This window comes from the organism of the source record quoted next, unplaced genomic scaffold (genome assembly GCF_019419815.1).
Source record: "Pyrus x bretschneideri cultivar Hongxiangsu unplaced genomic scaffold, Pyrus_bretschneideri_v1 Contig2, whole genome shotgun sequence".
Lineage (NCBI taxonomy): Eukaryota > Viridiplantae > Streptophyta > Magnoliopsida > Rosales > Rosaceae > Pyrus > Pyrus x bretschneideri.
In genome coordinates, this window is record NW_025999501.1 from 5,808,906 (window position 1) to 5,880,994 (window position 72,089).

Genomic DNA, 72,089 nt, shown 5'->3' on the forward strand with positions numbered 1-72,089 from the left:
AGTTCCGTGGTAAGAATTATTAAATCGAGTCTAATGTGACACTGCAGAAATAGAAGTTTGTCATTTGTCTTCTATAAGGAACTAGTGCAAAGACCGTTCTTTCCCTCGAACCCGGTAAGAGAACAAAATATGAATGGGATCATCTATCATTTGATAAAATAAAAATAAAATTCAAAATTCAAAAAAATAGATGATACAATTTCCTGATTTTAAGGTATTAAATTATGTATTTTAAAGTAAAACTTACACTTTTTTTTTTTTCGATTTCATTATTCCATATATGTTGGTAAACACAAGGAAAGTTAAGAATAAGAAAATTTTGAACACTCATGTTTTACTAAAATCTAAATGATTCAAACTTTAATCCTTCATAGAGGCCCAAAGGTGGCTAATTGAGAAACCCTAGAAGCGTAGGTGATGGATTAACATACACAACTTCCTGGAAACTTGAAGCGGCTGACAACCTATACCGCCAATTCCACATCACAAAATAACACTTGTTCATCCATACATCGTGTCATATACAGACCTTCAAAAGCCCCATGTAATAAACAAAGCTAAACCACAAACATACAGTGTCAAAGTATACATTATCAAAATACCCCAATAAAATAGAAATCTATCACCAATTAACCTACAAACTGAAAGGAGTAGCTAAACCTCATAACTATATCAACCGCCGGGGACTTGCGAGAACATAGTTCTAATGCCAGCAAAGTAGGACATGAATTCAGAACCATAGACTTAAGTAGGCAAAGCTCCTCTCTGAAACCAAGGTCTTGGTTTCGCACACCTTCACTTGAATGAGCGACGACTCGCGCTCTTGGGGTGGCCAGTGGATACAGGAACTCGATCGGAGTTCTCAATCAAAAGTGGGCAAATTGATGGCAAAAGAGAGTTTTTAAGGCTGGATTGGTAGTAAATCTTAGGGATTTGAGGGGTTTTTTTTTTTTTTTTTTTTTTCAAATTTGGTACACAATAGCAAGAAATAGGGAGAAATTGAAGGATAACCAAAAGACTATCATTAGACAATAATACTAAGTAGCGGTTTAGGTTGACTCTTAAGCATGCTGACTTTCTAAAATTGGTCAATTTCGATTTTACAAAGGCGGTTGCCCAGGCTCCATTATACAGGTTCTCGGTATATATGCACGCAAAAAAGAGATACCAAATAGAAAGAAGATTGCTTTACGTATACAAATACTAAAAACTTATCAATGATTCATTGTTATGTTAGGATCCACTTTTCTTTTTACTTTTTCATTACTCATGAAGATGATATAGATGTTGTCTCGAACTTAACCACCAATTTCAATACATGGTTGATCTAGGTTATGAAAACTTGAATGTGTGGGGCTTATCCACAAGGACCTCGGTGTAATCCTAAAAGAGTTACCGCATAATATACAATTTTATAGATAATAACTTATCTCATTTGGACAATTTTATTTGATCTACTTTCCAGTGTTGATCGAAAGTGTTTGATGTGCTTTTTTTTCAAATTAGAGTAGGTTTGGAAGTTCTTTTAAAATGACTGAAAGCGTTTTTTATTAAAGTTGTTTTAGAACCAATCATTTGTAAAAATGTATGTGAATTCTAAAAATGCACTTGAAGTGCTTCTTTCAAGTGGTTTAAGTGAGTTTGATTCTTACGTATAGGAATAGACACCTTGAGTTAGATGTTTGATTCCTATAACATTGTTGCTATGGTGGTCCGTTCTATCTATTAATTCAATGAGCTGTCTTTTTTTTTTTTTTTTTTTTTTAACACTTTGTTTTTTGTTGTTCTCATTTCTCTTTCAAATATTAGTCATTTACAATATAAGAATCACAGCTTAACATATGCTTGCATAAAATGATAATTATGTATTTTTTATGACTAATGTATGAAAGAATATATGTTAAAACACAATTTGCAAGAATTAGATACGACTTCTTCCTTAGACGTAACTAAGAGATGAGCATTGTCCTTTATTATATGGAAATTAAACTCATACAACAATAAAGTCTTATCATACTAAGTGGAGTTAGCTACATGAATCATAAAACATCACTTTGCTAGGTTTTGCACCAAACCTTCTGTTAACTCCAAATATTTCATGTATTTTCTTAAAGTCTCTTTCCAAGTCTTTTTAGGTTTACCTCTACCGCATTTTGGCCTCTATCTCAAATTTAAATTTTCTAGCCAAAGCATCTGTAAGTCTTCGTTTCACATGTCCAAACCACCTTTGCTAATTTTCTCTCATGTGGCAACTCGTACTTTACCTCGTATATTCTCTTTCTTAACCATGTCCTTTATCGTGTGCCCATATATCCAACAAAGCATTCTTCCGCTACACTTATTTTTTGCATGCATTGATGCTTGACGCCCAAAATTATGTGTCGTAAAGCATTGTTGCCGTTACTGCTATCTTATAAAAATTTCCCTTGAGCTTAGTAGCATACAAAGGTCACACAACACACCCGATGCACTCTTCCACTTCATCCATCCATCTTGTATTCTATGGTTGAGATCTCCATCTAATTCTCCATTCTTCTGCAAGATAGATCTAAGATAACAAAAGTGTTCACTTCCTGGCCTCTAATCTTCACCCTATCTCATTTGGGACCCCATTCCCATTGAACTTGCATTCCATACTTAGCCGAAGATATTCCAACACTTTCCGCCAAAGGTTGAGCTTCGTATTTACCGTCCCGTGTTTCATCTATCAGAACTATATCATATGCAAAAAGTATATACCAAGGGATATCATCTTTAATATGTCCTATTAACTCGGCCATTACCAATGCAAAAAGGTAAACACTTAAAGTTGCACCTTGGTGTAACTTTATGGTTATCGAAATACTTTTAGTTTGTCTTTTGTGAGTTCTTACTGCAATCCTTTCTCCATCATACATATCCTTGATTGCTTGGATATATGATACTTGTACTTATTTCTTCTCTAGAATAATCCAAAAGATTTATCTTGATCATACAATTTTTCCAAATCTATAAAGACTATTAGCAAATCCTTTTGCATATTTCTATATCGTTCCATCGATCTCCATAGAAGATAGATTGCCTCAATAGTCGAGCGCCCTCCCTGAACCTGAATTGATTGTTTGAGACCTATGCTTCTTGCCTAATTCTATGCTCAATTACTCTCTCCCAAAGCTTCATTGTATGAATCATTAACTTAATATCCCTATAGATAATGCAATTTTGTTTGTCACCCTTATTCTTCTAGATAGGCACCAAAATGCTGCTTCACCACTCATTTGACATCTTCTTCATTTCCAAAATCTTGTTAAAACGTTTGTGAGCCATGCTATACCCACCTACTTTTCTATGCTTCATCATTTTCAAAGGTACAACCACTTCCTCTTTCTTGATTCGGCAATAGGAGTAATTTCTACACTCTTCCGAGTTACTCAACACACTCTAAGAAGTACTCTTTTCGTGTTCTTCATTGAAAAGATTATGAAAATAAACTCAGCTCTCTTCGCCTCCTTCAATATTTTGTACCTCTCCCAATTTCCATCTGTTCTATCCTTGTATAATGCTTTACAACATTCCTTCTTCGCCTTAACCTTTTCCTATACCTCCTCCTTCCATCACCAAGATTCATAGTATAATTTATTGAACTCAAGAATGACGATCACTTCTATAAGACTCAAGTTGTTTGATACACTGTAAGACTCTTTCCTAAACAATTGAAATCATACCTAACAATGGTGTGTGAGGCCTAACTTAACACGTGAGGCTTTCATCACAGTAGTTTACGTACATATACAATGCAGGTCTACATTATCGGGACGCATCCATTCCCAATATATGCATTTATTTTCGTTTAAGCGCTTTGACAAGGAATTAAAAATTAGGGCTTTATCTTATACCACCTGTTACATGTTAGACACTTCAACCTCACCTTAGTGCCTCATTTGGTCTTTAGGATTGGTTTATAATGCACAATTCTTTCCGCATATTCACTGCATGCAAAATGCCTCAGTTAAAATGGACAATTCTTGCAGTCAAATGGATATACTTTTTTATTTGGTTGTTTCTTTGTAAGGGAAATTCTCGAAAATAAAATTAAAACTGAAGTTCCTTGTCTTTCTGTCTGTATGCATGCGTGTGTGTTTGAGCCTGTGTGTACGCATGGATGACTGGCACTAGCATTTGGCAACATGCTACATATGTATTAGGTTCATTCATGCCAAAATATGTGCTGCCTATCTGAAATAATATTACATGTCATTGGCACATAAGAAGCAAAACACTTTAACCTGATCAAACTTCAGTACCATTTTGTAGAACCCGCAGCACGTAGAAAAGCGACGTAGTTGAAAACTGATGAGCTTCTATGGAATCAAATTAGAAACTGCAGAAACATTTATACCCGCAGGTGCAAAAACAAAATATGGACCTCCATCAACACTGTTAGTATATACGACATTTACCAATTACCACTATTATCGTATCCTAGCCCTGTCCAGAAAAAGTTAAAATCAAGTCCTAGGTACTTCCGTAGATATACTGGTTCAATCGTACTAAAGGTTCACCTCACAAGCAACCACCCCTGCACCATAACAGTTCAAAGTGTGAACCTATTCCCGTTCCCATTCTACTCAAGAGCGACTGCAGATTATCGGTTTTAACTTTGGAGGAACCATATAAGCTCATTGTAGAACATAGTTCAGATATTAAGGAAGACTATTGTACATCTGTGTGAAGACCTCACATCATTATAAAGTATGCAGCTCCATTTAATCCTGTCCATATATATCAGTTATTTCTAATATGGAAATGACTGTAACTTGCAAGATGAAATTATAAAGTAGCAAGCTTACAAGAAAATTAGTTCTCGTGGTCTTCAGTTGCCGTGAAATGACTAATGCCGTCGAACAATCCCAGCTATAGAACTAAGAGTTTAGATTAGACTTCTCAAAGTGAATTGTCTAACAAGTAGTTAGCAAAGGAATCGGAAACTTCTCTCTAGTTCCCTGCTACAAGCAAGCAGATATGAAAACCATATGTTTATCAGTAACAACAGCTTACGAAACATATTGCTTGCAGGGAAGTGGATTAAAAAGTTAGTCTAAAATGTTACCATGATATATCAATTTTCTTTTGTTGTCCATATACAGATTTTTGAAAACATATTCCAAATGTTTCTTGTGCTAAGCTGGCAAAAAGCAAAAAAGTATCTGACGTAAATGTATCCTCTTACCAGCATAAAATCAGTAATCGAACGATACAACAAAGCAAAAGAGGAGCACTACCAATTTGGGAATCCAGCTTCTGAGGTTAAGGTATTCTTCAGTTCCCTGTCCTGCAGCAGTTTCATTGATAACTTATCTTCAAAACATTGTTAACATGTGAATTTCTTTTAACAGACGGCTCAGAAATAACAAATAGATCATTTTCTAGTAAACCATATTCATCAAAACATACAGCAAGATATGTATGTAGACATATCTTTCTTCTATAAATCTAATGACTAACTAGATTTTTTAAAATATGTGAGAATAAAGTGGAAATTAAACTCTATATTTTTCTTGTATAAATCTTCTCGTGCTATGCTGATTAAAACGCATCAGAAAGCTATTGCTAAGTAATTTAATGAAGTACAGCAGCCACCTCAAAGATTTGTAGGACAGCCAAAGGGTACTGGAAATGATGGTTGCTCTAGCTTATTCTCGAACATAAAGCATAGCATCTCAATGACGCTGCTTTCCAGGAAAAACACATTTCAGAATGACTCACAACCGTAACTTATGCTAGTCGACTTTTCTACAATCGAACAAAACACAAAAATGAAAGCAAACGAAGAAACAACTATTCTTCATACACAACCTGAACTCGTGGTTGTATCATGGAAGATAGAAGTTGGAACAAATCATCTGAAATAAAGTCTCCATATAAATAGTTCAAGTGATCCCATTGGTGGTATTGATATTGAATTTCATATCAGCCCTCCAACCTGGGTATACAAACTTCTGCTGGTAAATTGTATATGCGCTCGAATGAGATTGTTATTAATAAACAATCTAAAAACATATGGTCGCCAGATAATTAATGTTTATTTGATGAAAAACAAATATTTCTGTAGCAAAGACAAAGAAACTAGACAATAGGGGACAAGGTATTTACTGAATAGCATCCGTCTCAAGAACGACAAAACAGAAAAGAAAAGAAAAAAGTAATTTATAACAGCTTTCTAATCAGAATAGATAGCATGAGAGGACCAATCCTTACCATATGAGGTGAAGCCTACCAAGATGTCCAGAGTCCGACTTGTTAAAATGAAAAATATTCCCCTTGAGTTTCGGTAACACCATTCCTCATATTTGTTAGTAGAATACTACAAAAGGCTTCCTTGCGTATTCTTCCTTGAAATACAAGCATCCAAAATCTCAATCATCCAGAAGTACATTTCCAATCACAAATGCCGAAATCTAATCACAATACAAGTGCTTCATTGCATTGAACATTAAATTAATAATATGGTATAAAAGATGAGAAAACGGAGATGTAAAGTGATTGGGAGTCCAGATGAGTATAAACGTACCAAAATCTATTAAAAAAAAATACAAGGTACCAGTAAAAAAAGAAAAAATATAAATTATTCTGCTCAATAGATATGTTGAGGTTCTTTCAAGGATATGAAGAAGTATTCATCCAAGAAGCCATTTTATACAGAAAACAAACACTGTTTCTGGATCCTTAGAAACAAACATCCAGTGGTTACGGGTTGGTCACAGAAAGAAAACTGTGATAGAAGAGGACTTCCTTGCATAACTAATTGCCAATTCAATGTGCATGTCTGTTTCGTGAGCCATAAATCAAGCTCATGGATTTGAAGAACTCCAATGACTTTGTCTTCGTTTATAGGCAGAGATCAATCAAGAACAGGATTATTTTTCTTCACTTCTTGTCAAAGACACATTGGAGATGGCAGGAAGACTATGAACGAAGTAGATTGCCAAAGTTAATTCAGAACTTAATGTTGTTTCATCAGCCAAAGCCGTGATGCTCTTCATTTGCAATTGCAGAGGAAAATAACCTGGCCAAGAAACCAACAGATGCATCACAAGGACGGTAGTTCCAATAGATGCACACCTTTCAAAATTATTCCATTAAAAGATAGTTCGTTATTCTTGACAAATCATAGCAAGAAAGTTGCAATATCTTGGAAGCTCAGGCATTAATAATTCCAAACACAATATTGGAACCAAGGAGCAAAGGCTGAATTGCTAACCTCCCAAGTTCAGTAACAATGGGACAAGAGGTTATTATGACAAAGCATCACATATGCCGGCTCCCATATGAGTGAAGTTGCTTCAGTAATAAGAAATTTGTTCCCGATCTACAGGGCATCTCTTCTTACTATGGGGTGTTTCAATTCAATCATGAAGCTCTGAGAATGCAATAATTGGTAAGGCTAATCCCAGACGCAGTAAAAACCTCGCTCTGAGGATTTATCCAGTTCCACTTTTCTTTTCCCTACAAAAATTTCTTTTTAAATGAGTGCATATAGGTATGTGAAATCAATGAAAGAAATTAGGGCAAGAAAACATTAAGGTATTGCTGGCTCCCTTTTTCCCTTGATCAGATAAATCGAGTTCAATGTCCATACAAAGGCATTATATGTGCATGAATGTGTCAAAATGCTAATCAATCAATGCCTCATATTCCCAGATTAATCTTGTCGATAGAGACATTCATGTAGTGAAAGCTTTCATTTCTGAATCAGCCAAATTTATGTGAAAGGAATTTGTAAGGACTACACTTTGGCTCAAGCCTATGAAACCCCTTAAGATTTTTCTTCCCTTCTACCAAACAATATTACCACAAAGTATTTCTTCAACTTCTTGGTCATTGTTGCAACCCTAAAGAAACCAGTCTTACCTTCAGAGGGAAAGACCATTACCAAAAGCCAGCTTGGTTCTATCGTCTCTCCACTAGCCGACTCAAAGCATACCCACTAAATACCTAAGACCTCTAAAATACTCCTCCAACACCCAAGGGCTAAAATATTAAGGTTTGGGACTCTCCGTCCCTGTCCTCGGTTTAGGGTTCAGAGGGAAAGACCCTCACCAAAAGAGCCACCTTGGCTCTTGTCTTTCCACTAACCGACTCAAAGCACACCAACTACATACCTAAGACCTCGCAAATACTCCTCCAGCACCCAAGGGCCAAAATATTTAAGGTTTGAGACCTTGCGTTCCTGTTCTCGGTTTACAGTCCAGAGGAAAAGACCCTCACCAAATGAGCCACCTTGGCTCTCTCATCTCTCAACTAACCGACTCAAAGCATACTCACTAAATACCTAAGACATCACAAATGCTCCTCCAACACCCAAGGGCCAATACAATTACAGGTTTGAGACTTTTCATCCCTACTCTCGGTTTAGGGTTAAGAGGGAAAGACCCTCACCACGAGCCACCTTGGCTCTCACGTCTCCACACTAACCAACTCAAAGCATACCTACTAAATACCTAAGACCTCACAAATATTACTCCTCCAACACCCAAGGGCCAAAATATATAAGGTTTGAGACTTTTCGTCCCTGTTCTCGATTTAGGTTCAGAGGGAAAGACCCTCACCAAATGAGCCACCTTGGCTCTCCCGTCTCTCCACTAACCAACTCAAAGCATACCCACTAAATACCTAAGACCACAGATATATTGCTCCTCCAACACCCATGGGCAAAAAAATTAAGGTTTGAGACTTTTTGTCCATGTTCTCAACATTTTCTAAAGTGAAAAAAGCAATGTGATGTAGGATTGCATTCTTGAGCTTCCAACTATCTTTTTTTTAAAAAATAAATCAAATAAATAAGGATTCATATATGTTCAGTACCAAATAAAACCAATATTTGCTAGCTGTAGTGCAGGAAATTACACATGTTTAATGTCAAAGTTCATATCTCCCCCAGCCTAGTGTTAATCGACACATATTTATCAAACGTGTTGATGTTATCATGCATCTGACTTGGCATGAGGGACAGAGCTACAGAAAGTAAAAAACAATACATTGTCACATGTCCAGCCGTCATTCCAAGAGGGATAAGGGAAATTTCACACCTAGAACCTTACTACACCTACAGTAAATATGAAGTGCAAACCTCAATATATAGGTACAAACACCCTATTGAAACAAAATTTTATTTTGTCGAGGTATTCGACTCATTAGGACTAAAGATGCATGCAAGAAGAGTGCAAATGAGTGGAGACTAGTTGATATGGTCTCAGACAAGCGTGTAAGTGACCCTCACTTCATGCTGGATCTCAGCTCATCCGGAATGACAAAGCTCAAGCTCTCTTTTTACTTCATGAGTTTTTAAACAATCCAGTTTAAGCTTGAGCTTGAATATAAGATTGAAATAGGGGAAAATAAAAAAACAAAGAACTCAAATTTGGAAAGGTAATTTGACACACACACACACATTTATGTATACATAACGAATAATGAGAATCAAAGATTTATTACGCTACAATCTAAAACCCCAAACAAGCTCCAGACGTGATTATTCTTTTTTACTACTGATGATTTAATCATCCATTGCATTATATAAGAATTATGTTTAATTCTAAAATTTTGACTGGAATATCCGAATACTTTTCTAATGCATGTCAAAGTGACAATACGAACGAACATCATTTCATACTAGCAAAATAGGTTTTCACTTAGTTAGCCAACAGAGTAGAAAGTAACTTGTCCTTAATTTACCAGATTTGAGAAAGACTGCCTTCACCATGAAATGCATGCGAAAGTCTACATGTAGTCATTTCTCAATACATTGTCCTTTTTCTTTGTTCGGCGCCACTTAATACATGTAACCATTACAATGGGACTTTTTCTCTATATTATGCAAAGAGTGAAGAAAGGGAAACATAAAGAAGATAAAACTGACTCAGAAGATGAAAGACCGATAAAAAAAACTATACGTCAATAGATGGACACAATTATTCATTCAATAGTCTCATACAAGAAAAATGGTAGTGCAAATCTGAAATGGTTACTTCACCGAACTACATAATATAACGTCCAAATAGGCGTTACATATAAGAAGCTTTAGCTGTTGGTTGCAATCAAAAGATGTTATGAGTAAGAATATTCTCATAGGTTAATATAAGCTCATAATTTTTCTTGCACATTATCATTAGTACATGAACAAAAGTTTGTGATCGTTACAACCCATAATATTATACAAATGAGATTATTGCTTTAATTGTACTGAAATTTCCAGTTTCGAATTCAAATTTGTTCATTCCAATAGTTATGACTAAAGATGGTCCTTTTTTACTTCCTAGATATGGCAAAGGGAAGCAGCAATGTTGAGGCAACAACTTCAAAACTTGCAAGAAAGCCATAGGTATTATGATTTTCATTTCTATCATAAAAACGTTGTAGCATATTATAATGGAGACACACTATCATTAGCAAAAGACAATGCACGAGAAATAAAAAGTTAAAATTTCACAATGCAATTAGGATATTTTGTGTCATTTACACTATAACTACAAGGCCTTTCCCTTAGATATGAGAAGTTAACGTGCAAGTGTCTAAACACCATTGTCTGACTCCCTTATGGAACTTTTTCTTTAATCGATGCGACAATAGACTAAACTTAGCAACTAGAGAATAACTAGAAATCCACAAGATTTATACTAGTTCGGCATAACCTTTGCTTACGTCCAGTTGTGATTTCTGTAGGTAGAGAAACCATGGCTTCTTTGATTAATAATAGAGTATACAATACTTTTGCAAACACTAGAACTAATCCCTCTCTTCTGTAAGCTGTCTCTCTGTTTACTGCTTGCTTTTCAACCCTTGCTACACCTTATTTATAAGTATAGGGTGCGATTTACACTCCTATAATCTGATTAGGTCACCAAATCTACTTGGGATAGGAAAGCACCCTTCATTCCTATTCCGCTTCTTCTTTTAGGATTCCTAATTTAATTGTACAAGAAAACTTATTCTTTCATAATCCTTAATCTTGTAAGACAAGAATCTGTGCACCTTAGCTTTCCTAATACAATCCTAATCAAAATAGGAGTATAACAAAAGACAAACCAAATGCTAACAATCTCCACCTTGGAGAGCCGAACCAAGTCTTGACTATTGCAACCCAGAGTATCTTCGAAGCTTCTTTAAGCAATTTTAGAATCTTCAAGAACCTTCACCTTGGAAAACTTCTTCTCGCCTCATTGCACCTTAAGTGAGAAGGTGCTCCACCCCAAGCAATCAACAAGATTGATCAAGTTCAAGCAATGTTTGAATTTCTTGGCCAGCACTATCTTTGTAGTGGAATCTGTGGCATTGTCGTTCGTGTTAAGTTTTTTAACCCAAATCTCCATGGACTCCCCCCAATTCCAGATTCTGTGATACCTCACTTCATTGTGCTTTGATCTTCTATGAAAAACCTGATTTTTAACTAAGTGAATGGTGCTTTGACTGTCACATTTCAGCTTCAAGTAATATTATGGCTTCCCAAGCCACTAAGCCAAATTGCCTCCTTTCTTAACTCTACTTCAGTGGTTGACAAAACTGTAAGAGGTTGTAGTAGTGCCCTCCAACTGATTGGTCCTCCTGCGCATGTAAAGAGATAACTAGAAGTTGACCTTCTCTTATCTAAGTCCTCAGCATAGTCTGCATCAACATATCCCAACACCAGATTCTGTGATACCTCACTTCATTGTGCTTTGATCTTCTATGAAAAATTTGATTTTTTGACAAGTGAATGGTGCTTTGACTGTCACATTTCAGCTTCACATAATATTGAGTGATTCTCAGTTGGCTTGCCAAGCCACTAAACCAAATTTCTTCCTTTCTTAACTCTACTTTAGCGGTCGACAAAATTGTAAGAGGTTGCAGTAGTGCCCTCTAACTGATTGGTCCTCCTGCGCATGTAAAGAGATAACCAGAAGTTCACCTTCTCCTGTCTAAGTCCTCAGCATAGTCAGCATCATCATATCCCAACACCCTAAAGCCTAATGTTACCGAAAGAACCTCCCCCGTAACTCTCTTCTTCAATGATAGTACTAGCTAAACTTGAGCTACCTTCCATTTTAGCTTTCTCGCCCTTCCAAATCTTGCAGTTCCTCTTCCAATGATTGGTAGAACCACATTCGAAAAAACTCCCTTCTTTTCCTTTTTCTTCTTGGATTTCGACCTACTCATGTTGTTGTTCTTCTCTGCCTTCGTCTTTTCCCGACCTTTCTCCTTGCCTTTGGCATAAAGATCTTGAGAGCTTTCACTTTCAGTTATATCCTCCAGTTTAACATATGACTGAAGTGCTTGAATTACGTCCTCAAGCTACAGGAACTATTTCCAAACATTAAAGTTGTTCGAAAGTACTTGCATGACGAGGGTAGAGACCTTAGCAAGATGATAGCCATATCATCATCTTTGTTGGTTTCTTCGACCTTCTGAAGATTGGCTATGCAATTCTGGAACCTGCATACATGATGTTTAATATTACGTCTTCTTCAAGTCGAAGCCCGAATAGTTCATCCTTGAGAAACAGTTTATTGTACACTGTTTTGCTCATATAAACCTTCTCCAACATGTCCCATGCTTTAGCAGTCATCATTTCTATGACGTGGGACCAGACTGATTTCCTGAGGTGAATCCCGATAGAACTGTTGGCCTTCTTGAGAATCTTGGTCCATGTTGCTTGTCATGGTCTTAGGCTTCTTACTAAGGAGTGTATCATCCAACTCCTGCTATGTCAGTACACTCTTCTAATCCTTTCACAGTTTGTGAAGTTATCCTTGCCATCAAAATGTTTTAACGCATGCCTTAAGCTTCCTAGGAGCATGAACTTCTTCGTCTTGCCATCGCAGAACACCTTGAACCAAGCTCTTGATACCAATTGTTGTTATTCTAAATAGGGAACTTGTTCTTGGATGTATAACGCAATAGAGTAAACTTAGCAAAAGAGAATAACTAGAAACATACAATATTTATATTGGTTCTGCAAAACTTTTACCTACATCTAGTTGTGATTTCTCTAGGTAGAGAAACCGCAGTTTCTTTGATTAAAAATAGAGTATACCGTACCGTTGCAAACACTAAAACTAATCCATCTCTTCTCTCGGCTCTCTGTGTTTTCTGCTTGCTCTCAAACACTTCCACACTCTATTTATAAGTATAAGGTGCGCTTTACACTCCTCTAATCTGATTAGGTCTCCTAACCTATTTGGGATAGGAAAGCACACTTGCATTCCTATTCCGTTTCTGCTTTTAGGATTCTAATCTAATTGTACAAGAAAACTTATTCTCTCCTAATCCTTGTAGGACAGAATGGGTGCACCTTAGATTTTCTATAATCCTGAACAAAATAGGACTATAACAAAGGACGAACCAAATCCTAACAAAAATTACATACTAAGTAAGGTGACAGTGACTGACCAACTAGAGTGGGTTAAGTTTTAAGTGATGAGAACCTGAGAGTTTGGTTGGTTGGAAACTTAGAGGGCGAACCTAGATTGAGGCCCTTGCAAAATCCAAAATGAATTTTTGGCAACCGAAATTATTGCTTTTGTTTTGAAGTTTAAATAGAAACCCCACGAGAAAATTAAAATAAAGGAATTGGAGCACAGCGGCTAGGGCTTTTGCTCTTCCTAATTGTTGTTTTGAATCTCTTTTTCTATATAGTCTGTATTTAACAGAACATGCGAAAAGTAAAAGCGCAAGAGCTCGGGCTCGGACCTACTCCCTACAGGAAAACAAACAAGCTAGTCACAAACAGCTAGAGCTAGGGGCATAGTTTGTTATTCTACTGCAAGCTATGATATATATTATGCAAGTACATGAGAGACAAAATTGGGGGCCCTCCAAAACTGAAGCCTACGCAATGGCACCATAACCATGCGTATGATTTTATTCTAGGACAAACAAGTACAGAATCTATCTTGTTACTTAAGGGACTCGTGAAATAGCTCAAAAGGGAAAAAAGAATGATCTTATGTCAGTCATTGAACTCCGGCAGAGTCATTTCTTAACAGTGAATGGACTGCGTTGAACCAATTGGCATTTTCCATGATTTTATACCAGATGCTAGATTATGAGGGCTTGACAAATCTTCATAACAAGCTATAGAATTTTCCCTAGGAAGTGACATTGTTTATACTCATACAAGATAGTCTACACTGCAACCTACGGGAAGAGGACAATCCAATGCTTAAATAATGGATTAGGTATAGGTGAAAATTAAGCGATTATCTAGGATAAGGATGTTTGGCATCAAACGGAATTGCTATGCATCTCATAAATCCACCTCACTATTGGATTTAAGATGTCCAAAGTCCATGTTTAGGGCCTAAATAATGCTTTTGTCTCAATGACTACAGGCAAATGATGGGAGAAGAACTTTCTGGTCTAAATGTGAAAGACTTACAAAATCTGGAGAACCAATTGGAAATGAGTCTTCGGAGTGTCCGAATAAAAAAGGTACGAGCAGTCACTCAATTTCTGAAAATCATCTATTTACATAATGTCTTCCATGGTGCTAAATCACTTTTGACTTCTGTAGGACCAACTTTTAATGGATGAAATAGAAGAACTAAACCGAAAGGTTAAAATCTTCCAAACTTTGGTACTACTTTTCAGTCTTTTCCTCTTTATGACTTAAGGAGCTAAATGTTAAAGTCTGTGTGCAGAGGAACCTCATTCACCATGAAAATGTCGAACTGTATAAGAAGGTAAACCTAATTCATCAAGAAAACGTGGAGTTATCTAAGAAGGTACTGGTTTTGAAACTAAATAAACTTCAACTATCCAAGAAAGAGTAATAAAAATCTATAATCCAACCTACAAAAAATTGCAACATTTTTTCCGCAACACCTTAACAGAAGTTTCACATCCCAGGTTTATGGAACAAGGAATGTAAATGACACAAGTCGAAACACTCTTCTGACAAATGGTCAAGGTATTGAAGAGGACTCAAATGTACCTGTCCGTCTCCAGCTTAGCCAGCCACAGCAGCAAAGCTACGAGCCACCAGCAAGGGCAACAAATCTGGGGTATACCTTCTTCCTAAAACTACACTGTCCATTATGATTACCACTTTCAATTTTCTATTTATTGATCACACTGTTTTATGATGACTACAGCAGACTACAATTACACTAGCAAAGAAGATGCATCATATTAGGATAATGTTATTTTATTTCTCAAGAACAAGGCTGATGGATTCAAATTCATGTTCTATCACACTAGTGGTAAAAGAGCTGCAGAACAATCCACAAAAGGACCTTGATTTGAAAACAATGATTTGATGTGTGTATGACAATCAATGAAACCAGCTACATATGTAAAGATGAGATCAATATATAATAAAGAATAATTGACTTGCAATTCACGTGCAGCGCAACTTTTAGAAATCTCTTAGTCTATCAGCATCTATGAAACAAACTTTCTCTGAAACATATTGCAATGTTTATATGCATGTCATCAATTTTTGTACACAAAACATGTGAACACCAGCACTTGGTTTGAAAAAAGATGAAAATATAAATGGAAAGAAGCAAAACCGTTCGACTTACTGCATTAAAGTTCAGTCCATTTAAGTATTGAATTTCACAAAATGGTGTATGCGGTATTTACCTTCTTGTCCACGCAGTCTGATATTACATAGAAGGCATCTACAATGATTTGCCGTCCTGACTGCAATATAATGTTCAGCATGGAAGTAACCGGTAGTTAAGCACACTAAGCAAAATCAAGCCATGTACTAATTCATTGAAACAATCATTAAATGTACACAGAATTCTCTAATACAATAATAAAAAAAAACCTCTAGGACATCTAATTAAATAAATTCAAACCAGTTGGAAAGAAAATCATGCATAGTCGAATCGACGTAAAATTATAAAAATGCTGGTTATGATCACATGTAGATTCTGGACCATTTCTGGTAAAAAGAACATAAAACATGTGAGTACAATGCAGTGCAATCCACAAATATTAGGCCTCCGGGACTATGAAGAAGTATCTTGTATCAAATTAGGACTAGTAGACTATACATGCCCAGCTTCGAGACTTCGGAATATCCCATGCCACTCTATGGTATTTGTTTTCATAGACAGTTCTAATTAAGTTAACCATAGCCAGATCCATGTTTCCAAGTTTACAGATTCATGCACCAAACAATAAACAACAGAAATGGATAAAGTTACAAGAGATTGCAAGGAAAGGATCAGAAACATGTTCAAATAAAAATTCTTGGTCTTCAAATGATTCTGAGCCATTTCATTTTTTTGTAAAATAATATGCAATTCAACTCCTGTCAGACCAATGGATTATAAAGAGAAAGGAAAAGTATGATAACAGTTTGAGCATTTTCAAGCATAACTCCAGAACTCAATCTTAATGGCTATTTCTTAAAACAACAAAAATAAATAAATTAGATATAAAAAAAGGAACCACGAACATCTGACAATATGTTTTATTTGCCACTATATCTCAATGGATTTTTTTTTTTTTGCGTCAAATATCTCAATGGCTATTTCAAGAGAAGCAAAATGCACGTTTAATAATACAACAGTCAATGGTATAATTTCATGTTGCTTCCTGAAACAATAATAGTACTTTGAAGGACAAAACAATATTCCAAGATAAGACAGTATTTTAGCAGGAAAAAAATAATGCATTCAACAAAATTGAAGCATATGCTGTTGTATTTGGCAAGAGTCAATAGGACTTTGAAAGCTAAAATCTTCCACAAAAGAAATAGCTGTTCAATGCCCTGCAGATAGAACAAGAACGAAATTACCAGAGGTGGGTAACATTGTAGTGTCAGCCAAGGACTCTTCAATGCTCACAATCACTGAAATTGGTTCAGAAAGCAAGAAAAGAGTGTGCAAAGCAAAAACTGTTAACTCAAATTGACTTTTGAACTTCAAAAATGTGGTCCAAAAGAGTTGTCTATGATGTGATCCACTTCTTCGCGAATATATGAAGGCTTAAAGGAGAGGAGATTATGATGATCTGTAATCATATATTGGCAATGTGTTGAGAAGACTTGGGATATGTAAATAAGGCAACGAAATTCAAATGTCAACTTGAACAACTACAACTATTCGTGGAGGAAAGCTTGTATTGTGATACTCTGAATCCAACATCAGCCATGCATGCTTTGAGGAGGTCTAAGTTACTCAAGAAAAGCCTATGAAATCCAATATTAACTTAAGCTTCAGAAGGCCTTAAATGGTACCTTTTACCAAAGGTGACAGAGATCCGTAAGCAGGTAAGAAGTGGCATCACACATCGGATAGGCTCGTCCACTTATAAATGTTATGTGTATGCTTCCTATCTTAGTGAGGACACAGGCCTAACTTTTGGGGAGGGGTAATCTTGAATCGTACTTCATGTATGACATGGGAAAGTATGTGATACTGAACCATGATCTATGAATCCAAATGTCAACTTGTGGTATGCATTATTGGAGACCTAAGATCATCATAGAGTCGATCTACACAAACCCGGGCAAGACCGAACATGAATGCTCATATTTGGCTTGTCCGGTTTCTCTTTTAGTAAATAACCTTCTTGGATACACTAAACTGTTGAGAATATCGCGTTTAAGAATGAGAAAAAGAAGAACAAACTCCGGAAATCGAAAACAAATAACCAAGATAAATAACACCAAGAATTTAAGTGGTTCGGCAGTATGTGCCTACGTCCACAATACAGCAACAACAATTTTTCACTATATCAATAATGAGTACAACCAATAATCTTGCCAAATCTCTAGAACTAGGACTTGACGAAAAACTTGGAAGGAACAAGAACAAGAAATACACTATCTCTTTTCTTTTCTCTCACACACACTTTACAATATTCTCTCACTCTAATCCCTAGAGTGGTATACAATTTATTGTTTTGCTCCCTCTCCTCAAAAATAGTACAATAGCCCCTTTATATAGACATAATAAAGGTCTTCTTCAATAAGGATTACTAATCCTAACTGGAATCTAGTTATGAATCCTTCTTCAATCGAGAAACTAACTCCAATTGGGAAAATGACTCCAATTGGGAAAACAACTCCAATTGGGAAAACAATTTAATCATCTAAGACTATAATTCCTTATAGACTTAGGACAACTTATCATGGGCTCGAAAAAACCCAACAATCTCCCCCTCCAGACCATGAGGAAGGTATACCGAAATAGGATTGCTCCTCTTGACCAAACTCCCATTGATCGAATTTTTCATGACCAAACTCCCCCTGATCGAATTACCCATAACCAAGCTACCCCTGATCGAACTACTCATTAACCAAGACTCTCTTGATTAGACTTCTCTTGACCAGGCTCCCCCTGATCGCAATACCCACCATCATTGGCAAAGGCAATTATAGACTTCTTTGCCAGAAAACATCGCTTATTGTCATCTTGGTCTAATCAGCATCAGTCATACTTGCTGGCTTGCTCTTAACAACTCAGTAAAGCATGTCCTCCTCTTGATTTCCACGTAACCCAATTAAAGCGGGTTGCACCCTCCATTCTAAATGGATATCAGCCAAATCAAGCTCTGATACCACTTGTTGAGAATATCGCGTTTAGGAATGGGAAAAAGAAGAACAAACTCTGGAAATCGAAAATAAATAACCAAGATAAATAACACCAAGAATTTACGTGGTTCAGCAGTATGTGCCTACATCCACTGGACAGCAACAACAATCTTTCACTATATCAATAATAAGTACAACCAATAATCTTGCCAAATCTCTAGAACTAGGACTTGACAAAAAACCTGAAAGAACAAGAACAAGAAATACACTATCTCTTTTCTTTTCTCTCACACACACTTTACAATATTCTCGCACTCTAATCCCTAGAGTGGTATACAATTTATTGTTTTGCTCCCTCTCCTCAAAACTAGTACAATAGCCCCTTTATATAGACATAATAAAGGTCTTCTTCAATAAGGATTACTAATCCTAACTGGAATCTAGTTATGAATCCTTCTTCAATCGAGAAACTAACTCCAATTGGGAAAACAATTTAATCCTCCAAGACTATAATTCCTTATAGACTTAGGACAACTTATCATGGGCTCGAAAAAACCCAACATAAACCACTGGACGCCCTAAGCTTATAATTATAGGTCTCATTTGCTTGGGGACTAAAGACTTGAAAGTGGGCATAGGATTCAATTCCCATGTTTAGTAAGCACATACTTGGGGATGTGAGGCCCTTTAGAGAACTTCCATGTAGGAAGACCCCATTAGGCAATAGGCAACTCAAACCCCTTAATGAACAGTAACTTCCTGCAATGAACAGTAACTACCCAAGTGCATCTTCACCGCTAAACTGAATACCCAAGGCAATTCTTAAAATATTAGTATTTTTTATTTTTATAAATAATAAAAGATAACTTTATTTTTAATTTTGAATAATAATAAAAGATTGGTTAAAAGTATATGAAAATATTGAAATGTAGTGTAAAGTGGAAGAACATGGTTAGGTATTTATAGAAAAAACTATAATTTTTTATATTTTTAATTATTTTTTTTATAATATATTATAATTTTTGAATAATTTAAATTGTGACTGACGTCATGATGACGGCACATAGGCTGGGCGTTGGGCTAGGCAATTATTGTCTGACTTCTCTGTTAGGCTCGCCTTGGGTCCAATTGCTCGAGTGGAGTGGAGTGTTTTGGGATAGGGGAGAGAGTGGATTGGGTTGCCTTTCCCCAAGGCAATAAGCAACAGTGGAGTTGCTCTTACATGGGTATCCATAACCATTATGGGGAGAAACTAAAACTCTTGGGCCTCTAAGGTGTCTTGGAAATGCATTTATTGTGTTTCTTATGATTAAACTACCCTTATAATAGATTAAAAATACTTTTTTCCCCTTAAAATTTTTGGTTTTTTTTTTATAAGGGTATTAATATTATTGAAAATTTAAACAAATATTTAGTTGTCCTATTTCACAAATCGAGCCTTGGAACAAGAATCAAAGGCCTTATTGATTATCAAATTATTACTTCCAAACAAATACTTGAAAGGGGCAACAGAAATGAGCCAACAATGTATATTAAGCAAGACTTTTAAGCAATTTTTTTTTTAAGTTATGAGAATAGTTTGAGTAGATAATTTCAAAATTTAGGCGCAAATAACAATCAAATCTATATCTTTCAGAATCAAGCTCAACTTAATTCAATTTAAAGGTCATTAGCACAAACTGTCATGCTAATCTACATATGGTGATAACCACCCACCACATAAAGTTTAATTGAAACTGATAAAACTTCTGGATCCTTAACTCCACAAGCTGCCAAATGAAGACACATAAAGAGAACATGGAGTAAATCAAAACACAAAAAGAAATTTTCACATCACTGATAATTAAGAGTCTTCTCCCATGTGAAAGCTACACTTTCAGTAATTGCTTCTTCACAAGATTTAAAATATCAATGTTTTTATTCTCAAGGACTTTTTACAAATATAAGATCAAGGTCAACCGCTTCTAAGTAAAAAGATGTTTCCAATTTTTCACAATATCAACTCAATATATGCCATCACCATAACAAAACGTCCTCATTTCAGCCATTAGCACCACGTTCATCTAACTATAAAATCATCATTTTTATCACCACCTCATAAGTCTAAGGACGCTAACATAACCGCTGCAACAACACTAGTACATACTAGGTTCCACCAATGAACTAATGCGATTGTACTACTAAAATCATCATGCCACCACCTCTTGGTTATACAATCCGCCACTATTACCACAACCATGCAATTGAAACAAGCATCACACGTGCCATCATTGACAGCAGCACTACTACTACAGCCTGCCAGGCCACATGTACCTAGTTTATCTGATTGTTAATATAACTATCTGACAAACGTTATCAAGAAAATATGAAGGCCTAGATGCCTCCTGAAGGCTAGAAAAAGGCTTCATTATAGGCGTTTTCTACTAACTTTCATTAATGGATGCACATTTAGAACATACATTCGTAATGTTCTAAAGTTATCGTCTAATATAGATCATGAATGTAAGTTCATAATGCATAGCAACTGTTAATAAGGATGAACATTACATAACGTATGTTAAAGCTATGATTGAACATCAGACATTCCTAATGTTCAGACAAACACACTTAACATGTATCTTGAGTTGTTATCATAATAACAAGAGGTTTATAATTGGTTTGAGGGTTAACCCATAAAGCATATCCGTACTAATATACTATACAAGCTACTTTGGTACTTGTACAAGATTGCATACACTAATGCCTACTTATGAGCATATCATGAAATAAAGCGAGATTGTGAAGCCTATACGTTTAGTAAGCAGACCCTTGAGAATGTGATGCCTTTTACATGGGCATCCGTAACCATTAAAGGGAGAAACTGAAACTCTAGGGCCTCTTGGGTATATGCTTTTCCCATGTCTTGGAAATGCATTTATTGTGTTCCTTATGATTAAACTGCCCTTATAATAGATTAAAAATATATTTTCCCCTTAAAAATTTTGGTTTTTTATAAGGTTAAATATTATTGAAATTTTAAGCAAATATTTAGTCCTATTATTTCACAAACTGAGATTGGAACAAGAATCATAGGCTGTATTTGGTTATCAAATTATCACTTCCCAGTAAACACTTGAAAGGAGGGCAATAGAAAATAAGCCAACAATGTATACTAAGCAAGACTTAAGTAATTTTTTGAAGTTATGAGAATAGTTTGAGTATATAACTTCAAAATTTAGGCGCAAATAACAATCAAATATCTTTCAGAATCAAGCTCAACTCAATTCAAATTATAGGTTCATTTGCACAAACTATCATGCTAATCTACATATGGTGATAACCACCCACCACACAGCTTAATTGAACTTGATGAAGACACGTAAAGAGAAAAAGGAGAAAATCAAAACACAAAAGAAACTTTCAGTAATTGTTTCTTTACAAGATTTAAAATTCAATTTTTTTTTTATTCTCAAGGACCTTTTACAGATATAAGATCAAGGTCAACCACTTCTAAGTAAGAAGATGTTTTGAATTATTCACGATATCAACTCAATATATGCCATCACCCTAACAAAACATCACATTTCGGCCATTAGCACCACGTACATCTAACTATAAAATCATCACTTTATCACCACCTCAACTGTAACTGTAAGGACACTAACATAACCACTGCAATGACACTAGTGCACTAGTCGGTTACACCAACGAACTAATGCGATTGTACCACTAAAATCATCATGTCACCACCTTATACAATCCGCCACCATTACCACAACAATTCAATTGAAACCAACATCACCACTTGCGATTGTTGACACCAGCAGTACTACTACCTCCTGCCAGGCCACATGTACCTAGTTCATCTGATGGTTGATGATAACTATCTGACAAACTTTATTAAGAAAATATGAAAGCCTAGATACCTCCTGAAGGCTAGAAAAGGGCTTATTTTTAGGCGTATTCTACTAACTTCAATTAATGGATGCACATTTAGAACGTAAATTCATAATGTTTTAAAGTAATCATCTAATATGGATCGTTAATATAAGTTCCTAATGCATTGCAACTGTTAATAAGGATGAACATTACGTAGCATATTTTAAAGCTATGATTGAACATCAGACATTCCTAATTTAGACCATGAACTCGATGCACTGCAGCAGACAAACACGCTAACAAGTGGAGTGTTATTCTGATAAACACACATAACTGAACAAATCTTGAATCGTTATCATAATAACAAGAGTTTTAATTGGTTCGAGGGTTAACCCATAAAGCATTGGTACTACTAGACTATAGTACTTGTACAAGATTGCATACAGTAATGGCTACTCATCGGCATATCATGAAATAAAGAGAAACTGTGAAGCCTATATGTTCCAAGAAATGGAACCACAGATCGAGTCGACAAAATCAGTAGCAACTACTACCTCGATTTGTCAACTATATACCCTATAAATCATAGAGATAACACTTATAAGAAATGATGGATCACAGACAGCCTAATAAAAGCTAGAAACTAAACCGAAACGTGTAACACATAACATGAATTTAACATAATTACGAGAAGGGAAAAATACAGGTGCATTGAACAAGGTAAAGTTTAAATTAAAGTTAAAGTGATCAAAGCAGTGACTAAACCAAATTAAAAGCAATTAGTGGAACACTGTACAATTTACGGCAACTATAAAAAGCAAAGATGGCCGATCCAAACAAAAGCATGAACAGTAGTAAAATCTTGTACCTGAATTGCCAAGTGCAGGCGTGCATCTGTATCCAAAACAAAACCACTGTTCCTCGATAATAATATTATTTTCTGAAAATTAACATTCCAAAGCAAAATTACAAGTATTTAAACAAGGCATAAACCACTACTGTAAGATATAAATATAGATTATAAACTAGTGGCAGTGAACATATATATTTTCTCAAATTTTGCAATATACATACATACATATATTTATATCTAACAAGCTCAATGCGCAATTCACAGTAACATATAAATCATCTTAAAAGTTGAAGACGTAGGGCTTACGGTAAGTTGATTATAACGCTATACTCGCTTCTCAGTTCCATTTTAGCTTATTCTCGAACTTTCTCATGGTTTTCTTGGCAGCCAAACAGACGGTTCGCCGTGGAAGACGAACGGATATTCGTCAAGAAACGGAAAAATTACACCTCGGAAGAGGTAGAGGATATGGAATAGAGCAGGAGAAGGAGAATGCAGGCCGAGAAACGCGGTGATTTAAGGGAATAGCGAGGTCGGTGGAATCCATTGGAGAATCGGACGGAGAAAGGGGACGAACGGAGGAGTAGGAGATCTGCTTCGATGGAGGAGAAAGGGCAGAGCGCGGATGCCTGACGACTAAGAAGAAGAAGAAGGTGAGAGTCGTGTGACGAGAGAGTTGGATGAAAAATATCTGAGAGGGAAACGAATTAAAAAAGGAGAGGGGAAATGATGGTGGGGGAGACCCTGAGAGGAAGCGAGCGCTGGTGGGGGCTATGGAGGTCTATGATGCCCCCACTCGATCTAACACGTAATGCCCTTTTCTTTTTTATTTACCTCTTTCATTTGCTGATTCTCTAGTAAAATATTATTAGATAAATCTAGGGTTTCGGCTTCTCCCAAGCTGCTTTCTGAAAACGGAGGAGCCTTGGAGGCAGACCGGTTTCTGCTTCACCAAAAACCAGCAGCTATAATCTATTGGCTCGGCCCACCTTGAACTCGGAGCAACTTTCATAAAGTTGAACCATGGCTATGATTATCTGTTATTTCGATTTAATAATATAATGTCATGAAGAAAAAGATGTATTATTTAATTAAATATATTACGGTTTTGTAAACTCAATTCATATAAGTTACTCTATTGAATTCTGATGCTTATTATTAGAGGTTGGCATTGTTTGAAATGGTTCAGTATGTCGACGTTGAAACCAAAATTTCTAACAATTCATGTATTAAGCTTTTTTAAATATGTGTTCGAATCTTGCTGTTATCAATGGATTTCAGTTTGGTTTGGAGCCATTTCAAGATGGGTCTGAATCAACCTAGCATTCATGCTCCGACTTGAGAGGGTGTTACAAAAATATCGATTAAACTATTAATTCAACTCCTAATTTCAAAGTAGCTTTGATTTTCTTCTCGACAAAATCTGATGATCGACGGTGGTGGTGCTATAAGGTTGGTGGTTGTGGTGGGAGGTGATGGGAGGTGGTGGCAGTGGCGGTGGTGGTATATAAGGTTAGTGGTTGCAGTGGGAAGTGGTGGTAGTCATTTTGTTATCCAATGGGTAATATACATGTAGAAGAATAAATAATGTCATTTCTTTTTTGAACAAATACGGTCATTTTTAAATATTAATGATTGTATTAAATAAATTAAAAATATTCATTAACATTATGTTTGGATGAGAGAAATACACTTGAAATTTGAATAAAAGTTAGAATTTATAAATTGACATACACTAATTCCCTTGTTTGGATTGATAAACATATTAATTTAGAATTTCGGAAAAAAAAAAAACTTGGAATTTGAGATCTCCAATTCCTAAGTTTAAATTCCATATAAATAGGTGTTATTTCCCAATTTCTATGATTGAGAGTTTAAAAATAACAAATTCTGTATTCAATTCCATTATTCTTTTAGGTTAACCAAATAAGAAAATTCACAAATACTAAAAAATAAAATCCTGTCATTTTAAAATTCCTTAGTAATCTTAAATTTCTTCATCCAAACATAGTGTAAATGTTTTTTTTTTTTTTTATAAAACCAATTTTTGAAAGCAATTTACATGATGTTTTTAAAAGCTGTTGTTTGAATACTATTTTTTAAAAATAAACAGAATATATTTTATTTTCACCAAACACTTTTTTATTATTTTCACCAAACGAAGCCTTGGCCTCACTATATGAATCAAATTTTACAACTTATCGTAGCATTTAATCTCACCATATAAATCAGTTTCTTGAGGAGATATTTTAGTTGTTGTGTATTTATCTATATGAAAATTCTATTTGAAGTCAACAATTTTTCCACTTATTTTGGATGAGCAATGCCAATTTTTACCTTAAAACGCAATTATATACATTAGGCTCAACATTTAACTAACCCACACAATGGATGAGTCATAATTTAGTATCTAATGTGTCATACAAGGGGGTCAACCCTAAGACCTCACATTTACAATAAAGGGAGAAACATTTACAAGAACACTTGTCACATAAAATGTATAATTCTATGTATTTTAATGTGTAGAAGACATGGATGACATGTCTCACTTATAGAGTATCATAGTATAGAAACCAAATATATATGTTATAGTTTATAGAGTTATTGACACTCCAAAAATCTGATAAGCACTCTATGTTTTCTATACTTAGAAAGCAAACACATTCATACGGAGTGTACAATACAATTTTGGAAGTGTCAATAATAACACCTTAAGTAAAACCGTAATACATGATGATGTTCCAAAAATTGCTCCATCTTGAGCATTTGTGAGTCATTTGAAATATCATTTTGACATTTAATTTCAAGAAGGTCTATATTGCTCAATAAAGTGACTACTTATTTGTCCACTACCACTATGTTACGTAACAAATCTAAAAAAGGGTTATGATAAAATAAACCTGTAAGAAAAATATTATAATTATTAAGAACTCAACATGACTTATCCCTATTTCCTTGTCTACTTCGGATTATGCTTTCATGTCTACAACTCAGTTTATTAGAGGGATGAGCCTAATCCGGAATACGAACCATAAAAGAAAATAACGACTAAACCGATCACAAGAAAATCAGCTATGGTACCTAATCCAAAGAGGAATCCTTCCAGCAGTATCGACTATTTTGTCCTACTTTCCTCCACAATTTATGTCACATCCCGGTCCGGGGCGGATCACTTCCCTGGCCCGCTCCACCACCGTAGCACGATATTGTCCGCTTTGGGCTTACCATTCCCTCACGGTTTTGTTCTTGGGAACTCACGAGCAACTTCCCAGTGGGTCACCCATCATGGGATTGCTCAAGCCCCCCTCTCGCTTAACTTCGGAGTTCCTACGGAACCCGAAGCCAGTGAGCTCCCAAAAGGCCTCGTGCTAGGTAGAGATGATAATATACATTTAAGGATCAGTCCCCTGGGCGATGTGGGATGTCACAATCCACCCCCCTTAGGGGCCCGACGTCCTCGTCGGCACACACGTGGCCAGGGTTAGGCTCTGATACCAAATTGTCACATCTCGGTCCGGGGCGGATCACTTCCCCGGCCCGCTCCACCACCGTAGCACGATATTGTCCGCTTTGGGCTTACCATTCCCTCACGGTTTTGTTTTTGGGAACTCACGAGCAACTTCCCAGTGGGTCACCCATCATGGGATTGCTCAAGCCCCCCTCTCGCTTAACTTCGGAGTTCCTACGGAACCCGAAGCCAGTGAGCTCCCAAAAGGCCTCGTGCTAGGTAGAGATGGGAATATACATTTAAGGATCAGTCCCCTGGGCGATGTGGGATGTCACAATTTATCAAGTGATCATGTTAGAGACATAAACAACCATAAATAATTATGAGATGATAGACTTCCAAAAGGGATAAGAGAATTCTTACTATCTATTCTTTTTTATTTTAATTAAAGAAATAATTGAAAAATAAAATAGCAAGTACAAAAATGAGTAATAACCCCTAGTTGATATTATTCCCAAATAAGCTAACCTTTCGAACTGCTGCTTAATCTATAGGCAGACAAATAGACAACCTGATGAATTGAAACATCTTAGTAGCTAGAGAAAAATCAAGCAAAATTGATTCTCGCAATAGCAACGTGCAAAATGAAAGCTACCTAAACCGTGAAAATGGGATTGTGATACAAACAGTCTCCTCTTATATTCTAAATAAAAATTTAATGTATATCAAATTTTTTTTTTTGGTTCAAATATGCATATCCTATTATTTTGTTAAAATTTACAAACAGAAAAAAATCCCACATGGTTGATAGAGGTGGATTGTTTGCCCTTCCATTTCAATACTCTTCTCATGTCCTCCTGTGATGTGTGGTCACGGTAAAACCACGTCAACATTTTATAATAATTTTTTATAGAAATAATAAAACAAAAAATAATAAGAATATAAAATATTGATATAGTTTAATCGTAATCATATAAATAAGAGGGCATAAAAAAAATATAGAAATGAGAATGCAACAATCCACCTCTACTATGGTGAGGCAAGCCGACGAGTGTGCGGAGTCTCGAGACTAGAGACACGTCGGGACAGCAATAGCATCTACCACATCACCTACGACCACACGAAAAATGATTTAATAACATGCCTGGGCAAATCGATAGCGGACACGTACCCACCTTCTAGACCTCGCGATTAATCTCATGATGCTGCATTATTCTATTCGTGTTTCGAAGCATCCGGAAGTAAAAATTGTAAACAAAACGTCTTAAAGGACGAAAGAGACTGGGGGGGCCCCACCCACTTGTCGTGGACACGTGTCGGTCCATTCATATGTCCATAATTCTGATAGTAAAATATTGTGAAAGGGACAAAGGTATCTGAGCCGCGCGGTGCAACTTGTAATCTGCTGTTGGTCTTATTCATGTTTTGTTTGTTGGTTGAAATACGACGTACCTAAACTTTGAAAGAAAGCTGACCACTATTCAAATTATTAAGCCTTAATCTGTCTACGCATGTGCTAAGAATAAAGTTGCATCAAGGTTAGGCAAACGGGTCCTGAAACTGCTGGTCAAGCCAGATTCAAGCAGTTTGAAACGGATATGAGGTAGGTTCAAATAATTAAAGACACAACAGGACGGGACGGATAGCGACACTCGTTAACTAAATCTCCACCGTTTGATTCTCACCCCAGTTTCACACATTCTTTGAGTCTTAACGACTCGAATTGCAGTAATTTCATCCCTTTTGATTCTCACCCCAGTTTCACACATTCTTTGAGTCTTAACTACTCGAATTGCAGTAATTTCATCCCTTTCTCTGGCTCCTAACTCAATCAAGCTACCTCCTCCGTTTCCATCTCTCACTTCTCTCTCCTAACTCAAGCTCTCTCTCCCTACTCCGACCACCATGCACCATAATCTCCTCTCAACTCGAGGTCCCTCCCAACTCGCGACGACAATGACCTGATGAGGACGAGCTCCTCTAGATGGATTTAAGGAACAAGCCCAACACGAAGTCAACTACAAAATAAAAAAATAAAAAATAAAAAAAATAAAAATTGTTCGTGTAGGAGAATCCAAATAAGATTCTCATGGGCTAGGTTCTGTAAATCCCTGTAGGTTTAGGTTTACTTGTACTCCAAGTCACTTGACTTGTATATATTTGTATTTTTGTGGGATCAATGTAAGCAATACAATTACAATTCTACATGATATCACTTGTTTAGGTTTCCCTTTCTTGATCAAACCCTACCATTCTCCTTCTTTCTCAAACCCTAGCCCTCCCCCAAGTTATTTTTTTCCAAAAAGTTTCCCTTTTTATTGTAACCCTTCATCTTTCTTTCACATATGGGCACTCAAGCTTCTTCCTCCTCTTCCAACATTTGACCCTCTCACTCCAGTCCTAATGTTGCTCACTTTCTGAAACTCACCAATCCCAACTACCTCATTTGTGGTCAAATGAAGCTGTTTCTGCTTGGTTACAATTTATTTGGCTACGTGGATAGCACTAATCCGGCCCCTGCCACCACTCTTTCTTCCTCTGATAATGAGTCTGCTACACCGAATTCGGCTTTTGCTACGTGGTTTCAAACTGATCAAACGGTTGTTAGCTATTTGGCTGCCACCCTTTCTGAGCCTATTTTTCACTCACTATTGGTAACAACTCCTCTAGGGTCATCTGTAAATGTATCCATGCATATTTTTCTCAAGCTTCGCTTGCTAATGCCACCAATCTCCAGTTTCAACTACAATCACTTATGAAGGGCTCCCATTCCATATCAAACTACCTTCAACATGCTAAGTTTCTCCATGACTCTCTTGCTATTATTAATGAATCCGTCTCTAATAATAATTTAGTGAGCTTTGTCTTTAAAGGTCTTGGTCCAGATTACTCAATATTTGTCGCCGCTGTAACTAATTCTCATTATTTGCCAGACTCGACTTGCGTTCTTGCCTCATGATATTTAAGGCCTAAACAAAAGTAGAGCCAGCGACCCATGCGCTTCTTAATGCCGTTCCTTGTAGCATGGCTGCAGTTCAGGCCCAACAGGCCAGGGCCCAAAGGCTGCAACGTGGACAGCAGCAGCGGGCTTACTTTCCCAACGATAACAGCAATCTATTGCCTTTCAAGTCCACGATCCTGATAACCTAAAGCTGCTCTGCAGCTGCAACAACAACCACATCACATGAACCAGAGGCGTGATGGTTTCAATCAGTGTCCATATGGCTGAGGTCGAGGCAGTTGTGGTGGAGGCTGTGGTGGTGGCCGCGATGGTTGGCAGCCTAACCAATGGGGAATCTGGTATTCTCAATGCACATCTTGATTTGTGGTGTAATTTTTGCAACTCTCCTGCCCATCACATCTTTGCTTCCCTGCACTGCCCTGCTCCTCCTTTTGTGGGCTACCATGCCTTCCCATGGTGCTGCTAATAACCCTACCTAGCACTTTGATATGGGGGCCACTCACCACATAATCAACAAGGAAACTATTCTCAATGACCCATTTTCCTACAATGGTAACGAATATGTTCTCGTTGGTGACAGAGGTTTCTCTTCCTATCACTCACAGTGGGTCTTTTTCTATTACTTTAGGTTCTCATTAGTTCAAGTTAAATAATGTCTTATATGTTCATTCTCATAAAAAAAATCTTCTCTCCTTCTTAGTTTACTAAAGAAAATTCTGTTGCAGTTACTATTCATCATTTTGGTCAAGTGACCTTTGACTTTTACACTAGTTCTTTGTTGTTTCAAGGTTGTTGTGAAGGTCATCTTTATTATGTGTCTCCATCCTGTCAGTCTACTTTCCATGTTGTCTCTTCCTCCTCGTGGCACTCCCGCCTTGGTCATCTGTCTTCTAAAGTTTTATCTAAGTCGTGTTTAGTTTCTAGGTCTCAATTAAATAAGACGTTTTGTAAGCCATGTGCACTCTCTAAGTCGCACAAATTACTTTTTTATTCCAATAAAGTATTGCACTGCTTTCGTTTTATTTGATTCATTCTGATGTTTGGATGTCCTCTACTCCGTCTATTTCCGGTTTTCATTATTGTGTCTTATTTACAGGTGATTATAGCTGTTACTCTTGGATTTTCCCTATGTGGGCCAAATTGGAAGTTTTCATGCACTTGGAATCCCTATATAATATGACATGTAATATATTTAGTTCCTCGATTAGATTTTTGCAAATGGATGGTGGTACATAATACATGAATAGTTCCTTTAAAACTTTTTGTATAACACTAGGATTGTTCACCATGTCTCATGTCCCACACTCCTGAACAAAATGACCTAGCCGAACGCAAACACCGACACATCTCCACTGTCACTCCTCTCCTTCTAAACACTGCCAATCTCACACCCTCCCTTTGGGTTGAAATCGCTCTTACCATTGTCTTTATAATTGATATTCTCCCCTCCTCAGTGTTTGGTTGGTCTAGTCTCTATTTTCGGTTGTTTGGTCATCATCCCAATTTGTCCTCCCTTCGTACGTTTAGTTGTGTGTGTGACTCGCACTTAGGTGCTTATACTACTGACAAACTGGAACCTCGTACCAAAGAATATGTTTTTGTAGGTTGCAACTCTCAATTTAAAGGATACCGATGTCTTGATCCGGACACCAATCGGGTTTGCATCTCCCGCCCTGTTTTATTTCCAAATTAGTTCGGTCATATCTCTCTAATTTTGGTCCGGCTGTTGCCCACCCCTAAATTGTATAAGGCTTTGAGACGATTGACATGGCATTAATTATCATTATGGTAGCGTTTTGATTTATTAATATGGAACTAAGTTGAAAATCAGCTCCCTAATTTTATTTACAACTGATCCTGGCATTTAATCTCCACTATACGAATTAGTTTGTTGAGACCATCTTTTAGTTGTTGTGTTCTTTTATCTACTATTTGAACTCAACAATTTTTTAAGTATATTCAACACTTACTTTGGACATGAACTAGTACTGTAGTCTAGTAGTATTCATTTTCACTTGTATGTGAGAGATATAAGGTTTACCTTACATGGATGATGATGACTCTTATATTTTTGTTGCGTTCGATACCTAGTTAATAATTGAATCATTCTATAGCCCAACCCAATCCCCTCCCTATAGAGTAGAATACCCTCATCGGATCTTATGAGTAGAATTTTGTTGATAAAAAGGTTAATTTAGACGTGCAGTGTAAAACTTTTACCTTAATACGCAATCGATATATGGCAGTTTTGATATAACATTAGAGGATTAAAATTTGTACTAAGCCAAACAATAAACCAACCGTAATTTAGTATTGAACTAGCAACTGAGCCCGCGCGATGCCGCGGATTTTAAAATTGTGTTAAACATGTGAAATATATTAAAATCTATTTACATCCATACGAAAATTTATTTACATATATATGTTCAATAAGAAACAAAAGATGAGAGATTAAATGTCAAATGAATCCATTGTGATGCTTATCAAATACCCTACAATACAGATTCTTATTAGTAAAGAACCATATGCGAAAGTGATATTAATGTCCAAAATCTTTGTGAAAAACCATAAAATGGTCACTTCCAAGTATAGGTTTTCCAAATACCCCACATGATATGAAAAAGTGAATCTGTCCCAAAGCTTTGTAAAAACTATAATAAGATCTCTTCCAAGGACATGAATTATATCACTTACAATTGCTACAATTTTATTCAAATACAAACATGTATAATGCTTCCAGATTCAATTATCCAGAGACCAAATATTGGGAACTTTCGAATTATAAGCTCATTGGACATAATATCCCAACTATAGGCATAGGGAGATTTGAAATCACACAGGTATGAAAAGAGAAGCAAAAGAAAAAGCAAAAGCAGGAGAGTCCATTCACCCTAGGTGAATATGCTCGTCTACGTTTCCAAAAATTAGTCTGTCACAGCTGCTAAATCCTTTTCAACTTTGTGCAAAAAAAAATCTCTTTCTTATGTTTACTTGAAGTGCTGATTTCAAATCGGTGATCCCTTTCTCACCCTGGAAACATTTAACAATTGCAATTAGTAAAATTTTATTGATAAGGGAAAAGAGAAAGGTAAGTAATAAGCAAAGTAGACAGATGTAACAGAGCAACACAGAGAGAGAGAGAGGGAGATAGAGAGACTTAATGGTTTTATATGAAACTTGAATTCCTTTAACTCTTAGCCTTCTAATAGTTGCAAGCAAAATTGAGGTTCACATGCTAGGAACATGCTATTGAGGTTTCATATAGAAAAGGTTAGTTGTTTCTTATTTTCTATACTAATTATTGAATTTTGAAAGTCTGAATAGTTGGGTTTTCTGGTTGCTTCATTAGATTTTGAAAAAAAAAAAAAAAGAGTACAAAATATAAAGTGCAGGGAAGATAAACCACAAATCTCAATTAGCAAGGACTAAAATACGCATAAAAGCATTTGGAGTTAGGAAACGTCCATAGAAGAGAATGCGTGTGTGTTCTGTCACTCTCTGTTCATTTTTACCTCAACCACAACCAAAATTTGATTTTTCACACCCAATTTGATCAAATTAACTGGCTTTGCTTATTGGTATCCTCGGAAGATGTCATCGAAACCATCCCCATTATCAGAGAAATTAAAGAGGTAAAATCCACTGACTAATGATTAAAGCATGGAATTATGAAAACAACTAAAATTATTGACAAAAGATACAACAAAGATAAAAGAACTCCTGTAATTGGAAAACAAAACCCAATACACAGTGAATGAAGATAAACACGTTACATAGTTAAAGAAAACTACCTCAATAGACCATCCATCCATCCACCACAAATACATCTAAAGAGTAGCCATCGGTTGTCGAGAAGGCATGTGCTTCACGGATGCTAAGTCCTAATTCCCAAAGCAAGGAAGAAACCAACAGAAAATGACATAAGTTAGAAAGATGCGACCATAGTATGGTTCTATGTACTTTTGCAGTTATCTTGGATCCTACAACATAAACAATGCATATAATATATGTATTAAATGCATTGAATAGTCTACTGCTACCCTTAAATTCATTTTCCACTTATCTCAGAATTTGAAGGCTATAAATTTATAACTTTATATTAAACGAAAGAAATTATAATGACAAAGAACTCTTCCAATAGGTCTTCTGACAATTATATTTAATAACCAAGCTTATTGTATTGAGGTACCATCATGTTTAGAGTCTAGACTCTAGACACAAAAACATCTGATGGAGAACCATAAAACATGAATGACAGTCAACCATGGGAAATACAATTATAGAAGAGCCAACACACTAATAGCATAAAATTAAGCATCCAACTCAAACTTAATCACTAAGAGAGAAGTAGCAACTTTCGTAATTTCTTTTTTGGTACAAAGGAATGAACATCCTAATACATGGATAATGTTGTTTGGTAAACAGCTCTTCTCCTCTGCTTCTTCAAAACTCAAAACTTTCACATTCACTAAATCAAGTAAGCCTTGTTAATACCCTTTTGGAGTTTGACCTACCAGTTCTTTAATAATGCAAACAAAACTACATAGTTCTACATACACAATCATATAACAAAAGTCTAGTGGTACATTACTCTGAAGTGGCTAGAGCTGAATGCAATACATCTTCTAGATAGTTCTCCGCAGCAGCATATTGCCTTTTCTTGTCCTCAATTGCTAAAGCATCCAAGGCTTCATCCTGCACAAATACATATCTCATAAACCTCCCAATCTTTCTAGGACCTAAATAAAATTTGACCAATTAACCAAAGTAGAAAACTATCGGATGCTCAAAGTATCATGAACAAACTTTGTCTTCTCTAATTCCTTTCTGTGTTCATCCAATTCAACCAGCACCCGATGGCTAATCTCTGGGGTGTAGTCCATGCAACCAAGTTCTGTACATCACATTCAAAACCCCCATCCCCCCAACAAACCCAGAACATTAATGAAAAAAGTTTTAATCCTTAAATTCAATTAGACAAAATCATGAAATTTTTTCTAAAGCCTAATTTTATTAAATCACAAATTCGAAACAAATTTAAATATGCAATACAACTATAAGATAAGAATCCTTTTAGACTAACCTTCATGGTGGGTGTTGACAGAATCGTCGGAAAACTCGAATCCAATGTTGATGTGAAATTCAACATGAAAGGGTGAAGAAGAGGAATTTCAATTGGAAAGATCTGGAGCACAGTGGCTGCTTGGTGAGGAGAAGTTGCTCCAGAAGGTTTTCGAATGTAGTTCGGTGATGGGGAGCTCTGAGTATCATTGGTTTCAGATGATTGGTGAAGGGGAGGAAATTAAGAGCGAGGGAGGGCTAGTTCGAAAGGGACAAAAATCCCCAACACTGAAAAGTTAAAAAAATCCAGAAATCCCTAAAAAACCCACAAATTCAAAACCACAAAAATCCAATTTAAAAGATCCAATCACCAAGATCGTTTAACATGAATCACGACCATCAAAACACAAACTGTAGTTCATAACTATTGTACAGAGTATAACTCTTACAGCAGATCCACTACGTCCTTGCGACTGCCAATACTGATCACTCGCAAATGATCAGATCGGAATCGAAACAAAAGAGATAGAGAGATGAAAAAAGGCAAACACAGACGGAGAGAGAGAGAGAGAGAGAGAGAGAGAGGAGAAAAGAAGAAGAAAGGGAAAATGAAAGATGTTGAACACGAAAAGTGAAAGTGGAAGGTAAAGCAAGCAACCCAGTCGAAAGAGAGAACCCAGTGATGATCAACGCGTGGATCAAATGGGTAAAACCGACTTTTGACTGTAGAAAAGTGAAAACAGCACGGCAAGCAGAGAAGAAATCAAGGGCATTTTCGCCCTTTTACTATTGCTGAACAGTGCCGGATTCAACTAGCTTTTAGTATATATAATTTTTTATCTAAGGGAGTCGACTCTAAGGCTTCCTATTAACAATTAAAGGGAGGGATACCATTAGACTAAATATAGTACAATGTATCATTTCAAGTTTCAAGCCTCGTTAGCAGCTCGTATAAGAGATCGAACAGGATAAATAGTACACACCCATTTGTTTGGTGTATGATGTACTAAATAGTGCTCAAAATGGTTAAGCTGGCCCAACGTATTTTATACATGTTCAAGCCCGCTAATTTATCCATCCCAAAACCTATGTATTCTAAATAATGCTAGGCACACTAACCTTTTGCACCAAATGATGTAGCACCAATCACATTTGCATTTTAATTCAAGATGAAATTTAGACCTAATTGGATAAATGGCCTTTGTGATAATAGGATAGTTGGAAGGTAAACTCCGTGAAAAAAAAAAAAATTCAAATTTAAACCCTTATGGTGAAGTATATTATGATTTTCAAAAAAAAAAAAAAAAAAAAAAATTACCATTAATTCTCCGTTGAGCCCATTAGTGATAGCTCCATACTTAACAAACAAGCTTCCTCCCCTTTCACTACTAGTTGCAAAACGGCCAACTATAGTTTGGAATTAACTTGACTATTGCCTCTATGTCTTACACTTGGGATGCTAACGGCTAGAGGGAAGCACAAGAAAAAAGAATTTATCTCTTTGTACATCTCTACCATATCTTTGCTATGAAATTCTAAGTTTTATTTAAAGAAAATAATAGAAAAAAAAATTCACGTGGATAGGGCAAACATGGTAATGACTGAGGATGTATGATAGCTTAGTATGTACCTTCATGCCATGTCAGCTATAGTTTGTTACAAGTTAGTTGAGTTGTTAAAAGTTAGTTAGCTTGTTAAGTGAGCTGGAATGAGAGAGAGTGCTAAGTCATCAATTGTAAGAAATGCTATATATAGCAGCCTATGTGCAATAGCTCATTACCGTTACAAAGCAATATGCACAAGAATATTCAATTTCTCTCTCTTCCTTTCATCTTTTTATTCGACTTCTTTCTGCATTTTATGTTTCCTTTCTTCATTAGCATAGTTCAATTCTTCTTCAATTCATAGTTGTTAAGATGGTATCGAGCCAGCAATTATGCTGTGAGGTTTGATGGTCTACTGTATTTCTCGATTTTGCATCTGGTGATCTCTTCCTGCTGCATTAATGGTGTTCTAGGTTTCGAAATACTGGTGATATTTCTGGAAACTTCAGGTGAAATATTCCAAATTCTCCCTGATCTGATTTCGTTGTAAGAGTTTTTATGGGTATTTCTTCAACATCTGTATGATTTGTGATTTCAGTTGTTCTAAGTAGTCTTTGTTTTAGTGTTTTAGAATAGTTGTGAAAATTTTTCTAACTGGAGGCACGAAGCCATTGTTAGTTAATTCTTGATTCTTGGAATGTTTTAGTGGGCACGAAGTCATCTTTGATTGCTTAGTTAAAGTTTGTTGTGGGCACAAAGCCATTTCTTGATTCAGTTGTTGGTTTAGCTTTCTTGATTAATTTCTTTCAGTTCTTGGGAAGTATTGAGTGCGATAGTTGGTTACTATATTTCTTGGTTAAAGATTCTTGAAGTTTTTGTGATAAAGATTGAAACAATGTCATCACCATCTATGAAATTTGAAAGCCTTTTAGGCATGTTGACAATAAAGTTGAATGATAAGAATTTTGCAAAGTGGGTGTTTTAGTTTACCTCTATACTCAAATGGTATAAGTTGTTTGGTCATTTTGATGGATCTGTTAAGTGTCTAGCAAAGTTTGTCATTAGTCCTGATCAAGGAGTCACTAATACAATTTCTAATGCATTCTTGGAATGCGAATCTGTGGATCTTGCTCTCTTGAGTTTGTTGATTGCTACTTTGTCAGATGAGTCCATTGAGCATGTACTAAGGTCTAAAACTGCAAATAAAACTTGGGTCAATTTGCAAAATAGATATGCATATGTCTTAAAAGCTAGAGTTAATACTCTCAAGACAAAATTTTAGACTATGCAAAAAGGAGGAAGTTCAATTGATCAATACTTGTCTATGCTTAGAAATATCAAAGACCAGTTAATTGCTGCTGGTGAAGTAGTTAGTGACAATGATTTCATTGTTGCTACATTGTCAGGCTTGCCAAGATAGTATTTTGTTATAATGACTGTAATCTTTACAAGAGATACAACTATGTCACTAAGAGAATTTCGAGAAAAATTGCTGTGTGCAGAAAGAGAAGTTGATTATGTTATTAACAATTTGTCTTTAAATATTGCTGGATTGTATATGCAAGGGATTATTGGTTCAAGTTCTCGATCTTCAATGGCTCAATGATCTTCTAGCAAATCTGATAATGTACCCTTTATTATTGGAGGAACTTTTACACAGATACCAAATGCAGGTTCCACTTTTGGAGGAAATTATAATCAAGAAGCATCATCTTCGAATTCAGTACAGATGTCATATCCTATTCCTGATTCAATACAAATACCATTTCCTTCTCAGGTTCTAGTGATGTTTCCTTCTCCATTTCCTTTACCACAATCTCAGATTCAAGGATATAATAAGGTTACAAATGTTTATGGTTTTGTTGGGACAAACAATAATCCAAGGCAATTCAATAACAATAGTCATCGACCTTACTATGGTTCTGTTGATCCTAAAAACTACCAAACCTACGTGGCGCATAGGCCGAGTAATTAATAAGCTAACTACGTCATTCAGTTGTGTGCGGGACGTGCCAACTGGTCGGCTGAGCTCGGCCAAGGAGTAAAATGTGTTGATGTTGCATTAAGCGTGCTGCTGACTTCTTAATCTTACGACGGCCGAGGAAAGAACACGTCTCGACCTTCGGGTTCTAAAGGCTGAAGATAAGGCTGCTAGTCTTGCGAAGTTCATGGATCGTTGGCGCCGGGTTTGATCACGGTGATTATATTCCTAAAAGTATAAGTACGCCGAACTGGCACCAAATTATACGAGCACAAGTACTCAAAATAGATGTATGTCTTGATGGTGAATGTGGTTCGACCGTCAGAATGCCGAACTCTAAAACTTACTTGTGAATATCCAATCATAAAACAACTTGGTGTTTAATGTGCCGAGCCCAATAATCTATAACACCTTACTCCGCTGAAAAAGCTAATGAGATGACCTTTGCCAACAAGGACTCGAAAATCCTTCTTGACCGAGACTTGGATAGATAATCAGTCGGCCTCGACGCAGTGCTGTTTATCCAAACTAAAGGTGCTTCGTGGTCAGCTGATTCTACGGCAATGGTGCTGTTTATCCAAACTGAAGATGTGTTGGTGGAAAAAAAAAAAAAATTCAAGATTTTTTAGAGTTTTTGCATAGAGCGAGAGTTTGCGCAGGGCAGTTTGTGTGTTGAATTGAAAGGGCTTAAATGATACATGTTTTTCTCTATTTATAGCAATAAACTCTTTTATGGCTGAGCTAGAACCACACTCGGATTAAGACTTCTTAACCTAATCTAACTTGGACTCGGCCAATCCTAATTTAACTGGGACTTTGAACTAGGGCTGGGCACGGGCCGGGCCGGGCCCAATTTTGAAGGGACCGGACCGGACCTAGGTTCAAAGGGAACGGGACGGGCCGGGCCGGGGATTACATTTTTTAATATAAGAACCGGACATTACCCGGCCCGGTTGAAACAGGCCGGTTCGAGCCGGGTCCACGGGTCCCTTTTTTTTTTTTTGGTTGTTTGAAAGAAAAAAAAATTGTACAGAATACAGATTGCAAACTGCACAGATTGCAATCTGTACAAAAAACTGCACAGATTGCAATCTGCACAAAACTGCACAGATTGCAAACTGCACAAAATTGCACAGATTGCAAAACTGCACAGATTGCAATTGCAGAAAGTCACATACTGCATTTATGCAGATTTTGTACAAATTCACCATTATTCACAATTTCACATCCAATCTAAATACAAAGTCCAACATCCAAGTTCATAGATTAACAATACATCCAAAAGAATAATATTACATCTTCCAACATCTAAAAATCAAATCAACATACAAAATATCCGAAAATAATCTACAGTCTACGCTCTCAACAAGAGTCTGTTTCTATAACCATCTCAATTGAGAAAAAAAGTCAAAAAAACCAATACTATTTTCTCATTATATGAATTGAATCATGAAAGAGTAGGACAGTTGTGATTAATTAGGGTTTAGAATATCTGCTCCCTGGTCGAAAGCATAGTCAAAGGAGACCTGCCCCTATTGCCGCACAAGCCTACAAGTAACAAACCTACAAGTTTATATTGTGAAGTTTTAAGATATGAAAGATTTATACATCTGTCCAACTGTATTACATTAGCATAACACGCAAGTTACAGCAGCATTAGTCCTAAACAGTAATTAGAAAATCAGTCAACAATAAACTATGGATATCAAATACTCTTAAATTTCTGCAAATTTAAATACCAAACAACTTAAAATCTACAATCTATAAGCAGATCCATAAAATTCAAAACCAATAAACAAGTTTCTGCAAGTAATCAAATCGCAGCAGTCCATATAATCAATCAAAATGCTTATGCAATCATAGCCCCAAAAACCCTAAATTCCCAAATCAGAGCCAGCGGCATAGCGCAAATAAACAGGCAACATTAAAGGGGCAAACAGAGGACAGAAGCATGAATTCTATATAGAATCAGAAAAAGCAACTGCTCAACCCCACATTAACAGATAGGTTCTAAGTTGACAAGTTGATGATTTCAATACAAAACTTAAAACATATTGTCATTCTATCCCCAACATCCACTACATCCTCTTCTTACGGTTGCAACAGATCAGCCGTCTTCTCTACATCTAATATATCAGTAAAACAATTGTATTCACAAAATAATTATAGCAAAAAAGACCGTTTCCTTACCATTTACCAAAATGGTGAATATGGCATGCCAGAAAGGTGGTATGGCTTTTGGAGGAAGCATTGCCAATGGGTACAGAAGATAATCGCTTCGATACCACCAGTAAACACCAACTACATGAAGCATAAAAGCACCAGCAATACTTACAAGAACTGAGATTTTTCTATCTCCCTGCAGAAACCAATGATTGTTTAAGATATTTGATCTGGCATTTGAGCATATCTTAGAGCGGAAGAATCTACAAAAAATCTCATAGAATTAAAGATGTATTAAATCACCGTTAGAGCAGTCTGCTTCTTAACAACATCATTTGACCTATACATGACAGCTGACACCCATAAACTATGGATATCAAATACTCTTAAATTTCTGCAAATTTAAATACCAAACAACTTAAAATCTACAATCTATAAGCAGATCCATAAAATTCAAAACCAATAAACAAGTTTCTGCAAGTAATCAAATCGCAGCAGTCCATATAATCAATCAAAATGCTTATGCAATCATAGCCCCAAAAACCCTAAATTCCCAAATCAAAAACCCACGGAATTCCTAAATCAATTGAAATTTTGAAAAGCTTATGCAAAAATCCTAAATTCCTAAATCAGAAACCCTAATTCATAAATTACCTAGGAATTTGCAGGACGATGGTAGTGTTCTCGACGGCGAGGTTGGTGTGGATCGTGTCGTGGTGGTCGGAACTCGCGATTGGGAGGATTGAAGGAGAGTCAGGAGACGATCCCGCGATGGTGATGGTGGCTACCTGATGAAATGTCGACAGACACAGTCGAGGTCGACAGTCACTGACTCACTATGAGTCTCAGGGAGTCGAGTCAGTAGGGGTGAGAGAAAGAACAAGAAAGTGGGGAGAGTCGATGGAAAGAGATGGGGGCGATCGAGCGAGGTCTGAGAGGAGAGGAGATTTGGGGAGTGGGGTGTCGACTGTGGGAGTCTGGCAGGCAGAGTGGGGTGTCGACTGTGGGTGTCAACGGTTCAGATTAAATCACAAATTTTGGGGAGGTGGAAACGGTTCGGGTCGGGGACCCGTTTCCTCAGCAATTAGGACCCGTCCCGCCCCGTAAATAACATGAACCCGCCCCGCCCCGCCCCGTTTCAGAATTTTAAAAATAGGACCCGCCCCGTACCCGCCCCGAATCGCTTGGACCCGCCCCTACCCGCGGGTCCAGGCCCCGTTTGCCCAGCCCTACTTTGAACCCACCTTTTAAACAAGCCAAATTCATCTTCAGAGTCCCAGCATCCCTAGGACTCCTTATTATACTAGGTCTCGACTACTTCATCTTTATCCAAAATAATCCTCTTCGTAATAGGATTCGGCCAACCTTGATAGGGCCGGCCCATGACAAGATTCTAAACAAACACCTGTGGGCCGATGATATTTCTAAGCTCGGTCTAAAATAACATTTTGGGTCCAAACAGGTTCTAAGCCTAATGGGAATGGAAACTATAGACCACCAAACTATGGAAACAATAGAGGTGGTAATTCTAGGGGAAAGTTAAATGGAGGAAGCAAGCAATCTTGGTCTGGTAACACGGAGACAAGACCTAATATAGTGCCTGAATGTTAAATATGCTCCAAAAGAGGGCATACAACACCTAATTACTGGAAAAAATCTACTCAACCAAGCTCAGTGGGACAAGTAATGGAATGTCAGATATGTGACAAGAGAGGACATAGTGCATTAGACTGCCATCACATAAATAATTTTGCCTATCAAGGAACACCACCTGCTCATTCTCTCACTGCAATGCAAACTCAAGCTCTACAAACATTCTTACCCAATGATTCTTTGATGATAGACACACGATCTTCACATCACATGACTGCAGACATCAATTCACTACAGCAAGTTACTCCATATGAAGGAAATGACAAGATTATAATTGGCAATGGTGGAGGTTTGCCAATCAAACATATTGGTTCCACACATTTGAAAACATTGTCTTACTCTTTGATTCTAAGAAATTTCTTACATGAGCCAACTATAATTGTCAATCTACTCTCTGTCAAACGATTATGTAAGGATAATTTTTGTTGGTTCATATGTGATGATTTGAACTTTTATGTGCAGGACAAGGTAACCAAAGTTGTAATATACCAAGGAATGAGTGAGGATGGTAAGTTGTTTCGGATTCCACTGAAGATGTTTCCAAGGGCTTTATCTTCTTTAGTTCAATAGTTAGTATCATTACTTGGGCCCAAAGTGAAGTCTACAATTTGGCACCAAAGGCTTGGACATCCTAGCAATGAAATTCTTTCAGAAATGATGAAGCAGTCAAATATAGTTAATACAGAAGATATTCAACAACATGTATGTTCTTTTTGTATTTCTGGTAAAATGTCAAGACATGTTTTCTAGATAGGATAAATACATGTAGTTTTCCATTTCAAAAGGTTCACTCAGTTCTTTGGGGTACTTCACCAACTAGGTCTATACAAGGTTACAGATACTCTGTTAGTTGTGTTGATGAGTATACAAGACATGTGTGGAAATTGTAATGACCCATCCCTAAATATTACGGTTTTTATAATTTTAAAGCATGAATTTACGAAACTGCCCTTTGAGGCAAAAACATTGACTTTTGTTGACCACCTTGTTGTGTCATGTAAGATTCATATCCTTCTAGTACTCGTCGTTACGAATGCGTGGGCACAAATGGAATCAAATTTGAAGCTAAGATGGAGATTTTATGAACTTACGAACGTGAAGGGCAATTTAGTAACTTCAAGTTGGGAGATATTTTTTGTGTATGTTGTGTTGTGATACGTGGGGCCCACACCCCACTTCCCCATGTATCCTTTTTCCCCCAATACTCTTTGACTTTCTTGAACCCTCTTCCTCATCACTCTCTTCCCTCTCATATTTCATCTCTCATTTCTTTCATTTCATTCACTCTGTAAACATAGAAAACCGGAAGCCATACACTACCTGCCATCAACTCAGGCAAACTCTAACCTTCACCACCAACATCCACATCTGCAACAAGTCGAATCACACCAAACTCAGGCCTTTAACCTCACTCTCTCATCTCTCACTCCCCATTTTCTCTGCAAACACCTACTGGGTGGTCCGGCAACATCATCACTGCCACTAACCTTGTTACCCCGACATGATTTACGAGCTTTTCATCCCAGAAACTTGGATTCTAGCCTGCTAACTCAACCTAGCCATGGACCTTGCACTGTCAGTGGCCACCACCACTGTTCATCTTCTTATCAAGTAAAACTTCTAGAATCTTTGATCAAGGTAAACCCCTGGGACCTCGTAGATCGTGTTTAGTATTGGATTAGGGTAGTTTAGGAGTTAATCACGCATTTGGATGCAGAGAAATCTCAGGAAGGAGCACGATGCATTTTTCTGGAATTTGAAAACGTGGTCATTCGGCAATTTTCAGACCATTTTCCCGGCCAACTCGGGCCATGAATGGGCTTCCATTAGGTATAGTCTTGTTCATTACATTCCTAACTTTACTTTGAATTTTGAATCATCGAATTTGGTTAAGTATCAAACTAGAAATTAGCTCTAAAAGTTGGGAAGAAAATCTGCAATCCTTGGCTTTGCAAAGAAGGCGAGTACGCTTGTACTCGTGGTGTATGAGGCTGCGTGTAGGTTGTCTTGGGCCGGCGAGTGGAGCACACACGTCTTTACCGAAGGTACTGCGCTCCATAACCGTTCACGATGGCTCAAGCGACTTTTTTGACGACCTATCTCGACGCTTGGTGGCACGTGCGGAGGCACGTGGCCTCTTGGGCCGCCACCCTGTGGCGACGAGTGGGGGAACCTGAGCTCATTACTTAGGTTTTTTGACGTGCCAAATCCGAATTCACTGTTTGCTTTCCCAATTTCTATTGTTTTAGTAGAGTTTTATTAAATGGCCTCTATTGGTGTATAGGTCGTTGATTGGAAGTGACTCCATCCTCCCTAGTTTGAGTCGCTTCCCTGCAATGAAATACTATGAGTGGACCTCTTCTCAAATTGCATGTTTTTATGAAATATTAGGCTTCATGCACTTCATATTTCACTAATTGAGTATGTTTTATATTATGTTTTACGGATTTCTATACTTATGGTTTACGGAGAAATTATGATTTATTTAAATTGCTTTTACGAAATATTTATGATTTATCGAATTTACATTTTACTAAAGGTTATGAATCATTGGATTTTTGTATATGAAATTCTATGGATTTACGAATATGAATTATCATGGATTTATGAGATGAGGCTTTGAGCTTTTGAGCTCCAATTTGATATGAGATTTTTGAGATACATTTTCGGTGCTTATCTAGTGGGTTATCATGCAGCACATACACACAACATGGGTATGTAAACGTCTATGGCTAAAGGACACAGTTGAGGATATTTATGACATACCCCCAGCTTCACTGGCGAAACTAGTGTCGGACAGCTTCACTAGCCATGGCTAGTGTCAATGTGTTATGTTATATGTTTCTTCACTGGTGTAACCTAGTGTCGTACAGCTTCACCTTCGGGTGATGGACAGATTCCTTCAGGCTACTGATAGGAGCATATTTAGGCGACTTACTTAGCTTGTTTTCGTGCATCTATGTTGTTAATTCATAGTTATTTTAGTAGTTTAAGCCATTTTCGTGTGTTTTTAGGTTCATATGGCTAAGGAAGCAAAAAGATGCATTTTGGAGCATTTTGGAGCAAAATTGGGCTTGGAATGGATAGCATATGATTGGAGCCAAAGTGTTGGATGAATTTGAAGGCCTTGTATTCATTTTGGACATAAAACAAAGGGCCTAGCCCATTCTCTCTTAAACCAACCCCAAGGCCATGCATTTCCTTCCAATTCCAAAGCCCACAATCACTTCAAAAGCCATGCAAAGAACCATCCATTCCATAAAAAACAATTCATCAATTCACATGCAAAACCACCATTAACACACATGCACCCAAACAAAGCCAACCTAGCTAACCCTACATGCATTCTTTATGCAACTCTTCATCATTCCACCATTCATTCTTTATTCCACAAACAAGTCACATGCATTTCCACCTTCCTACTTCATCATTTCACCACATTCTCCCTCTTTAACTCATTTCATTATTCATTCACTTTGCATTCATTCAATTCCACCCCACATGCACCCTTTATTCTTCATCATTGCAACCATGGCACATTTACACCAACAAAACAACTCCCATGCCATGGCCTACTCATATTCCCATTTCCTTTCCAACATCTCACATGCATTTCCACCTTCCTACTTCATCATTTCACCACATTTTCCCTTTTATTTCCACATGCAATTCTTCATCATTGCAACCACAAACACCTTAAACAAATAGCCATATACATCTCCACTCCTCCTATAAATACCATTGCATTCATTCATTCAGAAATGATCTCATTCACAACACAACACACCACAAACACTTCCATTTTCTTCTCCTAGCCGTGAGTTTCTCTCCCTTAGAATCCAAAAACCATCTTCCATTTCCACCACTCCTCATCCATTTCCATAATTCCCCAATCCATTCAACACACCAACAACATCCCTTAGACCTTGTGCCACAATAAAGAGGAAGAGAAGAGGGCCTAAACGTTCATACAATTCAAGTTTGAGTTGTTGGAATGTTTAGGTGTTTCTTTGATTTCAATGTTTAAATTCAATTCTCTTTGTTTTGTACGTATGAGGAATGGAAGAGAAGAGTGCCTAAACGTTCATACAATTCAAGTTTGAGTTGTTGGAATGTTTAGGTGTTTCTTTGATTTCAAAGTTATGAGGAACTAAACCCCCCTTAGCTAGGGGGTGATTCGAAATATATGTTTATGCTTGCATTTTGATTTGATTACTTCTAATTGCGTTTCGTAAGTTGTGGATTCAATTCGTTTAACCGTTTGATTGATAACTTATTTATGTATGTTTATTGAGAGTGCACACTTAATTTTCATGCATGAATATGACGCTAGAATATAAGTGAGTTTCACCTAATAGTTACGAACTTATATTCACAAGTAGTGGAGGTTGCTTATAAACAATCGCGTTAAACGAATTCTTGGCATAAGTTTCATGCAATCATAGTAACGAATGCCTCGTCAACACTTATAATTTTCATAGAGCGTAATGATTCTTGCTTGTATCTCTATTATGCAATCATGTAGGGGACTTGTGGGGAATGTTTTGGGTTGTCGTATGCAATCATCCAATTCAATAACGTTAGGAAAATCTGAGGGTTAATTAGTGCAATCACGGTTAACCTGGGGCGTTGAGAATTCATGGTTTATTGAAAAGCAATTGGAAATCATTTTATATGCAAGTATAACATGTATGGAGATGAACCCCTTAGCTAGTTTCCCATCCATTAAATTCCATCACATTCATATTTACATTCTGCTTTAATTTACAATTTGTGCATTTAGTTTAATTTCGTCCAAACCTCAATCCCCCTTTTGCTTTAATGTTCAATTTAGTTAGAAATCAATTTAGTTTGTGTTTTTAAAGCATTTTGAATCTTTTGGTTTGTCTTAGTGTTTTAACGTTTTAGTTTTACATTCTTTGAGTCTAGTTTAGTGTTTTAAACTTTATTTTACGTTTTTGAGTCAGTTTCCAAGTGATTAACAATCCCTCCTAATCCCCGGTCCAGAACGATCCCTACTTACATCATTACTACAATTGTCAAAAAGAGGGTTTAATTTGTGCGCGTATAAATCTCGCATCAAATTTTTGGCGCCGTTGCCGGGGATTAGCAACTTTGCTAATCTCTTGGATTGTTTTATTTTCATTTGTGTGTATATATTTTTAGTTTTAGTTTGTTGATTTTAGACGCAAGACATGGCACTTGATAGTGCTTCCCTTTTGTCACAGCTTATGGAAGAATACCAAATGCAAAGAGTTGGTACATTTGATCATATTCAATCAAGGAACGACGTGTTTTCCAATACTTACAATTCGGATTGGAGTGATCATTCAAACTCTATGTGGTGGGAACCTCAACATATTCAACAAGAAGGATATTGGCAGCCTTATGAGGAGTTCTATTCAACGTCTATGCATCCACCACAACCTCATATTCAATATGCCCAACCAAACTCAAGTTCGTCAATAGATTATAATCAAAAGCTTAATGAAATACTTTGTTTGGTGCAGGGTTCACAAAACCAAGTCGAGGAGGCTCAACAAGGAGAATATTGGCAACCATATGAGGAGTTCTATACCACGCCTATGCAGCCACCACAACCTGCCCAAAGCAATGTAAGTAATTCAAGCGATAATGATACGATTTTTCAATTACTTACTACTTTGACGCAGGAAGTCCAAACTCCAAACAAGGACGAACAAAATCAAGACAAGAAGTTGGGTAAATTGGAAGAGCAAATTGAGCAGATTATGGGGTTCATGAAACAAATTCAAGAGCAAAGTGAACTCTCCAACTCAACTATTGAAAACTCGAAGGAAGATTTTGAAATCCATAATGCTATCACTTTGGGAAATGCTATGGAGATTGGAACGGACCTTAAATCAAATTACAAGGAAGATGAAAGGTTGCAATTTGAGGAAGAGGAACACACGCAACATATGGCTAGGGTGGAAACACCTTTGCCGCAGGCACCTATTGCTCCTACGCCATCCAACTCAGGTAAGGTTGTTCCAAAGTTAATTATTGCTAACCCCGTTCCAATGAATATCCCTATTCCTTGCAGGATCATGCAATCCAAGGAAGAAGAGGGTGAGAAAGGCATCTTCGAATCCTTTCCAAAGAATCAAGAGCAAGATGTGACTGGGGAATGTCTAGAAGAGGATATACTTGAGGCAAACAACCCCAAAGAAATTGAAGTTTATGACACAGGACAAGGACCAATCCTCACACCACATCTGGGCGAGTGCAAAGTCCCTGAAACGTTCAAAGAAGATGTGTTTATCCTTGAGTTCTTGTCGGAGCACACAGGTAAGCCGCCTCCCCAAATTTCAATTTTCTTTTATACTAATATGTTGTTAATGATCCAGGCACCCACTTTAGAATTTGAACCATTACCGGATCATCTCAAGTATCACCCCCCATTCAGAGATAAATTCCATGTCATGGGTCCTAAATAAACCTTCAAGGGAGCATCGTCCGGCTGTACGACGTTAAAGCAAGCGCTACTTGGGAGGCAACCCAATACAGTAAATAAAACTTTTGCTTGTTCATTGATTTTTTTTCGATAAATTACAATTGTATCTAAACATGGCAGAAAGATGGAGCCTTTACAAAGGTCGTGTACGTGAGGCCCCACTACGTGGCAACACAAGAGGCATCGGAGCAGGAGGCATCGGAGCAGAAGGCATCGGAGCAGGAAGCATAGGAGCGGGAGGCACCGAAGATAGATCATTCAAGGCCCCAAACCTTGGTGGAACGCTGGATGACCCAGGAAAGAGGTGCCTCTGGAAGAAAGCTGCAAACCGTTGACGGTCATCAAGCTCATTAAGCTTCCTCTTCATGCCTGTTGAATAATTGTTGGCAAGCACGTGCAAACTTCGGTTCTCGTACTTAAGCTGTTTGATCTCCTGCTTAAGACTCTCCACCTCCGCCATCAAGGATTCGACCTGACGGGAGCGAGCAAGAAGGCGTTGGCCCATGTTGGACACAGAGCCAGCGCACTGAACACTCAGAGCCAGGGATTCTTGAACGGCCAACTCATCGGACCGTCCGGAAAGCAGCTGACTGTCTTTGGGAGTGAGGAGGTTCCGAGCCACTATCGTAGCCGTTGTGGGATCCGTCATCACAGAGTCCTAATCTGTAAGAGGACCATGAGAAGATAAGAAAGACGGGCACCATACCTTACCCTGACGAGGTGCGACCGGGTCACTGCTTAGACTCAAATCTAAGAAAATGTTCGATGGGTTGGATGAGCTAGCCATTGTTCAAAGAAGTTAAAAGAGAAGGGTTGGATGGAGGAAAATCTCGACGGGCCGAAGATGATTTTTGAAGTCTTCAAAGTGTGCAGATAGAGGTGATCGATCACCTCTATTAAAGGAGAGGCATTCACCGATTCAGAAATGAAGAGACACCACTCTTCAAAACCGGATTTCCCGGCGTAAAGATCGCCAGCTCTTCAGACGCAATCCAGGCTTTTCAGAAAGCGTGTGCAAATTTGTCAAAAGCTCCCAGCTTTTCAGAAGACGCGTGGAAGGCAAGAAATCAGCTGCACACTTTAGCCGACAAACGTGGGTGAAAAGCCGAAAGCTCCCGGCTTTCCAGAAAGCGAGTGCAACTTTGTCAAAAGCTCCCAGCTTTTCAGAAGACGCGTGCCACTTTGTCAAAAGCTCCCAGCTTTTCAGAAGACGCGTGGAAGACATTGCCGCATCCGCACTGCCATTTGCCATTACAATGCCTATATACATCAACATTCATGGCAAGGCATATACCCAGAAGCGCATAACTTTCCTTCTCGGCCAAAAATGTAAGCTGCAACCAACCCGCACAAACATGCTCAGTTTTCTCCTTCTCTTGAGAACACACTTTCAACCATGGATGTATCCCCCAAAGAAGATACCAAAGGCCCGGAGAACAAAGGAGGCAAGAGGAAACGGTGGATCGAAGCATGTCGATTAATTCGCTGCCTCTTCGGAAGCAAAGGTATCTCATATCATCAAGGGCGAAAGCAAAGGTATCTCATATCATGCTCTTTCCCTGTCTTTTCCTTTGTCCTTGATATTACTTGCATGGCAAAGTGAAAGAAGCAATCAGCCGGCACTTGGAGTCTATCTGGACTCTATTCCCTGGTTGCTTACCTAGCTTTGCTGAGCTATCCTCTAACCCTCTTCAATACGAATTGGAGAGATTGAACAAAGAAACAGATAAGAGGAGGAAGCTCAGACCTTCGGGGGAGACCAAAGGAAGCCTGCTGCCCAGTTCAAGAGTAGCACAAAGGAAAATCAACGATGGGAGCAGCGCAGTTCAAGAGTAAGCCTGTGGAAACTCAAGATGAAGCCTCACTGCAATCACCAAGGAGAAGATGGAACGAAAACTCCATAACCAGATTTGCATCTCTAAACTCTTATCTTTGTTAGATACATTCTGCCATGTTTAGTATGTTTAATTGTTGTTTATATGTTTGTTTGTGTTTAAGTGTGGTTTTTAACATTGAGGACAATGTTTGTTTTAAGTGTGGGGGAGTTACTAAAGTGTTTTGATGCAAATTCGTAGGGTTTTATCCACCATAACTTCAAATGTTGTTTCTTGCTGTTTTTAAGTGTGTTTAGTGTGTTTTGACTTAAAAATTCGAAAATCACATAAAAATTTGAAAAACATGTTTTGAAAAGCCTAAAAAGAGTGTTTTGAGTTGTTTTTGTGTCGTAGGTCACCTTCCAACACAATGATAAGGATTTGGTTTCTAATTGCATGAATGTTGAAAAGAGTTATAAACATGGAGAAAAGTTTGATTTACTCTTGGTATATGCTTGGTTATGGTTATAATGTATGATTTCACATGCAATTATAAAAGAAAAAAATTAGTTATGTAACATGCTTGAAGGAAGGAACTCAAACAAACGCTACAACCCTGAGAGACTTGAGCCTATAACGTTCTTTGGAGAGTATAATCTGTGATTTCTTGTTTTCTAAAGTCGTTGCATGATCTCATTATTCTTTGCTTGGTTACTACTTAGAAGGCGTTTCATCATATAGTTCCAAATGCTAGAACTCATGCCCATTTCATTCAAAGCATGTTATTGATTTGCATAACATATACCAAGATGAAGTTGTGTAGTTGCCACCATAGCCAAATAGCCTCACTTCCCATATTTCGTATATGTTGTAAGTTTTACCCCCGTTGAGCTTTGTTTAGCCTTTATTCTTTGTCAACCCACATTATCCTCACCTAGCCTAGTTTAGGACAATCCACACCTTTGTTCTTAGAAGATAGTGAGCATGACTTAAATGAATTCCTTTTGAGTTACATTATGCAAGAAAATGAGTGTGGGAGAAGGAATGCTTGTTCTTAAGTATGTTTTGAGTTTCAAAAGAAAAGAAAAACAGAAAAGAAAAGAAAGAAAGAAAAAAGAGCTTGAAAAAAATGAAAGAATGAGTGATTGAAGTAAGGGCTCAAAACACCAATTCTGGCCCTAAATTGTCTCCCTTTTTGTTCCAAAGTTGAGTTTTCATTCAAAAGAAAATTCTAAGTTGATTCAATTGCCTTGCTCACTATTTCTTTAAGAACCTTTGTTTTCCATATCCCTTCTTTGTTATCCACACGCCCCAAGCCCCATTACAACCCGTGACTTCAATCTTGAGTGTTATGTATTTCAATTGTGGAGTTTGAATTTGGTATAAGCATATGGTGTCACTGGTTCTCGCGTCTAAGTAGTAGCATTCCATTCATGAGATCATAATCTAAACATGCTTATTAACTCAAAAAAAAAAAAAAAAAAATTGCGTTCTTTGTGATACATATATGTGAGTGTTCGTTTTCATGTTTACATCAATCTTCTCACATATGACTAGATTAGGGTGTGTAGTTAGAAAATCTGAGTGAAAATTGAGTGCATATCTTGTAAGGAATTGAGCAAATTCTCTAAGGCATGTTACTACATTCAAAACATGGTTTTAAATGCTTAATTGTGAACTAGTATGTGGTGACTATGATTAAGAATGTACTTAAGGGTAAAGATGGCTAAATTCTGTGGGAATAATAATTTTTAACTTGTCATGTGCATTGGAAATCCCTGAAACGATTGTTGGAAGGTGTAGGTTGTGTTTTACGTGTTTAGTGTCGTTTTGTTTATTTGTTTTTATTCTGTTTTGCTTGAGGACTAGCAAAAGATAAGTGTGGGGGAGTTTGATAGGAGCATATTTAGGCGACTTACTTAGCTTGTTTTCGTGCATCTATGTTGTTAATTCATAGTTATTTTAGTAGTTTAAGCCATTTTCGTGTGTTTTTAGGTTCATATGGCTAAGGAAGCAAAAAGATGCATTTTGGAGCATTTTGGAGCAAAATTGGGCTTGGAATGGATAGCATATGATTGGAGCCAAAGTGTTGGATGAATTTGAAGGCCTTGTATTCATTTTGGACATAAAACAAAGGGCCTAGCCCATTCTCTCTTAAACCAACCCCAAGGCCATGCATTTCCTTCCAATTCCAAAGCCCACAATCACTTCAAAAGCCATGCAAAGAACCATCCATTCCATAAAAAACAATTCATCAATTCACATGCAAAACCACCATTAACACACATGCACCCAAACAAAGCCAACCTAGCTAACCCTACATGCATTCTTTATGCAACTCTTCATCATTCCACCATTCATTCTTTATTCCACAAACAAGTCACATGCATTTCCACCTTCCTACTTCATCATTTCACCACATTCTCCCTCTTTAACTCATTTCATTATTCATTCACTTTGCATTCATTCAATTCCACCCCACATGCACCCTTTATTCTTCATCATTGCAACCATGGCACATTTACACCAACAAAACAACTCCCATGCCATGGCCTACTCATATTCCCATTTCCTTTCCAACATCTCACATGCATTTCCACCTTCCTACTTCATCATTTCACCACATTTTCCCTTTTATTTCCACATGCAATTCTTCATCATTGCAACCACAAACACCTTAAACAAATAGCCATATACATCTCCACTCCTCCTATAAATACCATTGCATTCATTCATTCAGAAATGATCTCATTCACAACACAACACACCACAAACACTTCCATTTTCTTCTCCTAGCCGTGAGTTTCTCTCCCTTAGAATCCAAAAACCATCTTCCATTTCCACCACTCCTCATCCATTTCCATAATTCCCCAATCCATTCAACACACCAACAACATCCCTTAGACCTTGTGCCACAATAAAGAGGAAGAGAAGAGGGCCTAAACGTTCATACAATTCAAGTTTGAGTTGTTGGAATGTTTAGGTGTTTCTTTGATTTCAATGTTTAAATTCAATTCTCTTTGTTTTGTACGTATGAGGAATGGAAGAGAAGAGTGCCTAAACGTTCATACAATTCAAGTTTGAGTTGTTGGAATGTTTAGGTGTTTCTTTGATTTCAAAGTTATGAGGAACTAAACCCCCCTTAGCTAGGGGGTGATTCGAAATATATGTTTATGCTTGCATTTTGATTTGATTACTTCTAATTGCGTTTCGTAAGTTGTGGATTCAATTCGTTTAACCGTTTGATTGATAACTTATTTATGTATGTTTATTGAGAGTGCACACTTAATTTTCATGCATGAATATGACGCTAGAATATAAGTGAGTTTCACCTAATAGTTACGAACTTATATTCACAAGTAGTGGAGGTTGCTTATAAACAATCGCGTTAAACGAATTCTTGGCATAAGTTTCATGCAATCATAGTAACGAATGCCTCGTCAACACTTATAATTTTCATAGAGCGTAATGATTCTTGCTTGTATCTCTATTATGCAATCATGTAGGGGACTTGTGGGGAATGTTTTGGGTTGTCGTATGCAATCATCCAATTCAATAACGTTAGGAAAATCTGAGGGTTAATTAGTGCAATCACGGTTAACCTGGGGCGTTGAGAATTCATGGTTTATTGAAAAGCAATTGGAAATCATTTTATATGCAAGTATAACATGTATGGAGATGAACCCCTTAGCTAGTTTCCCATCCATTAAATTCCATCACATTCATATTTACATTCTGCTTTAATTTACAATCTGTGCATTTAGTTTAATTTCGTCCAAACCTCAATCCCCCTTTTGCTTTAATGTTCAATTTAGTTAGAAATCAATTTAGTTTGTGTTTTTAAAGCATTTTGAATCTTTTGGTTTGTCTTAGTGTTTTAACGTTTTAGTTTTACATTCTTTGAGTCTAGTTTAGTGTTTTAAACTTTATTTTACGTTTTTGAGTCAGTTTCCAAGTGATTAACAATCCCTCCTAATCCCCGGTCCAGAACGATCCCTACTTACATCATTACTACAATTGTCAAAAAGAGGGTTTAATTTGTGCGCGTATAAATCTCGCATCAGCTACTATGATACCCCTAGTTGAGTACGTCATTGATGTGATATATGGATATTTTACGGATTTGCCTTCAGGCTGTTATATTACCATTATTGAGCACGGGTTTACGTGCACATGTTTTACGAATGTTTTTCATGGCATGTTAGAGTTTTCAGAAAACTTACTATGTAGTACTGTATGTGTTTTCAAAACAGGGGGTTAATATGTTCAGAAAGAAAATGGCTTTCTTATTATTAGTATTAGTATTATAAACTTTAGTCCACTTATCCTTTGTTTTGCACCCCCTTCTGGAGTTAGAATTGAGGCATCCGATCTTGGTGTCAGGACACCTCTGCATAGGTATCTTTGAGTCTTCTCTGTGTAAGACCCATTCCTTTGTTTGTATCTTTTTACAATAATTCTTTCAGATTATTCTTGATTAGTTGTATGTTCTAAACATGTTTTCGCACTGGCATGTTTCTTTCTAATTAAGTATTTTATTTGTATGCATTTTTAAAATGGCTTCGTCACCCTCAGGTGTTGGCTAGTACGTGCCTATCCTGGTATTTGGGGATATCGGGATCGGGGCGTGTCAGTTTGGTATCAGAGCATGGTTTGTTCAAAGCATACTTAGGATCTTCTATTACTCTAGTATTGTGTTTGCCGTGATATCATTTGGATGTCACGACTTCTGTTTATCGATGTCCTTTGGCACGGTTGTGCAATCCTCATTCTGCTTAAATAGTCGCATCCTATTTGAAGTATAAGAAAATCATGTTGGGATTATGCCTCAAATTTAATGTAATTGATTGATGGATGACTTTCAACATTGGACCGATACTCTGCATCATGCGTTCCTTAAGAACGGTGGGTAGAGTCAGTTCTGCATAGAAGTGAAGTGAATTAGAGGAAATCTTAGTGGGATGAAGCCTAGTTGAGACCAGTTGAAGATAAAAAATGATGTTGGTCCTCTATGACTTGCGTTCGTTAGGAATGGTGGGTAGAGGCATACTTGTTGGTAGATTGCTCAAAACATCCGAAGTTCATGTTGGAGAAAATTAAGAAAGCACCAGTAGTAGGCGAAGTTAGAAGGTTTTTGTTTTTTTTTTTTTGGGAGGGGGGGTAGTTTTTGTGGGGGGGGGGGGGGGGGTAGACCGAATCAGTTTCTTCAGGCTTACTATTTCCTTTTAGGGAATTCATGTGGACCCTCAGGAAAATTCCTTAGTGATTGTCTTATTGATAACATTCTTGTCTGCTCCAACCATGAATTCAGTTTATCAAACATCAACAGCCAGCTTTATACCAAATTCCTCACATGTCAACCTTGCTTAGATTACATACCTTACTTGGGAAACGTGAGCGTAACAGAAGATATTCTGACCAAATCCAAGGTTGTGATAGTTGGGAATCGAAAATCCTCTCAAGTGTCGTGAATTACGAAATATCATTGGTCTTGTTGATTTCTATCGACAGTTGCCAATGATTCTTTGACCATAATCTAAACCTTTATCTTCGGCTAGGGAACACCTTAGTTTTGTTTGATATGTTGTCTCACCCGACCATTATTCTTACACCCTTCAATGACACCAATAAATTTTGAATCTAACAATAATGTTTACTGAATTATTTGCCATGCACTGATGTAGCAAGATCGAGTAACGCTTATGCCTTTCAACGTTGGAACAAGATGAAGTGAACCGTCCTATCTATTACTTAGGGTCAACGACTACCATCCTGGCTTGAAAACCTAATGGCACCCTTCCGTGGAGACTTTGGTAATGATTTGATGTTTATCGACCATTTCACTCAATGTACTGTTCATCAGTCCGTGAAGACTACACCTTGAACCATTTGGTCGAATTCCTCATTCTCGAATCTTTCAGACTCTCTACCATTTTGGTCTTCATCGGCTCTGTTCGTAATCTCAGTTTCACCTCATGGTACTAAAAGATATCTTAGTCAATCTTGGGTTACCATATTGCTTTTCGTATCATTCTTGAAGTAGACAGACTGTCCAGGAGGACCACTCAGACATTGAAGCTTTTAGTTCAAATTGTCAATCCTTGAATAACCCAATCAGCACCTTATCCAACGAATCTTCACCACTGGTAATTTAATATTCCTGGAGCTACCGTTGTAACGAATTTTTGTGAATTTTGGGTCGAGGAAAAATCTAAATTTATGTTCGTCAGTTTCCATTAAACTATCGTTTAAGTTGAGTTATCATTTGACCATTTCAATTGCTATCACATAATCAAGTTAAGTATTTACACGTATTCAAGCATCAGAGTTGTATATTCAATCTAGATATCTTGTACTCTAGTATTGATAGACTTGTTTTGACCCTTAAACTCTTGAGTGTTCTTTTAGCCTTCTCGACATGATTTCTCGCTAAATCCATGAAGAATTCACAATGGATCGACCCGACTCAAATGTGCGCCCAGTTCCATATCGATTCCAATAGAAACATTAGGAGAGCTTACCAGACTTACCAGGAAGAATTCCAAGTGGTCTTGAAGATTTAACCGTCTTTTAGTAAGGAATTGGTGATTGTTTGGCCAGTTTTTGTGAATGGTTTGAAGTGACAACCATTATTTGAAGGAAGTGGACAGAGTGATAGTTCTTCAAATATAGGTTTCGACTCCTATTCCTTTCAATCAGGAGAGCGATCATTGTAGTTAGTCACGAAAGAAATGTTTTACGACTAGTGTTCATCTGTACTCATCTTTCAACTACTTCACTCTAGAACTTTATTGTTCGTGTGCACGTGGATGTTGAAGCACTTCTAGCAGCTCTGATTGGTGCACTTTGGGGTAGTGCAGGAGTGCAATCGAGGCATGGATTAAACGATTTTATGCACTTTCTCACATTGAGGGTCAAAATGGTATTTTTGCATCCTTGGGGACTTCTTACTTGCCTATCGAGACAATAATGAGTTATCAGCATTACAGGTTGCAGGTTGTAATATCGTGGCTTATTTGTTGGGTTCGCTAAGCAAATGGGCAGGACGGCCTGTCTACAACAGTAGTTATTAATTAGCTCTGGTTTGGACTTGACTCAAGACACACCCATTCTCGGAGTACGTGATGTTACGAATGTTTAAGCAAGGCCCATTTTCATTTTTGGTTTTGAATTTTTCTGTGCAAATATTTTAACTACAATATTTTATTTATATGTGTATTTTTGTTATTACAAATTTTGGGTAAGTTATTCCCACTTTCAATGTTGAACTTAGTACAAGTATTTGAATACTACATCTATTCTTGAGGTTATTTTATTATACGCATATATTTTTGACCTTATGTTATTACATAATAATATGTATTTTCAACCTTATATTTTTATAAGTATTATACTATACTATATTATTGAGGAAGGAAAAAGGTATGAGATTTGAGGCATGAAAGAGGAATCATTGCAATCCGATCATGACGGAATGATATTATCTTTTATATAGCCACTCTAACTTAATTTCTTCCTTGTGTATATATATATATATTCTCCCTATTTTCGAATATTTCACATATAGCAAGTTATTTCAAATTTCGAGGACAAAATTTTCTTAAGGGGAGTAGATTATAACGACCCGTCCCATAATATTACGATTTTTATAATTTTAAAGCGTGAATTTATGAAAATGCCCTTCAAGGAAAATATGTTGACTTTTGTTGACTGCATTGTCATGTCACGTAAGATCTGTTTCCTTAGCGTATCTTTGTAGTACTTGTCGTTACGAACACGTGAGCAGAATCGAATTTGGAGCTAAGATTGAGACTTTATAGACTTAAGAATGTTAGGGCAATTTGGTAATTTTAAGTTGGGAGATACTTTGTGTATGTGTGTGTTGTATTGTGAGCTCTGGGGCCCACACCCCACTTCCCCTTCTTCCCCGTGTCTTCCTTTCCCCCTAATACTCTCGGACTCTCTCAAACCTTCTCCCTCATCATTCTCTTCCCTCTTATATTTCATCTTTCATTTCTTTCACTCTGTAAACACAGAGATTCGGAAGCCATACACTACCTGCCATCAACTTAGACGAACTCCAGCCTTCACCATCAACATCCACATCTGCAACAAGTCGAATCACACCAAACTCAAGCCTTTAACCTCACTATCTAATCTCTCATTCCTTACTTTCTTTGCAAACACCTACCGGGTGGTCCGGCAACATCATCACCATCGCTAACCTTGTTGCATCGACATGATTTACGAGCTCTTCAGCTTAGAAACTTTGATCCTGGCCTGCTAACTCAACCCAGCTATGGACCTTGGATTGTCAGTGGCCACCACCACTGTTCATCTTCTTCTCTGGCAAAACTTCTTGAATCTTTGATCAAGGTAAATCCCCGGGACCCCGTAGATCGTGTTTAGTATTGGATTAGGGTAGTGTAGGAGTTAATCACGCATGTGGATGCAAAGAAATCTCAGGAGGGAGCACGATGCATTTTTCTGGAATTTGAAAATGTGGTCATCCGGCCACTTTCATACCATTTTCCAGGCTAAGTTTTCCACAACTGGGCTTCCATTAGGTATAGTCTTATTCCCTACATTCTTAACTTTACTTTGGCTTTTGAGTCATCGAATTTGGTTAAGTATCAAACTAGAAATTAGCTCTGAAAGTTGGGAAGAAAATTTGCAATCCTCAACCTCATGATGAAGGCGAGTATGCTTAAACTCACGGCATATGGGTTGTCTTGGGCCGGCATGTGGAGCACATGTGCCTTCGTGCCGTCCTGGGCGGGCGCCCTATGGCGGCGCATGGGGGAACCTAAGGTCCTTCATTAGGTTTTTCAACATGCTGAATTCGGATCCGAATCCGATGTCCATTTTTCCAAATTCTATCATTTTAGTAAAGTTTTATTAAATGGCCTCTATTGGTGTATAATTGTGTTGATTGGAAGTGACTCCGTCCTCCCTAGTTCGAGCGGCTCATTGACAATGGAATATTGCGAGTAGACCCCTTCTCAAATTGAATGATTTTATGCATGCATTTCATTTTTTACTAATTGAGTTTGTTTTATATTATATTTTACGGATTTCTATACTTATGGTTTACAGAGAAATTATGATTTATTTAAAATATTTATGATTTATCAAATTTACGGTTATGAATTATTGGATTTTCATATATGAAATTTTATGGATTTACGAATATTAATTATCATGGATTTATGAGATGAGGCTTTGAGCTTTTGAGCTCCGAATTTGATATGAGATTTTTGAGATACGTTTTCAGTGCTTATTTAGTGGGTTATCATACAGCACATACATGCGACATGGTTATATAGACGTCTATGGCCATATGACATAGTTGAGGATATTTATGACATACCTCCATCTTCACTAGCGAAACAATGTTGGATAGTCACCAGCCACGGCTAGTGTTGGTGTGTTATGTTATATGTTTCTTCACTGGCGTAACCTAGTGTCGTACAACTTAACCTTCGGGTGATTGACAGGTACTGCCTTCAGGCTACTATAATACCCTTAGTTGAGTACATCATTGATGTGATTTATGGATGTTTTAGGGATTTGCCTTCGAGCGGCTATATTACCATTATTGAGCATAGGTTTACACGCACATGTTTTACGAATGTTTTTCATGGTAAATTAGAGTTTTCAGAAAACTTACTATATAATACTATATATGTTTTCAAAACAGTGGGTTAGTATGTTCAGAAAGAAAATGGTTTTCTTATTATTAGTATTAGTATTATAAACTGTGGTCCATTCACCCTTTGTTTTGCGGCCCCCTTTAGGAGTTAGAATCAAGGCATCTGATCCCAGCATCAGGACACCTCTGCATAAGTATCTTCGAGTCTTCTCTGTGTAGAACCCATTCCTTTGTTCGTATCCTTTTATAATAATTCTTTCACATTATTCTTGATTAGTTGTATGTTCTGAGCACGTTTTCGCACTGGCATGTTTCTTTCTAATTAAGTATTTTATTTGTATGCATGTTTAAAATGGCTTTGTCACCCTCAGGTGTCAGCCAACACGAGCCTATCCAAGTATTTGGGGATATCGTGATCAGGGCGTGTCAAATATTTCCTTTGATAAATAAATCAGAAGTCTTTAGTGTGTTTCAGAAAATTTTCAACTATGTTCTCAATCAGTTTAATGTGGGAGTAAAATGCTTGCAAACTGATGGAGGTTGAGAGTTCATGAGTAAATGGTTTGATGATTTTTTGAACCTTAAAAGTGTAATTCATAAGATTTTATTTTGATACACTCCCCAACAGAATGGGATGGCTGCGAGGAAGCATAAACATATCATAAAGACTGCAATCACTTTAATGACTACTGCTCATTTCCTCATAATTTGGGGTTTCATGCTTGTGCACACTCTGTGTTTCTAATAAATAGAAAGCCAAGTAAAACTTTAGGAATGAAATCACCTTATCAATTGTTATTTGGTACTAATCCTCAGCTACAAAATGTCAAGATATTTGGAACAGCAGTGTATCCATATATTAGACCATATAATGAAAACAAGTTACATCAAAGGGCTATTCAATGTATTTTTGTTGGTTATGCAGAGAGTTATAGGGGGCTTCTATGTTACCATGTGCAGTCTCAGAAATTAGTTATATCCAGACATGTTATATATGATGAGAGTTTGTTTCCTTACAAGTTCAAAGTTTGTGAAACCAAGACTCAATCTCAGTGTGAATCTTAAATAAGGAATTCTCTAACTACTCCAATCATTGTTACACTTCCAGTGTAGTCTAATTCTGGTAATTTAGTAGACAAAAATGTAGTTTATGATTATGTGAATATAAGTCCTATAAATTTAGCAAGTGCAACTGCTATTAAATCAAATAGAAGTGCAATTAGGTCAAGCAACAACAGTTAATCAACATATCATCACAATCTAATAAAACAACTCACTTATCTCCTCTAACACAACTTTGATATTACTTGTCCTCAGTCCTGCACAAATAGAGGTAATTCTTCCTCTTCACTCATCTGAGTTATCTAATCATATTCAATCTAATGACTCTATTTCAAGAATGCAGGTTGCAAACAAGAGCCATTACAAGAAAAAGATTATACAAATTTTATAGCTAGCCTACCTCAGTTGTCAACTTTAATGATTGATAAACAAGAGCAATATTATACTTGAGGTTTCTCTTTTGTGGCTCAAATAAGTGACTTGGCAGAACCAACAACATTTAGAAGTGCAACAACAAATGTCAATTGGCAATAGGCTATGCAGGATGAGTTTGATGCATTGAAAGGTCAAGGCACATGGCAACTAGTTCCTCCACCTACACACAAGCTATCATTTGAAGTAAATGGGTGTACAAGTTGAAAAAAGAATCCTGATGGTTCCATTTCAAGATATAAAGCTAGGTTAGTGGTACAAGGATATAATCAAGAACATGGCTTAGATTACTTTGAAACAGTCAGTCATGTTGTGAGACATACCACTGTCAGGTTGATTATCTCTATTGCAGCTCATGGGAATTAAGACAGCTTGATGTCTAGAATGCATTCTTGCATGGTGAGTTGGAGGAAGAAATTTATATGAAGCAACCACAAGGCTTTGTGGATTCAAGATATCCTGAGTATGTCTACAAATTTGTTAAATCTCTATATAGATTAAAACAGGCACCAAGGCCCTGGAATGCCAAATTCATAGGGTATTTGCCTGCAATAGGGTTCCAAATGTCTCAATCTGATACAAGTCTCTTTGTCAAACATGATGGAATAAATGTTGTTGTATTGTTATTATATGTGGATGACATAATTCTCTCAGAATCCAACAAAACTAAAGTCCAGGAAGTAATTCAAGAGCTTGGAGATGTATTTGAATTGAAGGATATGGGAAGGTTGTTCTATTTTTTGGGATTACGGATTGAGTATAAAGAGAATGGTGATATTTTCATAAATTAGTCCAAGTATGCAAGAGATTTTACAAACAAAGCTGGAATGGATGGTTGCAAACCTACTGCAGCCCCATGTAAGCCTCACACTCAGCTCCTAGCTACTGAAGGTAATGTTTTGGAAGATCCAAGTACTTATAGAAGTCTAGTTGGTGCTCTACAATACTTAACCTTCACTGGACCAGATTTGTCATTTGCTGTGAATGTGGCATATCAATATATGACTAATCCCACCGATATACACTCTGGTTTAGTAAAGAGGATCTTAAGGTATGTTCAAGGAACTGTGAAGTGTGGTCTTACATATTCTGCATCTCAGGATAATTCAATAACTACATTTTCATATTCTGATTGGGCTGCAAATCCAAATACAAAAGGTATGTCACTAGTTTTGTTGTGTTTATGGGACAAAATTATATATCTTGGCAGTCCAAGAAGCAAGCTTCAGTGTCAAGAAGCTTTAAAGAGGCAGAATACAAGGCATTAGCACACTGTGCAACTGATGTAGTGTGGATTCGATTGTTGTTAAAGGATCTACATCAGTTTATTTCAGAACCACCATTATTACATTATGACAATTTGTTTGCATTAGCATTATGTTCTAATCATGTGTTTCATATACAAATTAAACATCTAGATACAGACTTCCATTTTGTAAGGGAAAAGGTTCAAAGAAAAGATCTACAAATTCAGTATGTATCAATTGAGGACTAGATTGCAGATATCTTGACAAAAAGATTACATGGTCAAACATTTCTCAGACATTGATGCAGCTTAGACTAGGTTACCCCAGCTGAGATTGAGGGGGGATAATGACTGAAGATGTATGCTAGCTTAGTATGTACCTTTATGCCATGTGAACTATAGTTTGTTACAAGTTAGTTGAGTTGTTAAGAATTAGTAGTAAGCTGGAATGAGAGAAAGTGTTGAGTCATCAATTGTAAGAAATGCTATATACAGCAACATATGTGCAATAGCTCATTACCGTTACAAAGCAATAAACACAAGAATATTCAGTTTCTTTCTCTTCATTTCATCTTCTTCTTTGACTTCTTTCTGCATGTTCTGTTTCCTTTCTTCATTAGCATAGCTCAATTCTTCTTCAATTCATAGTTGTTAAGACATGGAACTGTGGATAGGAACTGAAGTTCAATGACCCAAGTCTTGAGAGATATGGACAGAAATGAAAAATGTGGTAGTCGTGGAGAAGTGATAAGTGGAGGCATGGAGCAGCTGGTGGCTGCCTAGGGATCTTTTGGGTGGGGTTAGAGGAAAAAAAGAATTGGAATTGAGAATTACCCAATTAGGGAAAGTTAATGCAAAATGAGACTAGGTGGAGATCTCGAATAGGAAGAAAGAGAATAGACTTTTTTTTTTTTTTTTTTTTTTTTTTTTTTTTTTTTTTTTTAAATTAAAAAGTGTATCCCTCACATGGGTTAATAAGAAGACTTGCTTTATTTATTTATTTTTTCAAATGGCTTAGCTTAAAATGATGTTATTTTGGCCAAGCCTTTAGAAAACAGAATAATTTTCTTCTTATTCGTTAATCATTTGCAGAACCTGTAGCCGCCGGCCCGTCGCTGCACTCTTCTCCTCCACCACAAGTCTAAATTTGGGTGATTCCCGGAAGCATTCACAAACTTATCCAGGCTTTTGGGTGGTCTCGGGTCTCTTGATGGATTTTCCCCTGGGTGCTCCCTGTCGTCCTCTACTTCTTTCATGCGAAGATAAAACTCACAGCTAAAAGACCTACGATGAAACCATGAACCCGTTACTTGTAGGCTGACCTCCTGCAGATTCGAGAAGAGGCGGCTTGCGTGACTCCTCTATATGCGCAACTCGACTCAAGCGCCTTGACTTCTCTATATGTTGGTGCACGCGACAACTACTCTTGTCCAAATCCCACAACAACCTTCTCTAGCTGGGATCTAAAGGGAAATTTTCAAACAACTATGAGATATCAAGCTTTTCCATTGATATCATGAAAAAAATTCCATTGATAAGGATTACTAGAATTTTAATTAAAAAAATTATGAGCAGATTAAACAAAAAATTAAAAAATTAATTTTCTTTTTTATTCATTGTTATTATTTTTAGAATTTGAATTAGTTTAGAAAATTATTATTTTTTAATCTATATGACGTTACTTAATTTGACACGTGGGACCACACATGTGCCATGTCAACACATTAATAGAATATTTAACAAAAATTGACTAGAAGACAACATTGATTTAGGGCACCCATATTCAGGGATTAAGTTGATCGTTTTATATTTTCAAGAACTATCTTGATGGGATGGGTCAATTCAAGGACGATTTGTGAAATACCACTAAAATTAAAAATAAAAACAAATCGCAAAAATTAAAACCCTAACCAACTTCTCTTTCTCTCTCTGCTTCTGGTGCTTCAATATTGCAACTTCATCTTCTTATACTCTATGCTTTGCTTCCAACAAGAAGCCCTTCGTTTTCTTAAGCTCTCCTTAGGTTTTGCCTTCTCTCCCCCATCTCTCCTCTCTCTCTCTCTCTCTCTCTGTCTCTTGTGATAGTGGTAGGCCTGGCAATTTCTGACACGACCCGATAACCCGACACGACACGACACGAAATTAACAGGTGTTTGGGTCGACACGATAACGAATCGGGTCGTTATCGGGTAACCCGATAAGCACCTGTTAAGATAACGGGTTGGTTCGGGTATACACGTGGGTAACACGATACACGATAAGCAGAATATTATTTTTATAATTTTATAACCCTAAAAAAATACTATAATAATTATATACATTAATTTTACAATTTTATACCCCTAAAAATTATAATATATATATATATATATTAAATTAACTATAAAATTTATAATAATTATAATAATTATATATACTATAATAATTATACCCCCAAAATATTAAGTCTATCTATAATAATTATATATATATATTAAATTTTATAAAAACTATAATAATTATTAATTAATAATTTAATATGCATGATGCATTGCATGATTTTGCATCCATTGAAATTTGATGTGATTTCTTTCCATTCAAATTTCAATAATCAATTTCTTGCCGTTGCCAACTTGCCGCCCTTTTTGAAAAAAAAAATGGAGGGAAAATGAAAATGTTAAGAAAAGTTGAAAATGAAACAAAAAAGTGAGTGAATTAGGGAAAGATGTTGGAGGGAAAAGTGAAAATGATAAGAAAAAGTTGAAAAGGAAACAAAAAAGAGAGGGAAAAATGAAAATTAATAGAAGTGGTGAGAAATTTTTTTTTTTTTTTAAGTTATTAACTTTTTATCATACACATGACTGTCATGACATATCTCACTATTTTTATAATGACACACGTGACATGTGATGTATGTACTATTCCGTGTACCAGTCAATTATAATTTATACGTACAAAATAAATAGATTTAAATCTACTTAATAAATATATATATACACACACACACACACACACACGGAACTTGATTGATGGCATACGAATTCTCCAAAACTAATTTCAACGATCCAAACCGTCAAAATTGTTTGTATATGCTTGGAGATCACATCAGAAAAAAATCACAAAAAAAAAAACATTCAAAGATCAAGTAATGGGACAAAGCTTTTCAACGGTTATAAACGAAAAATCACGATTTAACGGTTATTTTAACTCCGATTTTGATGATTTTTTATAACTACACTCCTTGACCCTATATGAATACAATGAATGAATTCGATCTTCAATTTAAAATATTTACACAAGTGGATACCACAAAATCTTATGTTATACTTAATGAAAGTATAAATAAACTTTAAGTGTTAGTCAATCTATCGTTTTACGAACTCTCCAAAACTAATTTCAACGATCCAAACCGTCAAAATTGTTTGTATATGCTTGGAGATCACATCAGCAAAAAATCACAAAAAAAACATTCAGAGATCAAGTAACGGGACAAAGCTTTTCAACGGTTATAAACGAAAAACACGATTTAACGGTTATTTTAACTCCGATTTTGATGGTTTTTTATAACTACACTCCTTGACCCTATATGAATACAATGAATGAATTCGATCTTCAATTTAAAATATTTATACAAGTGGATACCACAAAATCTTATGTTATACTTAATGAAAGTATAAATAAACTCTAAGTGTTAGTCAATCTATCGTTTTACGAATTCTCCAAAACTAATTTCAATGATCCAAACCGTCAAAATTGTTTGTATATGCTTGGAGATCACATCAGCAAAAAATCACAAAAAAAAAACATTCAGAGATCAAGTAACGGGACAAAGCTTTTCAACGGTTATAAACGAAAAATCACGATTTAACGGTTATTTTAACTCCGATTTTGATGATTTTTTATAACTACACTCCTTGACCCTATATGAATACAATGAATGAATTCGATCTTCAATTTAAAATATTTACACAAGTGGATACCACAAAATCTTATGTTATACTTAATGAAAGTATAAATAAACTCTAAGTGTTAGTCAATCTATCGTTTTACGAATTCTCCATAACTAATTTCAACGATCCAAACCGTCAAAATTGTTTGTATATGCTTGGAGATCACATCAGCAAAAAATCACAAAAAAAAAACATTCAGAGATCAAGTAACGGGACAAAGCTTTTCAACGGTTATAAACGAAAAACACGATTTAACGGTTATTTTAACTCCGATTTTGATGATTTTTTATAACTACACTCCTTGACCCTATATGAATACAATGAATGAATTTGATCTTCAATTTAAAATATTTACACAAGTGGATACCACAAAATCTTATGTTATACTTAATGAAAGTATAAATAAACTCTAAATGTTAGTCAATCTATCGTTTTACGAATTCTCCAAAACTAATTTCAACGATCCAAATCGTCAAAATTGTTTGTATATGCTTGGAGATCACATTAGCAAAAAATCACAAAAAAAAAACATTCAGAGATCAAGTAACGGGACAAAGCTTTTCAACGGTTATAAACGAAAAATCACGATTTAACGGTTATTTTAACTCTGATTTTGATGATTTTTTATAACTACAATCCTTGACCCTATATGAATACAATGAATGAATTCGATCTTCAATTTAAAATATTTACACAAGTGGATACCACAAAATCTTATGTTATACTTAATGAAAGTATAAATAAACTCTAAATGTTAGTCAATCTATCGTTTTACGAATTCTCCAAAACTAATTTCAACGATCCAAACCGTCAAAATTGTTTGTATATGCTTGGAGATCACATTAGCAAAAAATCACAAAAAAAAAACATTCAGAGATCAAGTAACGGGACAAAGCTTTTCGACGGTTATAAACGAAAAATCACGATTTAACGGTTATTTTAACTCTGATTTTGATGAATTTTTACAGCTACACTCCTTGACCTTATATGAATACAAAGAATGAATTTGATCTTCAATTTAAAATATTTACACTAGTGGATGTGGATATCACAAAATCTTATGTTATAATTTATATACTTAATAAAAGTATGAATCAACTATAATATTAATAATTATATACATTAATTTAATAATTTTATATCCCTAAAAAGTAAAAACTATAATAATTATATAGATGTAGGTGTAAATTGAATACAATTTCATGATGATCGATGTAAATTGAAGATTTTGTAAATGGAAGTGTAAACTTTTGAGAAAGACTTACAATCTTAAAAACAAAAACTCTTTATCCTTGCACATTTAATATTTGTAATATATTAGTAGTGTATGTATTATTTTTTTTATTAGGCTTTTATTTTCGAGTGTAGATATAGTACTTGAACGAGAAATGTTTTAATGTTTTGAAGTAATATTTATGTGGCAATGTGTGGTATGTGCAAATTAAAAAATTTTTTTTTTTTTTCTTAACGGGTCATAATGGGTCATAACGGGTCGGGTCACTTTACCCGTTGGGTAAAGTGACACGACCTGTTAAGGACCCGTTAAGATAACGGGTGTGACACGACACGACCCGTTAAGATAACAGGTGTTACACGAAAACGACACGAACACGATAGACACGACCCGTTTGCCAGGCCTAGATAGTGGGTCATATTGATTCGAATTCGATGACTAGATATTGTGTATATAAGCGTCCTTGACACACTCTCACCCGGAATGTCCATCTGCACACCCGACATGCTAGCCGACACTAGAATGTGACGAAGCCATAAAATGATGGTGATGTGGAAAAGTATGAGTAAATTAAAACTTTAAGTAATTGAAATAAGAGTGCGCATGTGAGCGAAACCCTTATATAATGCAAAGTGTTAGAGCATAAATACGAGTGAAACATAAAATAAAGAATATTCCCATCTCAGAAGGATGGATTTTAAATTATACAAAAGGATATTAACTTCCTACCTTATTGGAAATGCTAGCCAGCAATTGCCAATTATTCCTCACCTCCACAAGAGCTTAGCCTCTAGGTCCTTAATAGGAGTAAAACATAAAACGTGAGTGGCCAAAAGATAAAGTTATGTAAAACCGTGGTTTTTTCTTAAAATAGTAATCCCTAGCTGTAAAACTTGTATAGTTTTTAAAATTCATACTACTCATATGTAAGAAACAAAGTACCCAAAAAAGTAGTAATAATCTCAAGGATGTAGGTAAAACAATACTAATAATTTCTACAATGCTTATCAAAATCATGCAAGCACAAAAGTCATGTAGAAAGTAGCCACATGAATAGGTTGGTGGATAAATTACATTTTAGTACTACAATCACATAAAGCTGGCGCTAAGCACTCATATAGGGCCCTAGTTGCCTAGTGCAATCTAAGGGTAGGTTGGTACTTACTCTAGACTCAAAGTGAATGTAACGGTGCATGTGAACATACACCTGAAGTCGGTCCTGACCCAAATAGTATAAATAAAGAAAACACCATGCAAACATTTTTGATGAGCCGATATATAGTATAAGTACGATCATGCCAAAGTTGTAATCGCGAATAATAATAAAATAATAAAACGTAAACATTTATTATGTTTTAAGTCAAAACATGGCATGTAAGACAATCATAACACATTTATGGAACTATAATATAATATTTGAAAGCAAAGATCCACTCATGGTATGTCATAGGGTAGTACCCTCATTGCCTTGCTTGCCCACGAAATCTTCTAGATAAGTCTCTCCTATATGAGAAATCACTATACCACTAAAAAAACATATGAAGGTCACAAAAGAAAGGGCTCTAACTATTGAAATCGAGATTGGAAAATCCAAATCCGCCACCGTATGTTGTGCGTCGCCGCACGTGCCCCTACACACTGTAGAAGAGTGCCACACGCGGTGGCTGAGGTGGTGGCCGGAAAAATGACTATTGTGTCTCAAGACATAATATTTCATTAGCGAAAATGAAATATTACAGCCAGACGAAATATTCCATTAAAACTAACAACAGAGTAACGAAATCTTACTTAAAATATTCCGATTCGGATTCAGAAACGGGTCGGATCGTCAGGGCCAATCTCGAGTTAACAGATCGGGTTGTTGGGTCCTATCTCGAGATAACGGGTCGGACGTGGTTGTCAAGCCGGATTGGGATGTTGGTGTGGACATCGACATTACAGTCGAGTTGGACCAGGTATGGATCGGGTTGTCGGGCCAAATCTGGGTTGGTTTCGTCAAATTATGTAGAAGTTAGACGAAAACCTCGCCTTTTCCACAAAAATTGGCTGAGATTCTTCCAACGTTCCCCGCACCACCGTTATTCCTCCAATGTTCGATCCAAGGACATATTACGATTCCAGGGGTTGTCAAGAACATAATGGTACAAGCTTCAAGGGTCGATTTCTTGTTGTAACAATATACCCCCGTAAGAAAATTTCTTCCCAGAAATTTCCACAACAAATACACCAAACAAAATTGGATAATGAGTTCCAAAGTTTCTAGTCGTCACGAAGTAAGTACAATTTTCTATACTGTAATCGAATTGTAGAACAGTAAGTTGTTTCAGACCTCGGGCAAGTCGACCGTTACAGCTTTTCAACGTCGTCGAGGTGGCAAGACTCAAAGAAGAAATCTAGAACTAACAGAAGATACAACGTTAAACCATAGTTGTAAAAGTCAAGGAACTCGGAGACCTTTGCTCTGCAAACTGGTATCAGAGTAATCATATGACCAATTTTGAAAACCTAGGTTCTAATACCAATTTGACACATCCTAACCCGAAATGTTCAGTTGGACATCTGAATTAAGGCATGTAAAACCATGGTTTTTCTTAAAATAGTAACCCTTATTACAATGCTACATGTCAAAGCATAAATACAAGTGCATCATAAAGTAAAGAATATTCGCATCCTAGAATGATGGATATTTATACCAAAAAAAAAAAAAAAATTAACTTCCTAAATTATCGGAAGTACTGGTTAGCAATTGCCAATTATTCTTCATCTACATAAGAGCTCAGCCTCTAGGAATTGGAAGGGCACAAAATAGAAAACATGAGCGATAGAGTGTTGTGAAACCATGATTTTTCTTAAAATAGTAACCTTTGCTGTAAAACCTGTATAGTTTCCAAAATTCATACTACTCGTATATAAGAAAGCAAAGTACCCAAAATTTCATTAGTAATCTCAAGGATACGAGTACCCAGTAATAATAATATCTGCAATGTTCATCAAAATCATGCAAGCATCACACAAATCATGTAGAAAGTAGCTACATTAACAAGCTGGGTGTGTAACTTAAGTTTTAGAACTATAATCATGTCGAGTTGGCACTAAGCACTACATACGGGTCCTAGTTGACTAGTGCAATCTAGGAACATGTTGAACACATACTGAAGATCCAAAGTGAACGTAACGGTGCATGTAAACATACATGTAAAACTGCTCTTGGCCCAGACAATACAAATAAGGGAAACACCGTGTATACATTTATGATGAGCAAATACTAGCCAGTCCCTTTTGCCTTTTCACTTTATACAAGTACTATTCTTTCTACACGCATTTTTACGTACACAATTTTTTTTTTAATCACGGCGCAACGTACAAAATTATATTTCATTTGTATTTGTAAGAGACTTTTAGGGTTAAAGATTTATAAATGCCAAAAACTGTGTTTTTTTATTTTAAGATATCCACATCATTAAAAAAGTAAAGGTACCGTTGTGATAAATGGTATGAAAAATAAAGTTTAAGAGATTGATTTGACAAAACATTTTCAAACACACAATATATAACAATTGATTAGAAAATCAACTGAACAAAAAGACATATGTCAATGCCTAAAATAAAAAAACAGCAAGAATGTTTCTTCTGTCCTTTCCAACATCCTAGACAACAAATTAGAAGAAAACAAATGACATTAAAAACAATTGAATTCTGAATGTGCTACTAGTTGGCTGCTATATAAACACAGAAATTTGTACAAAACCAGCTCCTTGCTCATGGACAAAACAGAGTCTGGAAAAAGAAAAGCAAACCTAGAGATTCAACTTCTTAATATTGAATACAAATAAACCACTAAAAGATGAACCATGAACTTCTCTTTTTCTTAAAGAAAATGCAAACAGGAAGTTCTAAAGTGTCGTTAATCCTTCTATTAATCCACTTTGCTCCTGCAATGTGCTGTGTATCTATTTCAAAATTCATACGGAAAAAGCACACAAAACAATGTGAAAATTGGATCCTTGGAATCGAAATTAAAAGTTAGAACACATGATTGGTAAAGAAATCAAACACTAAAAAACCAAAGAGAAGAAAAACAATAATGAAAAATACTTGGATGCTGTAGAATATTTTATTCAACCAATTTCCCAAATACTTTTGTGGGTGTAAATGAAGACAATAGAAAGATCAGACCTTTATGTTTGGACCGAGCCTCATCTGGGCCGAAAAAC

The 72,089-nt window shown here is 36.6% G+C and overlaps 1 protein-coding gene and 2 long non-coding RNA genes across 10 annotated transcripts in view; 1 reads left to right on the plus strand and 2 right to left on the minus strand.

Moving 5' to 3' along the window:
• Positions 1-4,333: 4,333 nt before the first annotated feature.
• Positions 4,334-23,664, minus strand: LOC103956157. Of its 6 annotated transcripts, none has more exons than XR_007258023.1 (8): positions 23,526-23,664; positions 23,235-23,306; positions 15,601-15,660; positions 7,241-7,485; positions 6,238-7,101; positions 5,090-5,311; positions 4,830-4,982; positions 4,334-4,751 (listed from the first exon to the last, which is right to left on the minus strand). It is a non-coding gene; the product is annotated as an uncharacterized LOC103956157 (long non-coding RNA). The 6 variants fall into 6 exon arrangements; XR_007258025.1 differs by having other exon boundaries at positions 5,090-5,164; positions 5,262-5,311; positions 6,238-7,485; XR_007258026.1 differs by having other exon boundaries at positions 4,830-4,985; positions 5,090-5,164; positions 5,262-5,311; positions 6,238-7,485.
• Positions 23,665-32,293: 8,629 nt separating this feature from the next.
• On the minus strand, positions 32,294-35,292 carry LOC103956159. 2 transcript variants are annotated; one of them, XR_007258256.1, is made up of 4 exons: positions 35,140-35,292; positions 34,221-34,324; positions 33,421-33,510; positions 32,294-32,659 (listed from the first exon to the last, which is right to left on the minus strand). It is a non-coding gene; the product is annotated as an uncharacterized LOC103956159 (long non-coding RNA). The 2 variants fall into 2 exon arrangements; XR_668443.2 differs by having other exon boundaries at positions 34,713-35,291.
• A 36,581-nt stretch (positions 35,293-71,873) lies between these two features.
• Positions 71,874-72,089, plus strand: part of LOC125476734 (pentatricopeptide repeat-containing protein At1g09900-like) — a 2,785-nt gene continuing 2,569 nt past the window's right edge. The window contains exon 1 of one of the 2 annotated variants that reach the window (XM_048583165.1): positions 71,874-72,089. This exon is cut by the window's right edge and continues 2,569 nt beyond it. The gene's annotated coding sequence lies outside the window, so the exon portion shown is untranslated. The other variant, XM_048583166.1, reaches the window with a different exon arrangement.